Source organism: Rhinolophus sinicus, linkage group LG02, assembly GCF_036562045.2.
Source record: "Rhinolophus sinicus isolate RSC01 linkage group LG02, ASM3656204v1, whole genome shotgun sequence".
NCBI lineage: Eukaryota > Metazoa > Chordata > Mammalia > Chiroptera > Rhinolophidae > Rhinolophus > Rhinolophus sinicus.
Window position 1 is genome coordinate 162,922,920 of NC_133752.1, and position 72,089 is coordinate 162,995,008.

At 35.1% G+C, this 72,089-nt stretch overlaps 2 protein-coding genes across 8 annotated transcripts in view; one reads left to right on the plus strand and one right to left on the minus strand.

Moving 5' to 3' along the window:
* The window catches only part of FGFR1OP2 (FGFR1 oncogene partner 2), an 8,740-nt gene extending 3,149 nt beyond the window's left edge, over window positions 1-5,591 (minus strand). The window contains exons 1-4 of the mRNA XM_074325905.1: window positions 5,445-5,591; window positions 4,336-4,596; window positions 3,870-3,905; window positions 1,228-1,341 (exon numbers count right to left, since the gene is read on the minus strand). Of these exons, the coding sequence (XP_074182006.1) occupies window positions 1,228-1,341; window positions 3,870-3,905; window positions 4,336-4,596; window positions 5,445-5,579 (546 nt within the window). The 5' untranslated portion in view covers window positions 5,580-5,591. The remainder of the gene's footprint in view (window positions 1-1,227; window positions 1,342-3,869; window positions 3,906-4,335; window positions 4,597-5,444) is intronic.
* A 13,816-nt stretch (window positions 5,592-19,407) lies between these two features.
* INTS13 (integrator complex subunit 13) lies at window positions 19,408-50,392 on the plus strand. 7 transcript variants are annotated; one of them, XM_074325899.1, is made up of 18 exons: window positions 19,834-19,973; window positions 20,469-20,511; window positions 20,918-21,153; window positions 23,248-23,322; window positions 28,821-29,023; window positions 29,417-29,497; window positions 30,938-31,028; window positions 32,856-32,984; window positions 34,512-34,596; window positions 37,991-38,080; window positions 38,265-38,372; window positions 40,682-40,860; window positions 41,959-42,129; window positions 42,384-42,538; window positions 42,880-43,110; window positions 44,618-44,757; window positions 49,246-49,381; window positions 50,156-50,392. In XM_074325899.1, exons 3-18 carry the CDS (start codon window positions 20,929-20,931, stop codon window positions 50,193-50,195), a joined length of 2,139 nt encoding a protein of 712 aa, XP_074182000.1. In that variant the 5' UTR covers window positions 19,834-19,973; window positions 20,469-20,511; window positions 20,918-20,928; the 3' UTR covers window positions 50,196-50,392. The 7 variants fall into 7 exon arrangements, with proteins under 7 accessions (XP_074182002.1, XP_074182004.1, XP_074182001.1 ...); XM_074325902.1 differs by having other exon boundaries at window positions 38,283-38,372; XM_074325901.1 differs by lacking the exon at window positions 20,469-20,511 and having other exon boundaries at window positions 19,408-19,973; window positions 38,283-38,372.
* Window positions 50,393-72,089: the final 21,697 nt, after the last annotated feature.

The window sequence follows — 72,089 nt, forward strand, 5'->3', positions numbered from 1 at the left end:
CAAGTACTCAATAGCTACATGTGGCTGGTAGCTTCCATATTGAATAGCACAGATAAAAAACATTTCTATCATTTTAGAAAGTTCTATTGGATTACATTATGGTAGCAAGAGTGATATCAAGACAAACATCTGTCATATTCTGCAATAGTTAAAAAAATTATTAAAATGCCTCCTAATGTCAGGGAAGCATAATGTTTAAAAGGAAGTTAAGTACAGTTAAGTGCAACAGCAAATTGAATAAGGGTAATGAGTAAAATTTTGAATTCCAACAGTTTTCTCAGTTTATGATTTGGCATCCTATGGCACTGACCCAGGTGAAAAGACTACACAGGAAGCAAATAATTCTTTGCCTTTGAAATGGAAGAAACTAAGATACTACTAATTTTTTTTTTTTTTTTTTTAGGACAGAGTCTATTCTAATAAAATCATCATGAGAAAAAAAATTATTCAAATGTAACAGTATTTTTATAGGTCCAGTTCATGGGTGGTTCACTTTTTACAATAAAATCTTTGGGGAAGTATCAGATCTTTTACTGGGTACACTAGGCCAAGACCTGTGCTTTCAAAATGGTCTTAAAGGCAAGAAGTGTCAGCAACATAATCCTTGAACTATACTATAATAAAATGCCTTTCATTTGTAACATTTGTTTAGGTTTATTTCAACTTTGCTCAAGAAAGACCTGCCCCAAGTTTAAAAAGAAAGACATTTAAGACACAAAGTAGAGTCCTAATATACTTGATCATAACACCTGGACAAAGGCATTTTAATTTTATTATAAACTCAAACTAAAGGACTACAAACTATCAAAAATCTGAATTAAAATAGTTCTTTTAATAGTTTGATTGAACAAAACTTTTATGAAATAAGATTAAAATTATTGCCAAGAAAACATCTTTGATGTCCAGAAAGAGAGTAACTGTTTAAAGCTTACTAAAATTTTGCAGCAACAGATAATAAGAGCACCAAAATGAAAAGCTGGCCTGAACAACCTTTAAAGCCTACCACTATCCAACAGGATGTGTGTGATACAATACACAGAGAATTAATGACATTTACAGTTTCTACGCTAAATATTTTTGCATGGCTATCAAAAGCACAGCATTTCAAAAAGTAATTTCATTTATTTGCTGATTTAATCTGGCAGGAAAATTCAATGTAAAATAACTTTTTAAATGGACACCCCCTTCCACCCACACCCCAAAAGTTGACTGTTTGATTTAGTGTACATTCTGATTTGCTTCCAAGTGCCTTCTCTCCAGTCCATGTTGAGGTGCTTCAAGGATGTGTCGAGATGCATCAAGGAAGAATCCTTCGGAGTTGTTACGATGTACCATGTCAATCTGTAGTATAGAGTCATTATAATGTTAATACGGATATTATCCGTAATTTAAAAACTGAATGAGTGTTAGTTCATGCGTGTTAGCCAACTGTTTGAAATGTTTGCTTTTTTAAGATTTCCAAAAAGGCATCTGTTCAAAAATAATGTAAAACTGAGTATTTGGATGAAAATGAGTACGTCTCAAATGTTTTGATGTTTACATGTGTGCCCAAAAACTTTCAGAAAAGAGCAAAATTCTCTATTTCTGGACTCTCAAAAAGGTCTCTTACTCCAAAATGCTGTTATGTATAACTGTTACCCCTAAATGTGTTATAAAATTATTTTTGTGTTTAGGCATATCAGAGTGCTTAAACATGTTTTAGAATCCTGTATTTCTGCACTTTATCATACAAGTTTCTCTGCTCACCCACTTCTGCTTGTTGACACCACCTCCCGATAATTAATTTAAGGCTGGATTTAGATGGATTTCTTCCTTTCCTTGACATCTTCCCAGATTCTCTTTATCCTCTAATCTTACTTGCTCTAGTATTCCAGTAATAATTCATATCTCTATTTTAGGATTCATCACATCCTACCTTATATTACATAGTTATGTTTGTATCTGTTATCTCCCATTATACTGTAAACTAATGTATTCATTCATTTATCTTATTATTAATAATAACTAAATCAGTGCAAGTGTTAATAAATGTTTAATTGAGTCAAAGTCTCTCCTTTTTGGGAAAAATAAAAATCACAAACATTAATACATATTAGTTAGAATTAATAACAAATAACTGAATAGTCATTTTATGGAGGGCAAGGATCAGCACTTACGATGATGAATTCAATTTACATAATTAATAAAAATGGTTTACAGCTATCTTAAGAAATGCTTAACTTTGCTAATTAATGAAACAGCTCTGGTGAATGGTAAAATCTAATGCATTTTAGAAAACATTTGCTTCTGTCATAGCTACTACCGGATGGGACTAACAAGCTGCAGTATCTTATTTTAAGCACTTTTGTCAGAGTATTCTTCTCTTTAGATCTTAAATTTGTTTCTTAGGTTATTAAACATAAAGACTTCTGGAATTTTTCAAGATTACATTTATTTTTACCAATAATTTTAAGTCAATTCATTTTGTACCTTAAGAAAAAAGTTATACATTTAAATTTAAATGTTTTTATAATAATCTCATTTAATAATAGATACATTTTATATTAAAAAGATTGACACTTAAATAGCCAAGGTTTTCCTTTTGGTTAGGAGATGAATAGCATAATTAGTTAACATTAAACTCTTATTTATTAATTTATTATTTTACTATTTGACACAAGAGGTATCTTTTACTACCTTAACATATGAAGTTGTCACATAAAGATCGATTTATTAGGTATTTAATCTTAATAGAATTAATAATTAATTTAAAAATACCTACAAGAACCAACATGGAAGAAATATTTTAAAGAATCTAAAATGTGTTTCAATGATTGAGAAAGATGAAAATATGTCTTAAAAGCAATAAATATTTCTTAAGCAATATTAGTTATAACTAATAATAGTTAGCTCACTATTATCCAATACAGATCACTATCTAGTAATCAATACCTAGTAATCACAATCTATTTTAACATTTTTGTCTCACACCAGCAGTTAAAATTCAATTTAAAACAAAAGATGAATGGTAAAGGATTATTCTACTTGTCTTCACAGCAGTCGTTAGCAAACACTGGGACACACACAAAGGGAACAGATACAGGGATGACAACACGGAAGAGGAATAGAAGGGAAAACACTAATTTCTAAACCAGTTCAGTTCTGTCTCTAAAAATGATGCTTCTGATATGTGATTTAAGGGGAGAGGAGCCAAATTTTTAATATATTGGTTCTTCTCCCTGACCCCATGGTTCTCCCATTATAATCAGGATTATTTATAATCTGGATGAATTAGCCTCATTTTGAAAATAATTTTAAGAAACACAAATCTACCTTTAGCTGCTTTCAGATTTTTAAAAAAGTTTTCAGCATTTCAATTTTTATTTTTGCAACAAATGCCAAAACATGAATCTGTTAGAAGAAATATTTCTTAAAAATCACATAACCTTATAAAAATAACTTTGAATTGAATAGACTTACCTTAATTTCTCAAATGGAGTTTATTTTCTAACATACAGAGGGTACCAAAAAAATGTATACACGTTTTAAGAAAAGAAAAAACTGTATTAAAATTGTAATAGTCAATATATACTGATAACAAAAGATGACTACAAGTCATGTGTATACATTTTTTTGGCACCCCCAGTATATTAAAGCTGCTAGGAACAATGGGATTTAGAAGAAGAAATCAAACAAAATAAGAAATGAAAAAGATAAGGAAAAGCAGAAAATGTCAAGAAGATGAAGTATTCAGGAACTAGTTCAGGATGGTAAGAGCAGAGTTTTCATGGGAAGAGAGGTATGGGAAAAAGACGACAGAAAAGAAGGATTGGATTGACTTTAAAGGCCATTGGATAAAGACGTAAGTGTACAGTAAATCCTCACTTAACATTACTGATAGGTTCTGCAACTTTAAGCAAAATCACCTATAACGAAATCAATTTTACCATAGGCTAATTGACATAAACAAGAGTTAAGTTCCAATGGCATATCATCAACATTATAATGAAACAACATTGAAAAAAATGACGTTATTTGAGGACCTGCTGTACTATGAATGTTCTTAGGCAAAATAATATATGATCAGATATATTTTTGAAAAATCAATGTAATGCCTGTGTTAAAAGGGGAAAAGAGAATGGAATCAGGGAGACCAATTAGGACAGTTCGGGCAAGACACTATGAACACTAAGCTGGGGACTAAAGCAGTGGGATTGCAGAGAATTAAAATGAGTTATTTCATAGATAACAACAGTGGCACAAACTGGATATTTATGATGAGAATCTAAGATGATTCCAAGCAAGGTAGACATTCAAATGTAGGACAGAATACAGAGCAATAAATATGATTTAGACATATGGACTAGGAATGAAGCTCATGTCAAAAAGTAAATTTAGTTTTCTCATTTTTGAAAATATTAATTGCTCCCAAGTTGGTGGTACAATTGCAGATTCAAGTTCTCTTTTGATTTTCTCTACGTAGTAATAATATATCTTGCCTTTGTTCTCTTGTTGCAATTCTCTGATCTGTCTGTTTTCTTGCTGGATTCCCATAACTAATGTGGACCGTGGCCGATGTCTTGCAACTTCATTAAGTTCTTGAATTTCTTCCTGATACTATTGAAAATATTAAAAAAAGAACATGTGGGAAGAAAATATTTGAAAATATCTATCTGAGGCATCTATCCGATAAGGGTTTAGTGTTCAGAATATATAAAGAACTCTCACAAAATAACTCAATTAATAAGAAAAATAACCCAATTATAAAATGAGCCAATAAGATAAATAAGTTCTGGGGATCTAATGTACAGCATTGTGACTACAGTTCACAATAGTGTACTATATACTAGCAAGGTTCTAAGAGAGTAGATTTTAAATGTTCTAACCACACGAATGCAAAAGATAACTACGTGAGGTGAGGGAGGTGTTCACTAACCATACTGTGGTAATCACCTCACAATATATACACAGGGCGCCAAAAAAATGTACACACATTTTAAGAAAGGAATTGTAATACTCAATATATACCAATAACAAAATTGTAATACAATTACAAAATTGTAATACTCAATATATACCAATAACAAAAGATGAACACAAGTCACGTTTGACTTCTGCAATTACAAGAGGTGCTCAAAGTGGTTACCATCAACATCCAGACACTTCTGATTATGGTGAACTACTGCTTGAGCAACGTTGACCGAAGTGTCCACTTGTAGCCATTTTTTTGGCACTCCCAGTGTATACCTATATGTATATGTCACACACATATATATCACCTGAACATGACAAAATTCTAATCTAAAGTAAAACTGAAATACACAACTTAGGTACTTTTCAATTTTAGAGAACATTAAAATAATAACTAACTACTAATCAAGCAGAATTTTATGATTCATCAATACATACATGTCAATGACTGCTTTTAAAAAAATGGAATCAACAAGAAAGAAAAAAAATCAAACCTGCTTCATGGCTTCTACTCGCTTGTTGAGAGCTGTGGTTTGCTCAATCAGAGATTCTGCTGCATCATCATGATCTCTCAGTCTTTCAACAAGAGCTTTAGCATCAGCGAGTGCCTTCTCAATTGTGCAACTCATTTCTACAGCAAGACCTACAATTAAAATTAAAATCAAGACTCAAAACAAAGCCAGCATATCATCTTATTTTAGTTTCATGCTAACAGATATGCTTCTGAAACTACATTTGTTATAGGATTGTTCATTGGGAAGAAAAAAACACCTAAGAACACCTGTTTTGCTTCTGTGAAAATGCCACAAGCTTAAAAGTGAATTTACAGTGTTCGAAAAACTTAGAACACATATAAACAATTTGCAGACGTATTACAATGTATTTAACATACTCTGAATTTATAGTGCGAAAAAAGTACACATCAAATGAATACATTTCATATTGTATAGAAATTGTGCTAGTCATGAGGGTACTCTGTTATCTTTACATTTATTAGTCTGTATTCTATAGTCAATGATTGTCAGTCTCTGACTATAAGATCTTTAGCCTCTGCTTGGTCAGGTGACTTGAGCAAAGTTCACAAACACACACTATTGACTAGCCGAAGTGGCCTCTATGTCATGCTATGTCAAATTATCAACCCTCTTCTGGAGGAACTTCTGCTTCTTATATGAAGTTGCATTATAATTCTAACTCTTGCACTTTTCTTAGTAAATGGTTAAAGAAAAATAAAAAGTTTTGACTTTGAATGCTGGCCATTATGGAAAACCATTCTTTTTCTTTTTTAAAGATTTTATTGGGGAAGGGGAACAGGACTTTATTGGGGAACAGTGTGTACTTCCAGGCCTTTTTTCCACGTCGTTTGTTGTCCTTTCAATCTTAGTTGTGGAGGGTATTATTCAGCTTCAAGTTGTTGTCCTTTCAGTCTTAGTTGTGGAGGGAGCAGCTCAGCTCCAGGTCCAGTTGTCTTTGCTAGTTGCAGGGGGTACAGGTCACCATCCCTTGCGGGAGTCAAACCAGCAACCTTGTGGTTGAGAGCCCACTGGCCCATGTGGGAATCGAACTGGCAGACTTTGAAGTTAGGAGCATGGAGATCTAACCACCTGAGCCACCGGGCCGGCCCAGGGAAACTTTTTTTTAATATTCCCATGCCCCCTCCCCTCCCCTTTGGCAACCATCAGCTTGTTCTCTACATCTATGGGTGTTTGTTTTGTTCTTTTTTTAGATTTCATATGTAAGCAAAATCATACAGTGTTGTGTTCCCTTTTCTCGACATCCTCGCCAGCACTTATTGATTTATTGATGATAGCCATTCTGACAAGTGTGAAGTGATATCTCGTGGTTTGAATTTGCATTTCCCTGATGATTAGTGATGTTGAGCATCTTTTCACATGTCTGTTGGCCATCTGTATGTTTTCTTTGGAGAAATATCTATTCGGGTCCTCTGCCCTTTTTTTAATTGGATTGTTTGTTTTTTGGTTAAGTTGTATGAGTTCCTTATATATTTTGAATATTAACCCCTTATCAGATGTATCATTTGCGAATATCTTCTCCCATTCAACAAGTTGTCTTCTTGTTTTATTGATGGTATCCTTCACTGTGCAAATCTTTTTGGTTTGATGTAGTCCCATTTGTTTATTTTTTCTTTTGTTGCCCTTACCCAAAGAGATATATCCAAAAAGATATTGCTAAGAGCGATGTCAAAGAGTTTACCACCTATGTTTTCTTTCAGGAGTTTTATGATTTCAGATCTTACATTTAAGTCTTTCATTCACTTTCAGTTTATTTTTGTATATGGTGTAAGAAAGTGGTCCAGCTTTCCCAACACCAAAAAGACCATCATTACTCCATTATATATCCTTGCCTCCTTTGTTGTAGATTAACTAACCATATAAGTGAGGATTTATTTCTGGGCTTTCTATTTTATTCCATTGTTCTGTATACTTGCTTTTATGCTAGTACCATCCTGTTTTGATTATTGTAGCTTTGTAGTATAGTTTGATATCAAGAAGCATGATACCTTCCACTTTGTTCTTTCTCAAGATTTCTTTGCCTATTTGGGGTCGTTTGTGTTTCCACATAAATTTTAGGATTAGTTGTTCTATGAAAAACTTTTGATGTGCTAAAATCAATAAATAATGTTTAAGAAGAGCTAAAAAAATTAGGAGACAAACACAAAACAATCAAGTTAGGTTCTTCAATTGGTATGCTGAGATCGCAAACCAAAATTTTAATTTTAAAATAATGTCTCTCAAAAACGTTAACCTTCTGAAACTTACCATCCTTGAATGTTTTTCATTCTACTAAGTTTTACTTTCCCTTCTATATGAGTCATCTTTCCTTCAGAGTTCTCTCAAAAAAAAAAAATTAAAAAAAAAGCCACACTGTAGAATTACTAGGCCAGGAGCCAGGTCTATAGAAGTTAAATTAAAACTCTGGTATGGATCCAAATTAATGGCTACAATTAAGGATTTTCATCAATTTTAGAAAAACATAAATTTGCTATAGAAAACAGGACTTTGTTAGATACTACTGCACTGTACTACAGCTCTGTACCAACCAATTCAATTAATTATTAGCTTCTCAGATACAGAAAAATGCCGCAAACCAGAAAAGAGAATATTTAAATAATCCAAGTGTGTAAAGTAAAAAAAAAAAAAAAAAAGAAAATACAACATATCAGGCAGTTTCAGTAGGCTTTCATTTAAGGTTATATTTAACAAAGATTCAAAACTGTAAACTAAATATAGATGAAAAAACAGACTTCAGAAAACATTCAAACAGTATTCTTGGTTATACCCAACAGCTGAGCTTTCTTATTTATATGGATGTCACTATGTCTACAATTAATTCCACTATTAGAGAACACAAGATCTTTCAGAGCTAAATTTTAAAGTTGTCTGTAAAGAAAAAAAAAAAAAAGGCGGGGGGATGAATTGACGTGTAATAAATTAAAAAAAAAACAACTTAAAAACATAAAACATTTGTCTCAAAGTAAAAATAACAGATGGTAAAAGCAAACTAAAAAAATTGGAATTCTAGAGAAAATTGTAAAAGACTTGAGAGAGAGACAGTTTATCTTGGTTTAACAGAACAATTTAGGAACTAGGAATCTCTAATACCAGCTCTCAATCTGTAAATGATATTGGACCCATTATCAGAATACTTCTTTATGCTCTGTAACATAAATATACAAATTTAATAGGATCTGTTTCCAAATCAAATGCACTAAAGCTCCTACAGATGATCAGATGATAGGTGATCTAGCCATGAGAATACCAGTACTGTGTATTAATAAAAATTCTGTAAGTTGCCAGAAAAAGAAAAAAAGGCTACTCTCCCAGAATTCTCTGGGCAAAATAATCCACTAGCACAGATTATTAATTGGAGCAGAGTCCTGAATCTAAATGGAATCTTCCTAGATAATCATAAATCTTTCCTTTTGAAATATAAAAAGGTTATGCTGTGTTCTGGGGATATTAATTCGACAACATGGCACCAAAGACCAACTGCCTATTAAATCTCATGTCTTAATTCAGTAGCTAAGGCTTAGCCTCCTTGCCTCAGAGCAATCACAGGCCTCAATTAAAACAGTCAAAGCATCTTCAAAGCTTGTACTAGTATATTATACTATAGATACCATGTAACTATTTTAAAATACTTTATAAACAATTGGCTTTGATTAAAAGTCCTTATGCCAGGGCCTCATATAAAACAACAATAAAGTCATAACAAATCCATGGAGAAGTTCAAAGATTCCACCATCTATAGATACACAAAATCTGGCCTGACAAATTCCAAAAAGAAACACAGGATGATCAAGTTGTAAAATCCATGAGATAAGAGGTGCCACTATCAGAATGGTTACCCAATAGCACCAGGTAAAACCTCTAATTGACAGAAGAAACTCCAAGAATCATCTCATATAGTATGGAAAAAAACTGGCCACAATGTTAAACACTGATGGGAAAATTTCTTGGATAGCAAAGGATGTGTCCCAGTGCACGCCTTATTTATAAATAAATTAATCTGGAAAAATTATAAAGATGAAGCAAGGACTAAAATCATTCCTAAAAGATTTTCTGAACATCTTCCAGTGGATTTTATAGGGCTACATCTCACTATTGTTTAGGAATATGTAACATTCCTAAATATACTAGTGTATTTGTATTATGGATAGATTGAAAAAGTCCCTGGTTAAAAAGCCATAATATTCATAATGGTTAAAATACTATTATAGTTTGTGTCTCCTACCAAGGACATTCTACCTTATCAATTAAGTAATACGGAAACATACTTAACTGGAACAGTTATGAATTTAAATTATACAACACTTTGCCTCTTTCTCAGTAATCTTCCTGTTTTCATCATTCCAAGTCATCAGCAAATCCCCAAAAAGGATAAATCCAAGAAGGTCCAAGCTCAGACACATCATAATCAAATTTTTGAAAACTAAAGACAAAGAAAAAAATCTTGAAAGGAGAGTAGATAATGGAACACTTAAAGTGCTGAAAGAACAAAACTGTCAGCTAGAATTCTATATCCAGCAAAAACATCCTTCATAAATGAAGGTGACATAAGAATCATTCTCAGATGATGAAAAAAATTCATTTCTAGTAGATCTGTTCTAGAAGAAATTCTTCAGAGAAGAAGCAAAATGATATCAGAAGGAAAATTAGATGATTTGAAATAAAGAGTAACAGAAATTGTAAATAGCTATCCAAATACAATAAACTATTCTCTTTGCTTTAAAATGTCTGCTGTTTGAAAACAAGACCTGTAACTTTTGTCTCATGGAATTTTCAGTTTATGTAGATGTAATATGTAATATAAGTATAACATAAAGATGGGAGGGTAAATGGGACTATATAGTGATAGAATTTCAACATTTCATTTGAAAATGATAAAATGAAAATTCTAAGTAGACTGTAAAATAGTTATATATATATATCTATAATATATATAGTAATTACTAGAAAACACCTAAAGAAACTGTACAGAGGCAATAGTCTAAACCACACTAGATGAATTAAAATGAATTAAAAATGTTCAATATCCCAAGAAAATGCAAAAAGGGAAACAAAGGAACAAAACATTGAAGGAACAAACAGAAAACAAATGATAAGATGGTGGACCTAAATACAAACATATTAATAATCACACTAAATATAAATATTCTACACACTAATTAAAAGATAGATTACCAGGATTAATTTAAAAAACAGGATCCAACTATATGTTGTCTATACGAAACTCACTTCAAACATGATACAGGTAGGTTAAAAGCAAAAGGAGGAAAAGATATTATACACTATATAAACACCAATCAAATAAGCACAGGAAAAGATGCTCAACATGATTAGCTATCAGGGAAATGCAAATCAAAACCATGAGATACCCTACAGCTAGTAGGATGGCTATAATAAAAAAAATAATAAGTGTTGGCTAGGATACAAAGAATTTAGAACTTTCATAACCTGCTAGATGGAAAGTTTATGTGCAATCACTTTGGAAAACAGTCTGCAAGTTCCTCAATGGTTAAATATCTGATCCAGCAATTCTACTCCTAGGTATACACCAAAAACGTAAACGTGTCTGTCCATGCCAAAAACTGTACATGAATGTTCATAGCAATATTAAAAACTTCCAAAAGGTAGAACCCAAATATCTGTCAACTGATGAATAAATAAAATGTGTTATGTCCAAAAAGTAATACATATATATATATATACACATATATATGTATATATACATAAATATATATATGTTTTTTGCAAAAAAATGTTTTGCAAAAAAAAAGGGAGTAATGTACTGGTACATGCTACAACATGGAAGAAAATTGAAAAAATTATGCTAAGTGAAAGAAGCCAGTCACAAAACAACCCCACACATTTTATGATCCCACTTACATGCTGGCCAGAAGAGGCAAATCCATAGAGACAGAAAGTAGATTAGTGGTTGTCTAGCATAGGGAAAAAGGGGGATATTGGCGGGGAACAGGGGGAATAGGGATTGACACTTCATGGGCACAGGATTTCTTTCTGGAGTGATGAAAATATTCTAAAATTGATTGTGGTAATGGGTTGTATAACTCTGTGAATATGCAAAACCCATCAAACTGTAAGCTTTAAATGGGTATTTACCCATTTAAATGGTATGTGAATTACAGCTCAATAAAGGTGTATGATAAATGAATTATATCTCAATAAAGATATTATATGATTTTACCAAAAAGAGCTGGAGTGGCTATGTGAATATTTAGATGAAGTAGACTTTAAAGAAAAGAAAATCGCCAGGGACAGGCATTATATAATGATAAACAGGCCAATTCACTAAGAAGACAGTAGAATCCTAAATGTATATGTACCTAAAGAGAGAGTTTCTAAAAACATGGAACAAAAACAGAAAGAACTGAAAGGATAAACAGACATATCAACACTTACTTCTGAAAACGTCAACACTTCTTTCTCAGTAAATAATAAAACTTGTACACATAAAATCAGTAGGAATACAGAAGAAATGAATAAACACCATCAACTAAGTGGACTGAATTGATATTTATAACATGCTACAATCAATAACAGCAGAATACACATTATTTTTATGTGCATGCGGGACATTCATTAGGATAGATCATATCCTGAGTCACAAAACAAACCTTAACGAATTTAAAAGAACTGCAATCATAATGGAATTAAACTAAATGGAATTGACCATTATGGAATTAAACTAAAATAAAAAAAGAGATAGGAAAATCTCCAAACATTATTTATAAATAATCCACAAATCAAAAGAGAAGTATTTTTGAAAATTAGAGAATATTTTGATCTAAGGAAACATAAAAACACAAGATATCAAAACTTTGGCATACATGTAAAGCAGTACTTTGAGAGAAGTTTATAGCATTAACTTATTAAAAAATTAGAAAGATCTCAAATCAATTATCTAAGCCTCAACCTTAAGAAATCAGGAAAAGTAGAGCAAAATAAACAAAGTAAATAGAAAGGAGGAAATAAGAGCAGAAATCAATGAACTGAAAACAGGACAGCGACAGAGAAAAGCCAATCAAACTAAAAGCTAGTTCTTTGAAAAAGCAAATAAAGTACATAAATCTCCAGCAAACATGATCCATTAAAAAAAAAAAAAGATACAAATTACCAATATCAGGAATGAAAGAAGAGATATCTCTGCAGACTCCTAATTCATTAAAAGTGTTAAGTGAATACAATAACAAATTTCATACACCTGAATTGGGTAACTTAGATGAAATCAAACCCACAAACTACATGAAGTCACACAAGAGTAAATAGATAATGATTAATAGTCCTATAGTTATAGTTGTAACTATTAAAGTCCTATCCTATAATAGTCCTATAACTATTAAAGAAATTGAATTTGTAGTTAAAAATATGCAAAAAGTCTCAATTTGGTTTCAATGGCAACTTTTATCAAACATATAAAGAAGAAATAATAACAATGTTACACAACCTCTTTGAGAAAATAGAAAATACTTCCAAATAAAAAGATTCCAGCATTACTCTGCTACCAAAACCAGACACACTCCAAAAAGAGAAACCACAGACCAACATCCCTCATGAACATAAATGCAAAAATCCTCAAGGGAATATTAGCAACTCAAATTCAGCAACATATAAAAAGAATAATATACCATGACCAAGTAGGGTTTATCACAGAATTCAAGGGTGTTTCAATAATCAATGTAATTAACCATAAAAAAAAAACAAAAACAAAACCCATTTGATCATTACCAATTGACGCATTTGAAAAAACACAACGTCTTCTCATAACAAAAATCCTCTGCAAACTAGAAACAGAAGGGGATTTCCTCAAATTGAGAAAGGACATGTCCAAAAAATTATAGCAAACACCATAGTTAATGGTGAAAGACAAGGTTTTCTCTAAAAATCAGGAACATAAGTGGTCCCAATCACTACTCCTATTCACAGCAACGTGCTGTTTATGTAGAAAATCCCAAAAAAGAACTCCTGTGGCTAATACGTGGCTCTAGCAATATCACAGGCAGGATACAAGATCAACACACAAAAAAATCAATAGTTTTTCTACATATTAGCAATGAATTGGAAACCAAAATAAAAAAAAATGTATTGACAATAGTTCAAAAAAAATGAAAATTTGAGGCATAAATCTAATAAAACACATGCAGGGTATGTACACTGATAACTACGAAATGCTGATGAAAGAAACCAAAGAGAGCCTAAAAAATGGAGAGACATACCGTGTTCACTGATTGGAAGACTCAACATAGTAGGTATGTCAGTTTCACAACTGATCTACTTAACTTTCAGTCACAAATTTAACTTAACTTTCAGTCACAATCACATTAGGATTTTTTGTAGAAATCGACAAGCTAATTCTAAAATTTCTATGGAAATGCAAAGAAACTAGAATAGCCAAAAGAATTTTGAAGACAAAGTTGGAGTAATCACACTACCAAATTTTAAGACTTATTATAAAGTTACAGCAATCAATGGAGCACAGTCTCACCCCAATAAATTAAAAAAAAAAAAAAAAAGATAGCCCGGTATTGGCAGAGGTAGTCAGAACAAAATGGAGTTCAGAAATAAGCTCACAGAAACATGGCCAATTGATTTTTGAAAAAGGTGCAAAGGGAAGTCAAGGGAGATAGTCTCTTCAACAAATGGTGTTGGAAGACTTTACATCTATATGCCAAAATATTAACCCTGACATAATTCTTACACTTTACACAAAAATTAACTCAAAATGGATCATAGCTCTAAATGTAAAATGAAAAGCAGAAAAATCTTTGTGAACTGAGGTTAGGCAAAGAGTTTTTAGACATGATACCAAAAGCTTGACTCATAAAAGACAATTTTAATAAACCAGACTTCATCAAAATTAGAAACTTGTGCTCTGGGAAAGACACTGTGAAGACAGCCATAAAACATACAGACTGGGAGAAAGAAATTTACAAATTACATATCTGACAAAGGACTTTTTATCTAGAATACATATAAAATTCTCAGAATTAACAATAAGAAAATGATCCAATTTTTCAAACACACACAAGACTTTAACATTTGACCAAAAAGATATATGGATGGCAAATAAGCATATGAAAATATATTCACCATCATTAGCTATTAAAGAAGTGTAACCGAAATCATGATGAGATTCACTACAACCCTATTAAACTGGCTAAAATATACTGCCATGGAACAACTGGAACTCTCATACAATGCTAGTGAGAATGCAAAACGATACAGCTGTTTTAGAAAATGGTTTGGCAATTTCTCACAAAGTTCAACACAGCTACCATATAACTCAGCAAAACCACTTCTGGGTATTTACTGTAGAGAAATGAATGGATAAACAACCTGTAGTACATATAATCCATAGGATGGAATACTACTCAGCAATAATATAGAACAAAGTACTGATACAGGCAACAACTTAGATGACTCTGAACAGCATTATGCTGAGTGAAAGAAGATAGTCTCAAAGGGTTACATACTGTTTCCATTTACCTGGGCTGCCCAAAGGACGAAACTATTGTGATGGATGAGACCAGTGGCTGGAAGTGGGGGTGGGGGGGTTGGGTGGCACTACAGAATATTCTGGGATGATGGATAGTTCTGCATCCTGATCCCCTGTGGTGGTTACATAACCCTGTATATATGTTAAAATAAGTAGAACTGTGATTCAAAAAATTACTGTTTTATATGTTACTTTTAAAACTGAAAAAAAAAATCACTCCTTGTCACTCAAGGTTTGCCTTTGTCTTTAATTCACCTGGTATATATTTGCATGTATGTACAAGGAAGGCATCTACCTATATTTTATTTTTCTTATGGGGGCCCCAGTTTCATTTATTGGATAGTACATTCTTCCCCCACTGAATTTTTTTAAATTGAAATATATTTGACATATAACATTATGTAAGTTTAAGGTGTACAACATGACCTGATACATTTATATACTGTAATATTATTACCAATGTAGTGCTAATTAGTGCCTCTATCATGTCACATAATTATCGTTTCTTGTTTGTGGTTAGAACACTCCCACTAAATATTAATGCCACAGCTGTTATGTTTTCTTCAATAAATGTTACGGGTACATTTCTGAGCTCTCTATTCTATCTCTGAGTCTATTTATCTATCAATCTCTGTATCAATACCATGTTGCCTCAACTGTTACAGCTGTGAAATAAAGTCTTACTGATATGGCAAGCCATCTTTTTCTTCTTTAAAATTGCTGTATTCAATCCAAATATACCTCTAGAGCAATCTACAGTAAAATCAAACTGCTAGGTAATCATTTTAATTAATTCAAACTGTTGTTAGCTTTCTGAACCTGAGGACTATAAACTTATTTTATCTTTTGGTCAAAAGGACAAGCGTTATTCCCATTGTATCAATGAGGAAATAGAGACTCAGGGATTCCAAAAGAAAGGAGCTGAATGACAGCACCATACAGCAAGGAAAGAACCAAGCTGGTACCACGAATAGAATTTCTGATCCCCAGTCTAGTATTCTAATCAGAAGCAAAGGTGAATCCCCAGGGCCCTGTTTGCTTTTACCTATATAGGAGTAAAAAGCACCTTGGTCATCCTGGCTGGAAAAACAAAGCAAATTCCCTGACCGTACTTCACCAATGGGACTTCCAAGATATAAAAACTGCATTTCAAGCTAGCAATAGAAAATAAATGGGAGTGTAAATGAAGAAAAGATGAAAAAAATAACAAAATTTCAAATATATTTCCTTATAACTAATAAAAGTCTAGTATCCATTTTAATTAGGCATTATAATTAATTATAACACCAATGAATGTGTACTGATAGGCTTTTTGAAATTACAATTAATATCCACTTTATAAAAACATTCTCTAGATTTCATAATGAAATACTACCATCAAAATAAACTATATTTAAAATACCTATTCAGAGAAATGAATTATAAACATCAGGTAATTCAAAGTATAATTTTATTGGCACTTCAGAAAAACAATGACACAGTTTCTAAGAATCTGCATGTTCATTTCCTGTATGTGAAACCACAGAAAAGTTTACAATATTTTATATTTTACCACCTCTTTTGAAAAATATTGTGCTTTCCCCCTCTTTTCAGCCAGTAAGTGGAGTGGGAGAAAGACTGTTCTCCAAACTCTCTAGCAAGTTTTAAATTTTAAAAAATAGACTCCAGTAAAAAAAAAAGTATTCTCAATTTATTGCCTATTTTTATAGTGCTTATCTTAACTAGTCACAGTGCACTTACATTATCTTCTATAAGTAGTCCCAAATTACAGGTGAAATTTTTCTAAAGTAGGTTTTTTCCCCCTGCATTAGCTACATACTCGCCCACTTTACCACCCAAAGACATTCAGTCAGACTCCTGGCAGAGGGTTCAGAACATTACACTGCTGCTAAAAGAGAAACCACCGCCCACTCATGACTGCAACTGACAGCTGTTTAGTTTTAGATTTTGGTTAAGGAAATTTTGAAGAAATTTAAGTCACTCTTCTTTTTCTTTTATTCACCAATCCACTATCCTATAGCTTGACTTATAGAAATAGTGTGACTAATGATATACCACGTAAGTGTCTTCAAATGTTAATCTAGTTAAAATTTTTTATTGGGTTGTTCAGGTAGATATGTCTAATGTTAATTAGCAGATAACATTGTAACAGAGACATGTACAGAAACAGAAAAATAAAAAGGCATAGTATGGCTTTCTTATAAACATATAATCGAAAGAGATCAAGAAAGAATGCATGTAAATTACATATGAAATAAGCACCTTATACAGACATATCACTGTATTTGAAAGCACAGAATATTTTCAGTTCTTGAACATGATGGAATGAACACGTTTGAAGCTTCATGATTAATTTTTAAAAGTGGAAAGAACAGAATTTGAAAGTAAGGACACAGGAGAATTTTTTAAAATTACATGTTACCTTAGAATTGTAGCTAAATATAAGTAGCATAGACACATATGTTCAAACAGATATGACAATTCAAGAAAGAACTAACCTAATCTAAACCAGTTATTTCTAATCTATAGGCCAAGGAGTCATTGGAAGAGTTGCATGGATGTACATACACCAAGCACGGTCTGTAGTCTAAAATATTTCTCTCACACATACATGCCACTGGTTTTCAAATATAGACACATACTAGTATAATAAAATACAAAAATCATTTAAAAACATAGGTTTTTTTTTTGCCATCATGCATAATCTCAATAAACAAATACTGAAAGTACAATTACTTGTGTGTGAGGGGTACAGGGTTATTAGTATTTAACACAGGTCAGTGGTCATTTAGCTAATATATATGGTTCCTTCTGGCTCTAAAAATTCTATGATTTTGAGGGAACTAACGACTCCTATGGTGAATCTTTTGAACTATTATTACATTATAAATATTGACACATATGTATACGTAAATAACGCCTGCTATGTGCCTAACATTGGACTACCTTTTATTACAAGTATGAATAAGACAGACTCATGTTCAAACTGGCACAAGAGACAGATACATGAACAAATAATACAACCTAATAAATGGCCAGAACTGTTTCAAGTGCTTTGTTAGCCCAGTGATTTTTATCAATGTCATCTTGGGGGAGTCAGGGTGACAATGATCTAAGGACTGAGTTGTTATAGGTGTTAAAAAAAAGATTTAAAAAGGAGAGTAAGCATTCTAGACAGATGGTACAGCACGTGCAAGGGCACAGAGCTGTGAAAGTGCATAATATGTTTGGGGAAACAGCCTGGTCGTGTTGGTTGGACAGTAAGGTATCTGGAGAAGCAAGATGAGAATAAAAAGGTAAAATGGTCTGGGATACATAGTGAAAGGTCCTGAATGATAATGCTTAACCATTAGGAAATAATTCGGTCAGCAATACGGTTATCGAAAAAAATTAGGGAAAGACGTGATATAAACAGATTTGAATTTCAGAATAACTGTATGGGAAGGATGATGGTGGGGAAACTTAGGAGAGGGCAACTGCAGCGATTCTGGTGCAAGAAGGACCAACACAGTGCAGTGCAAGTGGAAATGCAAAAACAAGGACGAAGGTTTCTAGTTTGGACAGCAGGATGGACACTGGTCCATTATCAAAAACTGGATACAGAAGAAAGGCAGGAAGAAAACCAGGAAAAGAGGAGTATTTCTTGGAGGGCAGTTTCAACAAAAGAGGGAGTAGTTATCCATGACAGAGGCTGCAAAGAGGTAAATTGAAAACCGACGAGTCCCTCTTCCCTCCCCTCAATGGTGAGCTCCCAGGTGGGTTAGGCAAAAAAAACCAGATACGGAGGGTTTGTCCACAGGGTTAGGGCCAAGGCTTTTCAGTAAACGTTCCCCACCTCAGTTCCGGAAAGACGAGCTCAGAGCTGAGGCCGGGGAGGGGAAATATCGCTCGGATAACCGGCGCGGGGAAACGACTAGGGCCGGGCAGCAGGTACTTCAGGAGGTGCAAAGCACCAGAGTGGCCCAGGGGAAGGAAGCTTCCGGCTCCCTACGCCTTCTTCTCGTCCCTGGATTTATTCCACTTACTCTGGTCTCAATCCCTCGGCAGCCGTCAGCTGTGGCGATTAGGACTCAAAGCCTCTGCCAACGGGGACCTATGCACCCAAAGAAGAGACTCCTCTTTCCCGTTAGGTTTCTTCAGCGAACAGACGCGGAACCCACCGGAGGCAGTCGGGGGAAGGCTGGGGGATCAGGAAGGCTCAGCCCCATCACTAGCCGGGGTAAAACACCTCCGACGACTCCCTCTGACCAACGTTCCCACAGCTCAACCTCGCGAGACTTCCTTCCTGGCGTCACCATGGAGGGCAGAGCCCAGAAATTTATTTGCGGCGTCTCGCTGACTTGCGCGAGAGGTGGGGGCGGTTCCATTCCAAGTCCCTCCTCATTAATCAACTCAGGTTTTTGCTTGGCCTCTCACAAAGTCTCGCGAGTTTTGCCAGGGAAACCGGCCTGGGTGAAGAGACCGAGAAGGGGAGACCGGGTGGGAGGGCTTGACGCTTAAGGGGCCGTGGCTGGTTTAGCCGGTGCTGTGGTTGGTACTTCGCTGTTGGGGAAGCTCTCAGGTCGCCCGGAACAAAATTCCCAATGGGTGACTGGGAAAATTAGCGGGTAGAAAATCTTGAGGGTCGGAAGCATTTTTTTTCCCCCTTGGCTCCGCCCTCTTCCTGTTCAGCGACCTGGGCTGGGCGTCTGGCCCACCGAGGGGGAAGGGCAGCTTGGCGGGGCCGTCGAAGAGTGCTGTGCGCACGCGCGAGTCCCAGTGTGTGAGTGTTTGTGTTCGCGCGCACGCGCGCGCGCGCGCCTGCCTTTAGGAAGCTTGGGAAGAACCGGTGTGCTAGGAGATGAGCGGGGAAAGCATAGTCCCCTGTCTTTGGTACAAGATACTCCTGACTGTGCGCTGACCCTCCCCACCCAGCCAGCAGCCTTTGCCAGAGAGGCTGTAGTCCATAGCTTCTGTTCGTTTTCTCTGCAGGACCAGGCACGAAAGTAAGCTAACCTCAATCCTGAGGTCTTCCTTATCCACTCACCTTATACTTTCCACCCCGCACCCTTCAGCAGAGTGTGTCTAGATTTCTCAAAGAAGAGTTTTGCATGAAGGGGAAATGCATTTGAAAGCAGAAGGAAATAGCTGGATTGTATAAAAGTTCGTTTTGATGAACACCTTTTTTCCTGCTTACCATGTGCTTTTTGAATGTGGTTTGTTCAGTATAAGATTTTATTAGCGAAGCAAGGGAGTTTTTGTAAGAAAAAGTTTTAAAAGTTTCTCCTCCCCACCAATGTGATGGTAGCAACTAAGTTTCTCTTCTACGTGATAAATTACTGTGGCGTTTCGAAAGCTAAGGGGGAGATTGTGAATATGGGGCCCTTACCTTAATGCGAAGACCTGAAATGCGGTTGTGTTCAGAGATATCTATTATGTTTTGGTTTTCCCTTTTGCTGTCACTCTTCTTTCCTGTCTTTCCCACCCGCTGCTTTTTTCAGAAGCCTTGAGACTGGAGGGGGAAGCTCAAAACTCCTGACTTGGGTTAGTTTGGGGGTTTATATGTGATTGATGTCAATTAGCAAGGATCGTTAAAGTGTATTTGAAGAGTATTTGTCGTTTATTATGTAAGAAAGGGAATCAGGTACAATTTGTAAACATTTTCTTCTATTTCAAGTTCATTCAAAAAGCAAAAAAGTATGTATGGACTGTAATTTTTCCTGTGATTCATAGAGTGACAGCTTAATATGGTGTAGCTCATCCCTTGAATTGGTAGTTACTTTCTGGTTATGACCTCATTAAATCTTGCCCTTTATTGGATACATTTCTTTGGATAATGATTATTCATGTTCCCTACCAAATCTTGAAGAAAAGACATTAATTAGAGATGATTTAAGGTTATTAAGTGTTATGTATAAGACATTTGACTAATATACCTTATCCCTTACAGGTTAAAACAAAATGAAGATTTTTTCTGAATCTCATAAAACAGTATTTGTTGTGGATCACTGCCCTTACATGGCAGAATCATGCAGACAACATGTCGAGTTTGATATGCTGGTGAAGAATAGGACCCAAGGAATCATCCCTTTGGCCCCCATATCTAAATCATTGTGGACGTGCTCAGTAGAATCTTCCATGGAATATTGTAGAATAATGTATGATATATTTCCTTTCAAAAAGCTGGTGAGTGAAGTATAAGCAAAATCATGATTTTTTGGGATGTACTTAACTGCTTAGTACATTTTTTTATATATGAATTTGCTGTAGCTTTGACTTAGAACTGTTTGTTTGCTACTTGAAAAATGCGATACGTAGAACTCCCCTTTGGGATTAAATGTTATGTGTATTTAATTGTGACCAATAATAAAGCTAACAATTGTGGAGCACTTAACGTGTGCCAGGCGTATTCCAGAGTGCTTCATGTGTATAAACTCCTCCAGTTCTCACAACAATCCTATGAGGTAGTTACTATAACTACTGGGATGATATTTAAAGTGTATAATAACCAGAATGGCACAGATACTGACCATTAATATTTGCCAGCCTGAGCAGAAGGGAATGTTGGCTGTAAGCAATTTGTCAGACTGTGCTTTGACGTACCATCTGAATATCAGCCTTTTTTATTAACTGCCATGTTGGAGACGCAGAAACTGAGGTAAAGAGAAGAAACTTGAGCTAAGTTACATAGCTAGTTAGCGGCAGAACCAGAATTTGAACCTAAGCAGGCTAGCTGCTTATACATAGTTTTAGTGAATGTGTGCTAAACCGCTACAGAATTTGGCCAGGTTAGGAAGAAATGCTCTTAAGCATGCTAAGCGGAAATTGTTTTTATCAATGAGAAGTGAAATTGTATATTGATAGGAATTCTCAAGTATAAAAATTATCTTCAGGTTTCAGGATCTCAACTGTTTTATTTTGGCAAAGTCATTTGGTTAGCCATGGATGGACGATTTGCTTTCTGTCTGATTTTGGAGCAGCCTAGGCTGGGACCTAGCCAATTCTTAGACTGGCACAGGTAGGGCAATTATAGTAAGGCTGAACGTAGAGTCTAATATTATACATTCAGATATATTCCAAATTAAAGAAAAAGTTTTAGTCCCTCTGCAAATTGTGCATTATATAGGGTAAAAAAAAATACAAGAGGAAGGATAATGTCATGATTTAGGGCACAGACTTTGGCTCAAATCCTGGCATTACTAGCTACTAGCAGTGTGACCTTGATCGTATTGCTTAATCTGTCCAAGTCTCAGTTTCCTCCCTTGTAAGCGTAACACCTACTTTCTACAGTTGTAGGATTTCAATGAGATAATGTAAGTAAAGTGGCTGGTAAAATATGTCTCTGTCAGTTAAGCCTTCAGTGAGAAGGCTGCTTATCAGACTTACCGGGAAAGCAAAACTAGTATTTCATGGATATTAGGAAAAAAGATCATGGATTAGATCATGTAGGCTAATGATCCAAAAGGGAAAGAAATGATCTCACCCTTTTCCCAAAAGGGAATTGTTGATATACTTATTGATACACTGTTGATATACTTTCTAATACACGTATATCCTCATGGTCACTATCATTTTACTTGATAGTATTTTTTTTTTTTTTTTCGCATTTTACTTTAAAATATAGAAGAAAGTCCAAATCCATTATTTTAGCTTTCAGTGCTGTATGTGATTTGGGTACTGCCTACTTTTCTGAGCTTATCTCCTGCCCTTCTGCCTGCTCTGACCTTCGCCCTTTTGAGGATACCCCCTTAGAGGCCTTTGCATTAGCTGTTCGCTATATCTGAAATTCTCTACCCCCAGCTCTTTCCATGGCTGGTTTCTTTTGGTCATTTTGGATTCCCTTCAATTGCCATTTCTATAGAGAGCCCTTCTCTGTCCAACCAACCTAAACTAGCTAATCAACTTCTTTTTCTTTGCATTTATCACTCTCTGAAGTGATTTTGTTCATTTATTTGTTTGTTTGTATTCTTTCTGTACTGCTTTCTAGCTTACCAAATCCCCCAAACCCCTGGTTTTCCCCACATTGTGAGTGACAGAACTGTTTTATTCATCACTATATTCCCATATCACCAGTGCTGAGAATAGCACCTGTCATGCACTAGGCATTCCTTACCTAAAAATGAATGAATGACTCAATCAACAAATCAGAGCTAGAGACTATTATTTTATTTTGTTTTTAATTCTTTTTACTATTAACTAACAGCAAACTTTATATTTTAAATATGATGTGATCGAGTGGAATTGGACTTGAATACTAACTATTTCTTTGAAATCTATTAGGTGAATTTCATTGTGAGTGACTCTGGAGCACATGTTTTAAATTCTTGGACTCAAGAAGACCAAAATTTGCAGGAGGTATGGTTAGATTTTGAGCTGTGGCCTTTCTGAAAATTATGTGAATGCAGGAATACTTTATTTAAAAAAATGATTAAAAACTTTTTTTTATCAATATAGTATTTGCACGTAGTTTTAAAACACTAACTAATACTAAAAGGGAAACAGCTATCTATTCTAGTCTTTCCCCACTTCCTAGTAGCAAACTTTCAAGTCTAGCTCATCTAGTATTTACTTCCATATTTCTAAATAACATTTTTTGCTGCCATTTATAGAGTTATCAGTTTAAATTTTATTTATTTAATTTAATGTCATTGTCAATGAGGATTTACCTTTTATATTCCCTCTCACCCATGCTACTATGCCTGCCCCCTTCTCTTCTCTCATTTTCTCAATATTGTTATATCAGAATTTTTGGTTAATGCAAAATTCCATTTTTCCTTTATATTGTCTATATAAAGTGTTATTGACTGCTCAGGCAAGTAATATATGTGATTATTTCCTTTCCTTTTTTAAAGATTTCATTGAGATGTAGTTGGCATACAGTATATATAATGATGTATAGCACTGTATCAGTTAAGGTGTATAGCATAATGATTTTGACTTACGTATTATGTTCTTTCATATACAACTTTTTGTTTCTGGAATTTATCATTTCTTCTTAATTTGCTTAGTTTTTTGTGTATCTGTTGATGCTTTTCCTCACATCTCTACAAAACTTCTCAGTTTTTTTAATGATAAATGTATTAGAAATTTAGCAGTTTTATTCTTTATATTTTTTTTCTTTGGAAAAGTTCTTGGAGCACAGTTTTCTGCTCCACTTCGATTGGTTTCTTTCCAGGCTGGGTGCACTGCTGTCCTCCTCCTCCTCTCCCTATTTTTCAGATCCCATTTTTTTTCCCCCCTCTTTTTCTTTCTGTAATCTCTCGTTTTGGTGGAGTACAACTTCCAGAATTTCTGTAACTTACATTACACTTTGTTGATACTTGGGGTATAGAAATGTTAGGTTGGAAATGACTTTTTCCTAAAAATTCTGAGGCATTACTTCACGGTTTTATAGCTTCTAGTGTTGTTGAGAAGTCCAGTATCATTTTTCTCCATAATTTCTTTCTGAAACCTTTTAGAATCTTTTCTTTCCCCCTTACGTTCTGAAATTTCTCAGTGATGTGCTTTGGTGTTACTCTTTTGTCATTTATGTGCTAGGCTTTATATTCTTCGGGAAAATTTCCCTATCTTGTTACTTTGATAATATTCTTGTCTCTGTGTTCTGTGTTTTTCGGGAATCCCTATCAGTGGGATGTTGGACCTCCTGGATTAAATTTCTTATTTTTTTGGTCATTGGTCCTCTTATTGTTCTACTTTCTGAGCCTTTTACCTGTTTCCTTTTAACCCTTATATGGAACTTTTTACTTAATATTATTTTTAATTTCTGAGAACTTTTATTTATGCTTTAATTGTGTCCATTTTTGTCATATCTTTTCATGTTTTATGGGTATTATTTTTTTTAATCTGAAAGTATTAATAATAATGTATTTGAAGTTTTCTTTTTGATCTCTCTAGTTCTCAGAGTTCTTTTCATGTTGAGGCTTTTGTTAAATGCCTGCTGATAAGTAACTGTGCAATCTTATTTAAAGGCAAGTCACTAAACAGCAGATTAGAAGATCTGCGTGTTGTGCAGTAGGTATTACTAACCGGGCTTCACTGTGGTTTAATTGTTTTCACTGGGGGACCCTCCAAATGTCAGAATCAACAGATCATCTCTCCGGGACTGTTCAAAGTCTCCAGAGAAGATCTTCCCCTGTTTTACTTGTGTGCTATAAACTTAGTTGTCCGCCTTCTGGGAGCCAGGGAGAAGGGTGTATTCTACTGTCTAGTAGGCAGACTTTCACTCAGCCTTTCTGTTTTTGGTCTAGTACTGTGCTGTCCAACATAGGAGCTACTAGCCATATATATAGCTACTATTAGCTATTAAATAGCTACTATTTAAATTAATTAGAATTAAATACAATAAAAAATTCAATTTCTCTGTAGCATTAGCCATGTTTCAACTGGTCAATTGAGGCCACCTGTAGATGGTGACTACTGTATTGTACTTCACAGATACAGAACATTTCCATCACCACAGAAAGTTCTATTGGGCAGCACTGGTCCAGTATCTTACCTTTCTACCCTCCTGTGTCTTGTGGTATTCCTGCTTGGTACCTTTCTGGTTCAATTCTTCCAAGGAATGTGATTCTGTATCTGGGGGGATCGGGGAAAGGTAGTCACTTACATAGGTAGGCTGTGAGTAAGATCTGGGAGTCAATTTGCTGTTTATGCTGACTTTAAGCCATTCATTGTTTTAAATATCTTGCCTTACCCGTGCTTTGTGTGGTACTTGATGCCTCCAGTTCCTGAACTTCTGGAATTTGAAGGACGTATCATCTTGTCTTTTTTTTCCTCCTGTAAGCACGTAGATTTCCACTTAGTTGTATAAAGTCCATTACCATTCCTCTATCCATTCTGATATTCTTGTTGACATTTCTTGTTTGCGGTTGTCTTCTCCATTCTTTTCATCTTTGTGGGTGTATGTCTTGTTTCTTCCCTTTGGTTTATGCTTTTTAAAATTAAATTCCTTTAGTACCGTTCTAGTGCAGATTTTGGAGGGAGCAGAAATAAACCCATGCTCAATCCATCAAGTTTATGCTTTTTAAACATTATTTATCTAAGGATATTGAGTTTGTCGTAGATTATGTTCTTTGCTAGTATTTAGTTGGGTAGAAGACTTTAGTCTACTAGGTTCTTCACTGATGAATATGAACATGAGAGACATGAACATGAGAGACAGTAGTGAAATATTTGAATACATTGTTTGAATTATTTTCATATTAAAATTTTTCTATTGATGGATGCACTTCAATGGAAATAATCCCATTGAAATGTATTTTAAATGGAACACTTTCAAAGAAAATGTGTTTGTCACAGTGTTTGGTCTTAAAATGTTATGATTAGTGTTATACTATGTAAATATATCTAACCTTTCATTCTTTTGAGTTAACTCACTCAAGGAGTAGACTTTTATTGCCTTGGCTTTGCATTTATTTCACTACAGAACATTCTTTATCCTTTCATTACTTGAAAAAATAATATTAAGGATTCCATCTATTCCTGCTGTATTGTCTTTTTGAAATGGCATGTATTCTGCTTTTTTTCTTTCAAGAGCTATTGTGAAAAGCTTGAAGCCTCTCTAGTTGTGTAGAAACAAATATAAGTACAAATTTGTATAGATTTTCCTTACTTTATCTCTGTAGTGTGGTAAAAGGTATGCATTTGATACTGGTAGATACTGATGATGAGAGAATTGCTACTTCCCTCTGCTTTCTGAAGGTGAATGCACATACCACACCCATTGCTTTTAAGTTAGGGACAGAAGGGGAAACTCCAGTTGTGAAGGCAACCATATAGCAAATCGCTGGTGTTTTCAGATGCTATAAAGTAATTGACCTTAATCTTGTCTATGGTATCACATTTAATGTTTAGATTTGGTTATCTGTGTCACACTCTTACCTGGTTTTTGTGAATAATCATGAGTAACAAGTGAAGTAGATGGATTGAAGAATGTTGGGCTGGAAGGATTGTTGGTCTTTTGCTTTAGCTCTTTCACTCTGCAGGTGAAGGAACTGCGGCTGATGGGCCAGAGGTTGTTTGACTTACATAACTGGATCCATGGCTCTTTCTTTTATATCACCTTACTCTATCCTATACGTCTTAAAGTTTATTAAGAAAAAATTTGTCAGACTTCGGGAGTTTTGGTTTTGCTTTTGTTGGCTAAATTAAATAACATTTGAAAGCATCACATTATGTGGGATAAGTTTTACTACTGTTTTCACTTTCAGATTAGGAAAAGGGCTAGGAGAGATTGACCAGATTCACAAAGAATTAAGAGGCAGAGCCAGAATTTTAATTCATCTCTGACTTCAAAAGTTAATCTTTCTTTCTGCTACTTTCCCCAGAACCACAATGCCCCTTCCCTAAAAAGCTACTTTTAATTAAGCTTCTCCTATATACCAGGGGCTTTATATAGTCATTTATACACAGTATTTTCTTTCTTTCTCTTTTGATTACTTTTTATGAATAGGTAATACCTATGTCATTTTAAAATAAAATTTACATATATACATACATGTGTGCATATATATACATATACATACGTGTGTGTGTGTGTGTGTGTAAGTGTGTAAGTAAAAAGTAAACCTTGACAAGTTTTCCTTCAGTGAAGCTTGATATCGGCTACGGTGGGATATTTAACCATAGATATTGGTGAACACTACAAGTTAGGGCTTTTTTTTTTCCCTTTGGAGAGCTTGTTTACCAGTACATCACTGTTTATCCCCATCACTGTTAGTTTTTTATGGATCTTTTCAGATTATATTTATGCATATACAAAACAAAATCTTCCTACTTTATTCTTTTCCAAGATTTTTTTTTAGCTATTCTGAGTTCCTTGCAATTCCATATGAATTTTAGAATTAGCTGGTCAATTTCTACAAAGAAGTCTGCTGGGATTATGACAAGGGTTTTGTTTAATCTGTAATTTATACTGACATTTTTATGTCATACTGACATAATACTGACATTTGAACAATACTGAGTTTTCCTCTTCATGAACGTGGGATGTTTTTTATTCGTTTAGATCTTTAATTCTTTCAATAATGTTTTGTAGTTCTCCGAGTATAGGAATACATTTCTTTTGTTAAGTTTATTGCTACGTATTTTATTTTTGGTGCTATTATAAATGGAATTGTTTTCTCAATTTCATTTTTGAGTTTGTTGCAAGTATATAATAGTATAATTTGTCTTTGCATATTGATCTATCCTGCAACCTTGCTGAACTTGTTTATTATTTCTAACAGTTTTTAGTAGAGTCCTTAGCATTTTCTGCATACAAGATCATGTACCTACAACATAAGATAGTTTTACTTTTTCCTTCCCAATCTGGATTCCTTTTATTTTTCTTTCCAAATTGCTCTCTGTAGAACCTCCCACACAGTGTTGAATAGAACCCATGAGAGTGGACACCCTTCTGTTTCTGATCTTAGACGGATCACATCCAGTCTTCACCATTAAACATGATGTTATCTGTAGGTTTTTTGTAGGTGCATTTTATCTGCTTGAGGAAGTTTCCTTCTATTTCTATTTTGTTGAGTGTTTTTATCATGAAAAGGTCTTGGATTTTGTCAAATGCTTTTTCTTTTTTTTTTTTTTGCAGATGATCATGTGATTTTTAAAAATTTTTTCTAGTGATGTGATATTTATGATAATTGAATTTTACGTTAACTTTGCATTCATAGAATAAGTCCCATTTGGTCATGGTTTATAATTCTTTTTATATTTTGCTGGATTCAGTTTGCTAGTATTTTGTTGAGGATATTTGTGTCCATGTTTATAAGTTATATTGGTTTATAGTGTTCTTTTATGGTGGTGTCTGTGTCTCACTTGTACATACTCTTATCAACAGAATTGTTTTCCTTTTTACTTAGCTAATGGCAGCATTAGCTGCTGTAGGGCCTCCTAATCCCCGGGCAGATCCAGAATGCTGCAGTATTCTACATGGTCTTGTTGCAGCAGTGGAAACCCTCTGTAAAATTACAGAATACCAACATGAGGCCCGTACTCTACTAATGGAGAATGCAGAACGTGTTGGAAATAGAGGACGAATAATCTGCATTACTAATGCAAAAAGGTGAGATGTTCATCACAGTAATGCTTGCACACAGGACATTTTCATGTCCGGTTGCAGCTTTTGTTGAAAGTAGCAGGGACAGCATGTTAGCATTTATGCATGTCACGAGTGGCCTTGCTAATACTGAAGCTGTATTTATCCAACTCTAAAACAAAGACTCAGCTCAGTGAAAACTGTTTAGATTGTCATCATGTAGGTTAATTTGACTTTTTTCTCTTTAGTTTTTCAGCTGGTTGTTTGGTACTGTGAATGAGCATGTTAAAGACAATCCTTATTGAAGTAATTTTAAGTAATTTTAAGCCTAGAACAAGATAAAACACAGCTGAATAGTGTGTTTAATTTTTCTCTTACTATTATTCCTTTAAGTTTGTTGTAACTTTTTTATGCCATTAGTGATAGTCATGTGCGAATGCTTGAGGACTGTGTCCAGGAAACGATTCATGAGCATAACAAGCTTGCTGCAAATTCAGATCAGTGAGTATAATCCATAAATTAAATAAATATTCCATTTTATAGTCATATGTATTTCATTATAACTATTCCAATAATTTTAATAGTGGTTGGTAGAATTCTCTACTGGTTCTACAAGTTAGTCAACGAATGTATGCTGGAGCAGAAACTTTTTCCCATTGTCCCTTTCACTTTAAAATTTTACTTTGTTTCATAGGAAAGGTGATCAGAAGAATAACATAATATGTAAATTTCTACTGCATACTTGTCTTGATGGCTTCCTTTCATACTCTATTTCAAATTTGTAAAATGATCAAATTGTTGGTGGCATTATTCATTATGTACCAAATCAAAACATAACAACTAATTGCATTATATGCATTTTTTGAAAAGAGAAAATATTAGATGTGTTTGGGACAGTTGCAATGTGGAGTCTGAGATGGAGATATTAATTTTCTTAAGCAGACTACTGGTATTGTAAATGAGTAGGATTATTCTCACTAGGGGAAGCATGCTGAGGTATTTATGAATAAAGTATCATTTCCTCTGCAACTTACTCTCAAGTGGCTTAGTTAAAAAAGAGTATATATCTATTTAGATAAATAGAGAGAACACAAGTATAGCTAACACTTAGTGAATCTGGGTTAAGGTTACCGTGTTTCCTTGAAAATGAGACCTAGCCAGACCGTCAGCTCTAATTGCATCTTTTGGAGCAAAAATTAATATAAGACCCGGTCTTATTTTAATACAAGACCAGGTCTTATATAATATAATGTAATATAATATAATGTAACATAATATAAGACTGGGTTTTATTTTAATATAAGACTGGGTAGAAATAGAATAGAATAGAATAGAATAGAATAGAATAGAATAGAATACCTGGTCTTATATTAATTTTTGCTCCAAAAGATGCATTAAATTGATGGTCCAGCGAGGTCTTATTTTTGGGGAAACACGACACGGTATATGGACATTCATTGAATAGTATTTTTTTTTTCAACTTTTCTATAGGTTTGGCAACTTCAAAATAAAAAGTTGGGGGAAGCTTTTTAGCATTACAATTCCAGTATTCTTGGAAATAACCAATTTTTGGTAACAGTACTGTCTGATTTTGTCCTTAAAAAACATTAGTAAAAGGGAAACTAATACACAGTATATTCATTTATGCTGTGGCAGTTACTTATTATAAAAATTGTATCTGATTATAAGAATTTTCCCTTTATTTTACCCTTCAAACACACAGAAAATTATTTTTGCATGAATTTAATTAATATGTTCATTAAATGTTCATAAAAGTACAACAGTTAAACAGTTTTTCCGAAGTATTTAACTTTTGTGTTAACAATAGTATCTGAGTATAGAAATACAGTGTTTCATTTTATAAAACTTTCAATGGTTTACCTGCCTAGATTCTTTATGTAGTATGTATTCTATATTCTAAGTAAAAAGTTTTTCTTTAAGTCTCATGCAGATTCAGAAGTGTGAGCTGGTCTTGATCCATACCTACCCAGTTGGTGAAGACAGCCTTGTTTCTGATCGTCCTAAAAAAGAGGTAAGTACAGAAGTAATGAAAGAAAAGATCATTATTTTAATAATAAATGCTGGAAAGAGTTAGCATTATAATGATGATATTGCCAACATTTTCTGTCAAGGAAATATTTAGAGTTTTCAAAACAACCTGTAGAGCAAAATACTTAGGTTGGTTCTATATGTTAGAATTGTAGAATTTAAAGTGTTTTCTATTTTGCTTGCCTGTTGACATTTACTTAAATGTGCTGCAAAACCATACACAGTTTATATTTTTCCTAAAATTTCAATTACTGTAATGGATTTCAGTTGCTTTAATGACTTTTTAGTCTATAAAAATCTTTTTTTCCTCATTAGAAAAGAAATACACTCTTTAACAAAAATACACTCCAATAACTGTGAAATTAACTTCACCCATTTAGAGGGGGAAAAAACCAATTTCCAACCTTGGTTTTACTTTTTAAATAAATTTGAACAATTTTAAAGGAAAGATGACTCTGTTGGTTGTTAAAAGGATTTGCATCACATAATATTCCTTGTTAGTGTTTGGAAATACAGATATATGTATTTATGTAATTATAGTATGTTCAGGTTTTGCATTTAGCCTTATTTAATGTAAATGTGAAGTTTTACCTTAGTCTATGAATGTTTTATAGTTAAGTGGTATTTTTAGATCATTAGCTTTATTGTTGTGTTTTTAGGTGGTTTTCAGTGTAAGCCCATTTTTTATTTAACTTTGCCTCTTTTGATAATGTAGCAGTAGGTTGGTTTTGTGACAACTGAAAAATTTATTTACAATAAATATTGTTACCCTGGAATTAGTAAGATTTTTTTTTTTTCTTTTTCGGAAGGGGAACAGGACTTTATTGGGGAACAGTGTGTACTTCCAGGATTCCCCCCCCTCCCAAGTCAAGTTGTTGTCCTTTCAATCTTAGTAGTGGAAGGTGCCATTCAGCTTCAAGTTGTTGTCCTTTCAGTCTTAGTTGTGGAGGGCGCAGCTCAGCTCCAGGTCCAGTTGCCGTTGCTAGTTGCAGGGGACGCAGCCCACCATCCCTTGAGAGAGTCGAACCGGCAACCTTGTGGTTGAGAGGACGCGCTCCAACCAACTGAGCCATTCGGGAGCTCAGCGGCAGCTCAGCTCAAGGTGCCGTGTTCAATTTTAGTTGCAGGGGGCGCTGCCCACCATCCCTTGCGGGACTCGAGGACTTGAACTGGCAACCTTGTGGTTAAGAGCCCACTGGCCCATGTGGGAATCGAACCGGTAGCCTTCGGAGTTAGGAGCATGGAGCTCTAACCGCCTGAGCCACCCGGCCGGCCCTGGAATAGTAAAATTTTGTGTTTTCTTGTTATAAGTATCTTTTGGCTGCCTTATCACATTTATTGGTGATAAAATATGAGTGTTTGTGGTGATTTCCACATTTTATCTTTAGGGGTATGTCATCTCCACAAAATGAGTTATTTTTTCTACAGTTTTTCTACAGGCCACTTTAAATCCGTTTTGCACATAAATAAGTTAAAATTATAAATTAAAATGCATATTTAAAACAAAGACTTTTACTCTTTAAGTTTCAAGGGAACAGGGACTTTGCCTGTTTACTGCTGTATTCTCCAATCACTCACACAGTTTCTGGCATATAATGTAGTGAGTTCTGCTTAATGCCTATCTGTTGAATGAATGAATGTATGAACATTTATTGCTAAAATAATGATCATTGTTAATTTGTGGACCTTTTTATTTTTCCAAATTCTAGAAAGTAAAACTACTTAATTTTTATGGGTTGAAGTAAAATATTTAGCACTTGGTTATAGTGTATTAATGTTTTGTGGGGTTTTTTTTCATACTTTTTTGTAGTTGTCCCCTGTTTTAACCAGTGAAGTCCATAGTGTTCGTGCAGGACGGCATCTTGCTACCAAACTAAATATTTTAGTACAGCAACATTTTGACTTGGCTTCAACGACTATTACGAATATTCCAATGAAGGTAGGCAGTTCTTTTTCCTGCTATTTTGAAAGCTCTGTTTTGCTTTTTAGATATTTGTTTGACGTGTTATTTATTTTAATTGAACCTTAACTTTTTCTCCCCATATCATATTTTCTGTTTTGCTAGCCCACGTTCAGTGTCTTTGACCAGGTTAGTAAATACTGAAAAGCAACAAGAAAGGATCACAGAACAAAATGCTGTATTTTTCTTTCTAATAACACTCTATATTGTTTTTTTTTAATTTTAATTATGTTCTCGTTATTTTCATCAAAATAGAATCTCTATCTTAAATGATTACTTTTTCTGTGATTCTTTTTCTGACACCTGTGTTACTAGATTTTACTTACATTGTGTATTCTGGTGGATCTTTTGTTTTCTGTATTTTTGTTTTTGCCTACCCAGTATAAAGGTGTTTGAAACTAAATGTCCGACTAGGGGTAAATAACTCATAGTTTTAAAAAAGTTTATTACCCTAACTGAAAAACCAAGGATGTGAGTCTTAGGATTTTACTAATGGGTTTTCTTAGGAATCTATTGCCACCTGTTCCATTTCATCACATTATCATTAAGTCTAGGACTAAAACAATGCCTGGCCCATAGTAAGCTTTAAATGAATTTTTACCAAGTGGAGTTGATTTTAATTTTATTGATTACGTTTACAAATAAAGTAACCACTATATTTAAACGCAAATAGACTTTCTTATAAATCCCAGTTTCGTTGTTTTGCCACCATATGAAGAACAGTAAATTACATGAGAAGTACCTTTTCATTATTAATTTCCTCCTCATATGATTGGCTGGCTCCTTAACAGAGATTGTAGCTTCTCCCAATAGAATGGTTTGGATACATAAGCAATTAACAAGTAAAGTAATATATATAATTTCATGAGTTATAAGAAAAGTACTCTGAGGGTGACAGATACCTTGCTCTTAGAATTTGATTGTATTTGTGTGCTCCTGGTGGGACTCTTTCTTTAATCTCTTTTTCTTGTTAGTAGATAATATTGAAGTTCCTATTTACTATTTAGTGAAAACAAGTTACTAAACTTGTTCATTAGTCTGTATTTGCTGTTTTATATAATTGGTGTTTGCTAATTTATTGTAGGTATTTAAAGATGCTATTTCCTCCTTTAAACAACTTTTTCACTTTCAATTTATATAAACTATTTCAATTACATTATATTTATATACAGATATTTGTGTATATTAGTGCAAGACAATGCATTCAGAGTAAAAAAATTTTTTAAATTTCTGGATTAATCATCTATGTTAATTCTGACATAATGTAAGAAAAATCATTAAGTACTGTATTATATATACCCAGTAGTTTTTTAATAGAGTTCATATTGCAGTGGAAAACTATTGCATCTTTAAATAGATGAATTATTGAGCAAACTATACCATTATTATAGCTAATTTTTATTGGGTGTATTTGATCTCATTTTAAGCAAAAAGCAAAATTACTAGTTAATAAATAACTTCATTATTTTGAAAACAAAACCAAGTTATTTTAAATTTTGCTTTAAGGAAGAGCAACATGCTAACACATCTGCCAATTATGATGTGGAGCTACTTCATCACAAAGACGCACATGTAGATTTCCTGAAAAGTGGTAAGTAAGAGACATTGGAAAGTCTTAATTTGTAAGATCTAACATGAAAGAATACTAACAGCTTTGAGAAGTTCTTCAGTAAACAAACCTGATTGACTTTAGTTCATTCCTTTCCAAACTTATCCGACAGTGTCACCTATTAATGGCCGTGGAACTAGTGTTCTTTTTGTAGAATTTACTTTGGGAAAGACTAAGCTAATGGAACAATATTGAGAAAGAGAGCCATTAGAGGTATATCATAGTTTCTATCTTGTAGGCAGACCAGCTTGAGAAGGAAAAAGAACAGGAGCTGACCTGAAGAGTAATAACCTTACAGCTTGGTTGGATAAAAACCAGTTGTTTTGAAATTCAGTGTTATTACAGTCTCAGAGACAGAGGAAAAACTGAGGGTTGCTAGATGGGTGGTGGGGAGGTGGAGATAGGGGGGAGGTGAGGGGATTAGAAAGCACAATCGGTAACCACAAGATTGCCCTGGGGATATGAAAGTCAACTTGGGGAACGTAATCATTAATGTGGTAAAGATTTTGTAGGGTATCTGATGGACATTTGTCTCATTAGGGAGACCACCTCAGGGATGATGTAGATGCCTGATCACTGAACTGTACACCTGAAGCTGAAGCTGAACAATAATGAATGTCAACTATAATTTTATATATATATATTTATAAGAAGTGGAGTACAGCATTAGGAATAGAGACAGTGGAAATGTAATGGCTGTATGCGATGTCAGAGGGGTAGTAGATGGGGGGGGTTATCACTGTTTGAGGGACATAAATGGTAAATGTCTAACTATTGTTTTGTACACCTGAAACTAATAAAAAAAATCAATCATGTTTCTATACAGTAATAATGAGCACACCAAAAATTTAATTAGGGAAACAATTCAATCTAGAATAGCATTAAAAATATTTAGGAAAAAAAATTAACAAAAGGAGTATAAAACTCAGTACTCTGAAAACTACAGTGCAGTGCTGAAATTAAGGAAGACGTAAATAAATGGGAAGACATCCCATGTTCATGGATCAGAAAACTTAACATTCAGCCATAATTAATTCTTTAAAAGTTCTCTGTTGTACTTGGTCTCTGGTTAAAAATTCAGTAATTCAAGATTTATAGAAACTATAGCCAGATCAAATGTGGCTAAATTATTTCAAAATACTTCTAACCACATGCTTTCTACAACAGATTCAAATCTATCATATACTTTTGCATTCTCTTGAATTCCTTGTTTTTGCTTCATACTGGGATTCATTATACCCCTGGTGAAGCATAAAAGAGTAGTAATTCAAAAACAGGAAAAAAAAAGAAGTTTAGTATTATTTTTTCCTCTAGAAAGTATTTCAATTAGTAGGTCTCTTGTCTAAGCTGTGATTTCTGTAACTGTATCATCATGATATAGGGGAGAAGACTGGAGTTAAGAAGTAAGTTTTAGCTAAAGTCCCACGTGTTTCTAGAAGTCAGTTTATATACTTGCAAATTAAAGATGCTGGATTAGATGAACTGTAATATTTCATCCATTCCTAAAATTCAGTGAAATTACCTTTAAGATTTGACATTTTGTTACATTTTTTAGCATGTTTTCTATGTAAATTGATGCCATCAGAGAATTAAATGTTGTCTTTGATTATGTTATATACATCTTTTGAGTTAATACCATGAACCAGTCAACATTTGTTACATGTATAAGCAATGTGGCAGTGAACATAACCTGAATTTCTAACAGGAGAAAAGCTATTAAGGTAAATGGTTATAGTAATGTTTAACGAAGGAATGTAAAGAGCTTGTTTTTCAAAATACAGTATGTGGAAATTTCAAAGAACCTGTGAGGTAATACCAATTTCTATTTTTAAAACTTAGAAAAATGGTAAAAATATTCTTTGCAACACAACATATTTTTCTAAAATAGTTATTGATTGACTTACAGTTCTTTGTATTATGCATAGACACCGTGTGCAAAATGTTATGGTAGCAGTAGGAACAGAGTGCTGTAGGAAGACACGGGATTGCATGTGATTATGCCTCTCTGAGTTAGGCAGGCTTTACAGAGTAGGTGACATTAGAGCTGGGTTTTGATGAGTAGGCTTATACTTTAGCCCAGATATCCTCTCTAAGCTCCAGATTTCTACAGAGAATCCCCAACTGACAGTGGTTTGAGGTAACGATTTTTCAACTTTATGATGGGGTGAAAGTGATATGCATTCAGTAGAAACCGTACTTTGAATTTTGAATTTTGATTTTTTTCCCGGGGTGGAAATGCAGTATGATAGTCTCTTATGATGTTGGGCAGTGGCAGCAAGTTGCTGTTCCCAGTCAGGTACACGATTACAAGGATAAACAACCAATTCTCTACAGTGTACTGTGTTGCCAGTGTTTTTTGGATATTATCTTCTTTGCATGTTTAAGGTCTGCTAGCCTAAGCTATGATATTAGGTGTATTAAATGCATTTTCGACTTAACAAACTTTAGAATTCAAACTAGTTTTCACTTCTCAAAGATGCCTTGTCCGATGTCTCAGCATAGGTAAAATCTCTTTGTATAGATGCTCATAGCACTATATACGTCTCCTTCAAAGCTTTGTCAACTTGATAGTTTTTTATTTATTCATTATTATTTTATTAACGTCTGCTTACTCTAGACTGCATTAAGGCAAAAAATGCTCACTGTTATAGCTTATATATTTACTTTCTATTAGGTTGGTGCAAAAGTAATTGCGGTTTAAAAGGTTAAAAATAATTTCAAAAACCACAATTACTTTTGCACCAACCTAATCACTTATTTGTTGTTTCTTCTTATAAATTCATTAGGATTCAGTATAATTAGTTGTGCATTTTAGAAATCTGTAATTTTTTAAAATTACTTAACCATGTTATTTTATTTTTTAGTGGTGTCAGAGGGGAGCAGTTGTAGATTATTGAAATTTAAAACAAATTTTGCTATTGACTTTTTTTTCTTTAATTTATTTTTTTAATTTATTGGGGTGACAATTGTTAGTAAAATTACATAGATTTCAGGTGTACAATTCTGTATTATATCATCTATAAATCCCATTGTGTGTTCACCAACCAGAGTCAGTTCTCCTTCCATCACCATATATTTGATCCCCCTTACCCTCTTCTCCCACCCCCCACCCCCTTACCCTCTGGTGCTGTTGACTTTTAATGTAGTGACTGAGGTGATTAAATTAATTGATGAGAAATTTGGAGGAAACTTAAATATTTATTTTAATCAAAGCTAATATCCAGACTCTACTTGGTGTTTTTCTAGTTCATAAAAAAGATATTCTCTCAGCGGTATTTTCTTTTATAAAATTTGAACTCCTTCACGTCTTGGGTAAACAGTTTGAAGTTTATAGTCTATTTAGTAATGTTGCTGTTTCTCTGACTTATTTTTCAAGGTGATACCCACTTAGGTGGCAGCAGTAGAGAAGGCTCATTTAAAGAAACAATAACATTAAAGTGGTGCACACCAAGGACGAATAACATTGGTAGGTATTTAAAAATAATTGAAAAAGAAAATAATTAAATTAAAGGTACTTAAAGTATTGTATGTTATATAGGGTTCATTAATATGCTGCTTTTTCACTTTTTGTTTTTGTTTTAGGGGCTCAAAAAATGTTTTTAATTTCTCTTTTAATTGTGGAAATATTCCTTTATATTCTTTCAAATCAGTGTTTTCTTCTATTTCAGAATTACACTATTGCACTGGCGCTTACCGAATTTCACCCGTAGATGTAAATAGTAGACCTTCTTCCTGCCTAACTAATTTTCTTCTAAATGGTAACTTACATGATTTAATTGTTTTGACTGAGATTATTACAAGTGAAATCATTAGTGAAAATGAAAATGTGAATTCTGGAAAGCCATTTTCTTCAATACAGTTTAACCGTTTTATTTCCCAGAACTGTTTTAAAGTCATATAATCGTAAATACCCTTTAATAGTTTTACTAATGTTTAAAAATAAGAGGACTTTATGTCTTTCAGACTTATCTAAGTTTTATTTAATGTATTTTTTAGTGTTTTTAATTTAAAAATTTGACCATTAGAGTCTACATTGATTTTTTTTTTCTTTTTAGGTTTTTAAAATAACATTTATTTTTTAAAAGGTAACATGTACATATACTAGGAAACTGAAAAACAAGACGCAAAGAACAACATCATAAGCAGTTTATAATTTGATGTGTCCTTCTTGGTCCCCTGTGTGTATCTACACAATTAAATTTCCATTTTTATATAATTAAGATTGTACAGTTATGTATCAAGCTTTTTCACACATCATGTTTACCATTTCAGAGTCCCAAAGCTATATGAGTATTTTGATAATCAAAAATACACTACATTAACTCAATTTGAAAGGAAAAAATAATGTAATCCTGCCTTTATTGGTGAAGGAAATTTCATAAAGTACAAAAATGGCAACAGGCCTCTAGATAAAGATATTGGCAGATTTACAATTAAAATACTACATTCCCTTAATGTTCAATTAAAAATGAGCCCTAAAGCAACAGAGTACACAAAGCATAATGCTTCAGGAGAATTCATTATGATCTATACTTCTAAAATAGTAGCAAGGAGGCAAGTTTCCACTGAAATACTCAGTAGTATATTCCTATAGTACAGCTGGAAGAGATTCATACACATCAGAGGTTATCGTCACAATGTACATACAAACACATCCACACACTTCCTTCCCTCTATCCTTCCTTCTGCCCCTCTGCCGCCAACCTAAAGAACAAGTCCTGACGTCCATTTCTCAGAGATGGTTTAATAATTGCATGTCTAAGATGCCTGTTTTCTATCAATTGTAACAGAAAGATACTTACAAATTGGTTAATTCAGTAGCTCTCCTTTTTATCATAGCCAACTCAGAACATCTAAAAAGCTCAGATGTTGCAAAATAATGAACCTTATCCACAATAAACACAGGTACTTTACAAAAATGCACATAATAGGCCTATGGTTATAATCTAAAACTGTCTTCTAGATGTGGAGATACTAGCCAAGAACCCTGCCTTCACCCTTCCTCTTCTCCCACTTCCACCATTTCAGTGACTAAGTACTGGACTACATCTAGCTCCAAGAGACAGATTAACAAAAACACTCCCAGAAGACAGGCCTTCCTGAAAACTAACAAGGGCATTTATAAAGGGATTATTTTACTACCTCTAATTTTGATATACTTCAGGCGTTAGTACGTTTTTTATCCTTGAATACATAGCAATATTGACTAAAATACACACATATATAACTGGTTAGACAATCTGAACTACATTGATTTTTTTGAAAGATAGTGTAATACAGGCCATTTATCTTGGCCTATTGAATTTTAAATTACAAAGTATATATGGACTTACATCTTCTTAAACACTATACCTTTATCATAAATAAACATATTTTCAGTGTTATTTTGTATGATTCTTATACATATGGCCTTAAATCTGTGGTTTCCTTCTGTGAGAAAAAATTTTTTAAAAGCCAAATTATTGTATTTCATTTACTAAGTCTAAATTCTAATAGCTTCTTTGGTGATTCTTATAACTAGGTTTTTGAACCACTGATGCGATGAGTTAGTTGTCCCCTTTATTATAAGGTTAATTTCATTGTTATGTTAAGCTCAATTTGATTATCAGATTATGTATAGTCCAGGTTAAATAACATTCGATCATGTGAAATAGAAAGTAGTTTTGGTAACAGTGCTGATAATGAAGTATGGAAATGAATTGAGACTGCTTTCTCCCCCAAATGTTGTATAGCTTTAATAACTTGAGGTTTATCCAACAGTTGTCTCACTTTTCTTCTTGATATCCAGGAGAAAAATTTCATGTGAAATTGTAATTGAATGAAGAATATAACCAAACATTATACTAGAGATCACTATATTTATTTTGGAAAACCATCTCTATAACTGTAAGCTTGAGTCACCAAGAGAAAGCTAAAGCTAGGGTTCAGACTTTTTGGACCTGAAATGTAGATGTACTCAGTTAACAATGTTGGCTAAAATATGAGGATTAATAAATAAAAGGAAAACTGTGGACATAAATCTTAGGGGAAAAAAATAAGAGCTCATTTGTTTCATTACTTTCGGCAGGTCGTTCTGTTTTATTGGAACAACCACGAAAGTCAGGTTCCAAAGTCATCAGTCACATGCTTAGTAGCCATGGAGGAGAGATTTTTTTACATGTCCTTAGCAGTTCTCGATCCATCCTGGAAGATCCACCTTCAATTAGTGAAGGATGTGGAGGAAGAGTTACAGACTACCGGATCACAGTAAGACTCTAATATCTATAAATTTTATGTTTTGAGAATGTCATCATTCAGCACGTAGCTATTATTGAGTGCCTATTATGCTAAGAACTGTGACAAAAAGGGGTTTGGAGCAGTTGATTATTGTTATTTTAATTAGATGAGTTTCCTTCGATACTTGCTCAAAAGAACTATTTATCAGTACATAGTCATCTTTATATATTCATTGTATGCTTAGAAGTCTCTGAATATTATTGACATACTGGAATTTTAGGAAAGAGTGAAAATTGATTTGAACTAATATTTTAGGTGGAACTTTATTTTTAGTAATTTAAATGGCAAACAAAAACATTTCAATATTTGGATTGCTGCTATTTTGAAATAACACTAAATTTTTGTGTTATTTAAAGGTGCATACAAGGAAATTGTGTCTATTTTCATAGTAATTCTATTTTTCTGATTTTAATTTTTCACTCCCCCTCTCATTTATATTCGGTATTTCATGGTGTCTACTTTTTGAGGTGGTTGTGAAAATTAAATGTGATTGATATATAGGAGTGTACTTTGTAAACCAAGGTGTTATATATTGTAAATAATTGTTTTTGATGAGGCTTTTCTTTATTATTTTTACATCTTTTTTAATAAAGAGAAAACTAACAAGTGTTCATTGTGGAAAATTTAGAGTATGGATATCTTAAAAAACAGACTATATAAATTACGTATAATTCCATCATTCAAAGATAACCACTATTAAAATTTTGATGTTATCAAGGTAGTTTTTTAGTAAGCAGATTGGTATTCTAATGTGATTAACTAATTTTTCTATCTGTGTATGATATAAAAGACTTAAGTTATAGAAGAGAAGGAAAAATAAGGGTTCCTTGGCTTTTAAAAAGTGGAAAATATTTATGTTTGAGGCTTTTTTCATCTCCATTGTAATAAAGGCTGATAGGTTTCGTGTTCAAAAAGAAGGAAAAAAATTAGTGGGGGAGATGGGCTGTGAGAGAAATGCTTTGTTGCATATCACAGGACAGAAGACATCAGGGAAACAGACTGTTACATGTAATCCATAATGACACATTAGAAATAGTTTCTAATTTTATCTTATTTGGTTATCATTAGGATTTTGGTGAATTTATGAGGGAAAACAGATTAACTCCTTTTCTAGACCCCAGATATAAAATCGATGGAAGTCTTGAGATCCCTTTGGAACGAGCAAAAGATCAGTTAGAAAAACACACCCGATACTGGCCTATGATTATTTCACAAACCACTATTTTTAACATGCAAGCGGTAAGTGTTAAATAGTTTCAACTTTTCTTCTAGATTAGTTATATATTCTTTACAGATACCATTTCTCAAGCAAAGAATGAAATATGCTAGTTTGCTACAGTTAAAGAATTAGTAATAGAAAATTGAAGTGAAGGTTATATTAATAGATTGTCTCACCATGGTAATGTTTAAAATCAATTGAAGTTCTGCCTAGTTGCTTTGATATTTGTTTTTCAAGACAGATATTTTTTTTCTTTTTTTAAAAAATCTAACAGGTAGTTCCATTAGCCAGTGTTATTGTGAAAGAATCTTTGACAGAGGAAGATGTGTTAAACTGTCAAAAAACAATATACAACTTAGTTGATATGGAGAGAAAAAATGATCCTCTACCTATTTCCACAGTTGGTACAAGAGGAAAAGGCCCTAAAAGGTAGTTTTTTTCTTACTTTGTCTATCACATTTACGTGACACATACTGTTTTTTAAGTTAACTTATTCATGATATAATTTATATGTGTGTGTGTGTGTGTGTGTGTGTGTGTGTGTGTGTGTGTACGTATGTATGTATATATATGATTGAGATGAAATGATACAGATTATAGAATAGCAGAATTGGATACATTAGAGCTTAGAATTGCAGCATTGACTATCTAGGAAAAGAAGAGAAGTCCATTGTTAATTATTTTCTTTTACTTTACCAGTAGCAGCAAGTGATACTTTAATATTATTTAAAGGATGTTTCTAAGATTGTTATTTTAAATCTTTACTTCAGAGATGAACAATACCGTATCATGTGGAATGAATTAGAAACCCTTGTCAGAGCCCATATCAATAACTCGGAGAAGCATCAAAGAGTCTTGGAATGTCTGATGGCCTGTAGGAGCAAACCCCCGGAAGAAGAAGAACGAAAGAAACGAGGAAGAAAGAGGGAGGACAAAGAGGACAAGTCAGAGAAAGCAGTGAAAGATTATGAACAGGAGAAGTCTTGGCAAGATTCAGAGAGGTGGCTTGTTGATATTAATACAGCACCGTGGTACCTTTTGGCATACCATATTCTACATATAGAACAGTCAAACCTTATTTAATAGAAGTTCATTTAATGTTTGTTTATTTCATTTATAACTGAGATTTTATCATTCTTAAAATCTAAAACATCTTAAAGAGGTATGATTTCTTTACAATTAGAGGGCACAGGTAGTGTTTAATTATTTTTCCTAATTACCTTCTGAAAATTATAATTTGTGATGTTTGGTATCACTAGCTCCTTATCTGTTATGAACATCAAAGTCATAGTTTTCTTTTTTTGTTCTGTAAATATCATTATACTGGCATTTGGCATAAGATTTCTGCCCTGGAAGAACAGTGTTCTGGTAGAGATAGACAAGTAAGTCAGTGATTATAGCAAAGTGTGGAAGATGTTATAGAAATAGGCACAGATAAGATCATAGTCCTAATTCTGAAAACCTTCCTCAACAGTACATCTTTTTCCTTAGTTTGTGATTTACATAATGAGACCAAGGTTAAATTTTAAAAAACAAGAAAGTAATAAAGGCCTATAAATAAAAATATCATAACACATTAGCTGGCTTTGTCGTCTACGTCCTTGTTAGAAATAAGGCAAAGAACCAAGTAAATATTATAATGGCAATGTAGTAAGTCTTTTAAAAACAAATCAGAACTTATTAAGGAAAATTTCAAACATACAACAGTAGAATAAGTTACCCATTATCTACTTTCAACAATTATCAATTCGTGGCAGATCTCACTTCATATATATGTCCACATCCACTCCCCTCATCACCACCACCATCCACCTCCCCCATAGGAATATTTTGAAGCTAATTCTAGAAATCATTTCATGTAAAAATTAGAATGTAGAACCTTTTTTATTTTCTTTGACCTTAGAAGTTCACTTTTCCTTAGGGCCACTTAGCTTCTGAAACAGAATTGGCTCAAAGAAGAGGAAGAAAAAAGCATTCTCATTTAATCCACTGATATTCAAGTATATTTCTGTATATTTTGAAAGGTTTTCTAGTCTCTGATGAAACTCAAAATTAACTTGGCGCTATTTTGTGGAATGTAAATACAGTTCCACAGTACATAAACCAGGGACCAAATGATAGATTTCTTAATCTTTTCTGTAATTTGAAATAGAATTTGGTCATATCTTTAAAAATTAAAATTGTGAAGTTTCTTCCAAAGATCACATTTCTGACCCTTCTAATTCTAGCTTCTTAAATTTTCCTCCATTTTTTTTTCATATTTTACAGCTAACTACATTACTGAATTATTACATTATTATGATGAAGGAAAAGGGGAAACTTGTGTTTAATTCATTAAGTTCTCTTACCTGATTTTAGATTGAGATTTAGCTTCTGATTATTTTCTAGGTTTACTTTGTGAGAGCAGCTATCTTACTAAGGCTCTCATGTAATATCTTGGTTAATTATTGGACTATTTAGATTTCTAAAAATTTGAACTTTCAATTTTATTATTTGTCCCTCTAAAAGATTAAAAGGAATCTTAGAGCGTGGAAAAGAAGAGTTGGCTGAAGCTGAGATTATAAAAGATTCGCCTGATTCCCCAGAACCCCCAAACAAAAAGCCCCTTGTTGAGATGGATGAAACTCCTCCAGTAGAAAAATCAAAAGGTAAAGCAGAACTGTGGTAACTATGCTTGTAAAAAATTTTTCAGTTGAGTTCTGTGTTGTGCAGTGTCATTTAATATTGTTGTGTATATCAGGAAGAACTGCTACTGTGTTTCCCCGAAAATAAGACCTAGCAGGACCATCAGCTCTAATGCGTCTTTTGGAGCAAAAATTTTAATTATTAATATTAAAATTTTAATTTTAATATTAAAATAAGACCTGGTCTTATATAATACGATATAATATAATATAATACCAGGTCTTATTTAATTTTTGCTCCAAAATACGCATTAGAGCTGATGGTCCAGCATGATCTTATTTTCGGGGAAACACGGTAACTGTTCCTGTTGATGTTTAGGAGATTCTTTGTTTACAGCCTTGGGAAATACAGGCAGTAAATATATTTGTCAGCATTAAATAAAAAGTAGTGTCATACCTTCACTAATGAAGCCTTTGGAAAATAAGCACTTGTACTATAAAGCCTGTGTTTTAAGCAAGTTTCATTATGTAAACTTGAATCTGTGTACGTTTCTGACATTATACTAAGTGCTAGGTTATTGAAGACGCTTTTTCCCTAACCTCTTATTGAAATTACAGAAAGATGTAGTATCACCCATTTATTGATAAATTAAAACCTCAGGGCTGGCCGGATTGTGATTATTGGCAGCTCATCGTAGGTAGAAGGTAGGCTTGTTTGGTTTTTACGCACTTCTGCTATAGTATACTCGTATATATTTTGATACATGTTAATATTCTCCTGTTCACTGATTTCTTTGAAATCAGAGATAAGGGTGATCTTGTCCTATTTGCCTCTCAGACATTTGCCAGGGTGCCTGAAAAATGAATATGTATGTGTTGATGAATTATTCTACTTCTCACATGCTTTCTACTTCTCATATGCCACTGATTAGGATGAGAAATTTAGGTTTAATCTAAACAGTGCTTCAACTTTGCTTGGAAGATAGAACTCTAAAAATTACTTATAGTGGCAAAAAGTTGCAAGTAACCAAAACACATATTAGTAAAAAATGACTAAATGATGGTGAGTCCATAGGGTGGAGTTTATATAGCCCAGGAATAATTATTGCCACAAATGCCTAGTCTTCCCTCTTGCTAATGTATATCATTCTAACTTCAGCTTAAGCAAGTCCTTTTCAGGAAGGGCTTATCTGATCTCCTTTCACAGTTAAGTCAGGTGTTTCTTTGTGCTTCCCTTGCATCCCAGGATTACTGCTGTGAGGGCACTTAGAGGACTGCATTGACCTTGCTTATTGATAATTCTCGACTCCTAGTTTGAAACATTTAAAGGCAGGGGCTTTTAAAAATGTATTGCTATATCACTACCACCCAATCCAGTCCCTGGCCCATAACAGAAGTTCAGTTATTATTTGTTGAATGAAAGAATGAGTAAGTGAATGCATGTGAAGTTTCTTTTTTTTAAGATTTTTTTTATTGGGGGAGGGGAACAGGACTTTATTGGGGAACAGTGTGTACTTCCAGGACTTTTTTTTTTTTTCCCAAGTCAAGTTGTTGTCCTTTCTATCTTAGCTGTGGAGGGCACAGCTCAGCTCCAGGTCCAGTTGCCGTTGCTAGTTGTGGGGGGCGCAGCCCACCATCTCTTGCGGGAGTCGAACCGGCTACCTTGTGGTTGAGAGGATGCGTTCCAACCAACTGAGCCATCTGGGAGCTCAGCGGTAGCTCAGCTCAAGGTGCTGTGTTCAATCTTAGTTGCAGGGGGCGCTGCCCACCATCCCTTGCGGGACTCGAGGGATCCAACTGGCAACCGTGTGGTTGAGAGCCCACTGGCGCATGTGGGAATCTAACCGGCAGCTTTCGTAGTTAGAGGCATAGAGCTCTAACCACCTGAGCCACTGGGCCGGCCCTGAAGTTTCTTTTTTTTAAATCAGGAAGTAAAACCGTATATACCGTGATCTCCATTCTGTATGTTTTTTTTTTTTTTTTTTTTTTTTTAAGTTTTTATACTTTAGTTTATCACTTAAATAGAGTTCTGATGGCTTTCACCCTGGAAACACTATATGAAGTGGCCCATATGAGCAGCAACTTGAGTGCAAATCACTATCTGTCCTGTAATTTTCTATTCAAGGCTGGTACTTGAAACTTGTGTTTTCTTGTATTCTATTTTATAACCTAAGTCATATGTCTCTTCTGATCAGCAATATACGTGGGCCTTTTATCACACCTCAATTTCATCTGCTTTGGAAAATGACCTCCTAGGATTCTCCAAAGTGAATATTGTGCCTGCCATATACTCTGTATGTAAGGTTGGGTTATTCCAAACTTAAAGTCTAGATTTGGAAAAAATGTATGTAACTCTTAGTATGATGCAATAACGAAAAAACCAAAATGTAATTTTATTGATATAGCTTGGCATTGGCAGTTATTTGTACTTGTTAGAGCAGTGGTATTATGGATGATTTTATTTTCTCCTTTATGTTTTGTTGTTTTCTAAATGTTATGTAGTAAGTATATATTAGTTTTAGAGTATGAAAAAGAAGACATTTATTTTTAAATTTATTTTTGAAAAAATTTATGTGCGGTAATATGAACTCTTTTTGGTATACAGTCCTATGGGTTTAAACAGTGCATACAGTTGTGTAACAACCACCAACACAACCAAGGTATAGAACTGTTCCATCACCCCAAAAGTTCTCTTGTATACCCCTTTGTAATCATCTGACACTTCCCCTAAGAACCATTCACGTGTTGTCTCCTATAATTGTGCTTTTTTCAGAATGTCATATAAATGAAATCATAAAGTATACTACCTTTGAGGTTGGCTTATTTCACAAAGCATAATGCATTTGAGATTCATCTGTTTTGTATGTTTATCAGTTGCACATGACTAATTTTATTAGAAATTGCCAATTTATTTTTCCAAAATGGCTGTACCATTGTGCATTTCCACCAGCAATTAATGCGAGTTCTGGTTGTTTTGCATCCTCAACAGCACTTGCTATTGTCAGGAATTTTTTTTTCCCCTCTTCTACTAGTATGTAGTAGTATTTCATTGTGTTCATTGTGGTTTTAGTTTATATTTTTTTCATGAATAATGATGAGAGCCTCTTTTCATTTGCTTCTTTACCATCTGTATATCTTCTTTGATGAAGGGTTCACTCAAATATTTTGATCATTTTTAAATTGGGCTGTTTGGTTTTTAATTGTTGAGTTTTGAGAATTTTTAATTTATTCTAGATATGAATCCTTTGTTGGATATATGATTTGCAAATATTTTCTCCCAGTCTGTGGCTTGTCTTCCTCCTACTAGTGACTTTGGCAGGCACAAGTTTGTAATTTTGACGAAGTCCCATGTATCCTTTTTTTCTTTATGATTATGCTTTTGGTGTTATATGTAAGAAATCCTTTCATTACCCGAAGTCACAAATACTTGTTTTTATGTATTCTTTTAGTTCTTTAATTTTAGATTTTACATTTAGGCCATGGTCAATTATGAGTTTGTTTGTTTTTTAATAACTTTCAAGGTATGGATCAGTGTTCATATTTTTGCACAAATATCCTAATTGTTCCAGTAGTATTTGTTGAAAAGACTGTCCTCTCTTCATTGAATTACCCTTGTACCTTTATCAGAAATGAATTGATTTTATATGTGGGAACCTATTTCTGAGTTTTCTTTTATGTTCCGTTAGTCTGTGTGTCTATCCTTTTGCCTGTACAGTATTATCATGATCGTCACAAGTAGAGTCTTAAAATCAGGTAGTGAGTCTTCTTTTTTCTACTTTTCAAACTTGTTTTGACTACTCTAGTCCTTTTTACTTTTCATACGAAGCCTTTGATTTAACATACCAAGCCCGAGTCTATTAAACATACTAAGCCCGAGTCTATTAACATGAGAAGCGCCTACTTGCACGTTTGGCACTTGGCTGCCATCTGGGAACTTTTATTGACTTTTAAAACGTTCCCTAAATAATGAAGTTATTTTGCTTTAGGTCTGAACTGAATCACGTGCTTTCTTTTTGGGAATCTGGAATTTTGGTAGTTGTAGTTTGGCAAAAAATGCCTATGTGACCAGCTGACAATAGAAACCCTGGACTTTGAGTCTCAACTGGGCTTTCAGGGCAGAAATGTTGTACACACATGGCTTCAGTTTTGCTGCTGGAGGGAGCAGGCACTCTTTGTGAACCCTCACTGGAGGGAGAGAGCATGGAAAGCCTGAAAATAGATTATTCTAGTCTTTGCTTTAACTGATCTGGCTATGTATCCTTACTCTGTTGTTATAATGATTCTTAGCTGTGACAGTAACTTTGTGTTTAGTTATTTGTGTCCTTCCAGCAAATCACTGAACTAATAGGTGGTCTTGGGGAATCCCTAAACACATACAGTTTTGAATAAGGGAAAGATGATACTGCTTTAATTGTATAAAACTATAGAATTAAAAGTATATTTTTTAAAATTTGTGAATTTTGAAGTAATGAATTATTCTGTCTTTTTCTCTTCTTTCAAATATGACACCAGGGCCAGTGTCCTTATTATCCTTATGGAGTAATAGACTCAATACTGCCAATTCCAGAAAACATCAGGAGTTTGCTGGACGTTTGAACTCTGTTAATAACAGAGCTGAGTTATATCAACATCTTAAAGAGGAAAATGGGTTTGTATTATTTATTGTAAAAGTTAGTTTCGTTAATTGCCTTATTATAATAAGTTAAAAAATAATCAGCACTGCTTGTTTGTTGCGTTCAGCTTTTATTACTAATGTGATGAATTGATACAAGTTACCTCTAGAAAGAAAAAAATTACCTTCGATTCTTTGTACTTGTAAAAGACATGATTATATTGATTGTAATCCTGAAAGTTTGTACTCCTTAGAGCATTTTTTTCATTGCTCAGTAAACATCATAGAGGGAAAAATCATAGAGAAAACTTAGTATACGACACTGAATCTGCATAAAGTATTGGGGGGAAAATATTTACTATTAAGTAATACAGTGTTAGGAATATTGATTTTCATTGAATAAATCTTGGGTCTCATTATTTTGAACTCTTTTTTTAGAAGACCTCTTGAAAATGCATTGCTAAAGAAATATCTTTAGTGGAAAAAGGAAGTAACTCCTTCATTAAATGGCAGAAGTTTTTTCCCTTAGTTTTGCTTGGACTGGTATTATGAGAAAAGTGGTCTTTGAAAGGAAACCTTGGGAAAGTCGCTTGATCTCTCTGGGCCTCAGTTTTCACTCATCTGCAAAATGAGGAAGTTAGACTGTTTCCCAGAGAAACTCGAACCTTAGCTCTTTTCTAAAGTGCTGACTTTTCTTTTGCTCTATGAATATGTTATAATTTAATTTCATGTGAAAGGTAAGGAGAAAGATATGGATAGTTAATGCATATTTTATTTCTCCAGCTCATTTTTTTTCCTCCTATTTTTCAGAATGGAGACAACAGAAAATGGAAAAGCTAGCCGGCAATGAATGGTGACTTGAGGAACTTAATTTACTATATTGTATAAATATTTTGGGCGGAATTTGATATAAGAACTTTTACAGCAAGATTGTATAGTTATGTTGCCTGGACTGGTTTTTACATTTTTAAAATATTTCAACTAACTGTATCTTTTTTGTATTAATTGTAAAATTGGCACATATGTCAAAAAAAAAAAAAAAGAAAATTGAGATTTGTTCTCCCAACTCACACAAATTTATTTTATGGTAAAGGGTTTTCCCTCTGGAAATGTATTTTAAAAAATTCTTAGGCTTCTCTTTGCTAAATAAAACTCTTAAAATATCTGAAATGCAAAATATTGGAGTATTCCTTTAGGAAAATATATTCATTTAATGTATATTCATTTAATGACTGACAACTTTTAGAAATTAAACAAAATGTATCAGAATTTAGGTGAGATTTGCAATATTTAATTTCAAGTCTTGCCCGTTAATCTGCAGCATATACACTACTTTTTAAAAAATTATGTTTTTGTTTATTTTGTGTTTTATTTTAAGTATTTTTGTTTATTTGTTGCCAATTTTAAAGCAGAGTTTTCAGATAGTTGGTGTAAATTTATATTAACCCGTATTGGATAATGTTAAATTTTGTTTTCTGCTAAAAATTTAGCATCCATTGACTTTTCATATTGAAAGAGAAGCATAAAGGAGATTATGTAAAGAATTACAAGAAAGGAAAACACTAGGTTATTTCTATCCTTGAATAGAATCTTGGTCTCCTCATCTCTCAGAAATGTCATGGTTGTATGGTACATGTTTGGTGAGTCTTCTTGTGCTTCTTCATCTGGAAGCTTGTAACATGTTGCAAGAAACATGTTATTTAAATGTTGAACGCTATTCTAGGCTTGTCATTTTTCCTTGAGTGTTTAGTAGAGGAAGGAAAAACCTCTTTGTTTAAATATAAAGATTCATTATTTTCTCTTAAAAAAACACACAAAAAACAACTGATGTTTAAATGGGTTCAGCAGGTTCCCTTGTCAATCCAGGGAAATCTACATTGCTCTCTTTTATAAATTCCTGTCTCATTCTCAGCCCTCGCATTTGTCCCCTCCCCTCAGCTAGAATCATTTGTATTCCATACCACTGTGGAGGTGTACACCCACACGAAGCATATGTCAGCATGACTAGTCCTAGTTAGCATCTTAGACTTGCAACATTTAATGAGTTGTAACCCAGTACTGGAATATTGCATCGTATTTGCTTCTGTTCTGGTTCTGATCTTTTGTGTCCTATTCTTTTTTTCCTTATTTTTCAGTTATACTTGACATACAATATTATATTAGTTTCAGGTACATAATATAGTGATTAGACATTTATAGAACTTACAAAGTGATCACCCCGCTAAGTCTAGTACCACCATCTATAGTTATTACAGTATTACTGACTATATTCCCTATGCTGTATTTTATATCCCAGTGACTGTTTTTATAACTGGCAATTTGTACTTCTTAATCCCTTCACCTTTTTTGTGTCTTATTCTTGATTCTTATTTTTCAACTTGTGTCCTGTTGGAGTCTCTTGTTTATATTTATGTATGTATGTATATATGTATGTATGTATTTATTTATTTGAGATCCAATTTGCCTTATTAGACGGTTCATGAATTGGACTGTATCCATCTAGCAAGTAGAAGGGCACACCCGTTGTTTTTTTCTGTATCCAAAAATCTTTCTTTCACAACCCATCTTCAAACACGGGGATCATTTTTTACTTTCAATTTATGTTTCTCCCTTTCCCCAATGTGCTAAGGCCATACTGCTTGTTGACACAGTCTTATCTATATTTCAGTCTCCATTTTAGGTACTACTTATGAACTGTGTTACTATGCTCTACCTCCTGGGAGAATATTTCTATGGCTGCATTTTTAATTACTGTGCCACTAGCTTCCTATATTATTTCATGTTGTTTGTTGTCAAGATTATCCTGCTGACTCATTGTAGCGGTTTAACTAGATGTCTTTTAAGCCTTCTTTCACTGCTCTAACCCAGTCCCCAGCACTCCCGCAGAGGGGCAGGCAATGCTTGGTCTTATCTTGAAATATATATTCCAGCCTTTTGGTGGAAGTGACCATTTTAGGACAGAAATAGAGAAATGACTTGTAGTTGTTGGTTCTTTTAAAACATCCATATTGAGGATTTACTAGTCAAGAGAAGTAGACAAAAATAAAAAAAACTCTTATCACCCATCCAATACTGGAGTCTAAGCTTAAGTCTAGACTTAATGATTGTGGGAATCAAAGTTACCCTAGAGAGAAGACTTTCATACACTTTCAATATATTAAAAGCTTCTGACATCAGTATCACTGTAGCAAAAGACATCCCTTGTTTTGGTCCCCTACCCGAAAAACCGCCACAAAAATTTGGCATCCATCCACAGATAAAAGTGCCTTTGAGGGAGCTGTGAGATCCAACATCATATGCCAAGGGACCTGGGAGGAGTCTTGCTCATCTTTGTGTCCGGTAATAGGTGGACAGATCTACCTGTGGATCCTGCGGTAACTTGTGAATTGGATCCAGCTCATCAGCCATGGTCCAGGAGCCTCTGGAAAACACTATCTTAGACTATCACTATGGACACGAGAGCCTTTGTGCAAGGAAGTCCAGGTTGCTAGAGGAGAAGTTTTAGCACACTGTTGGAGCAAATAATTTAAGTCTGGACTCATTGAAGTGGGTAAGAGAAACAGCTTGATCTTACCTGCATTACCCCTACTATAAGGCAGCATAGCTCAGGGCTAAGAGAGCTCTCAGCCCGTGATTTCTCCCACAGGAGAAAGAGCAAGTGCGTGAGTGAGCACCTGGCTTTCCCAGTTGTGCAGGACGCTCCCAAGGAGTCTCATTTCTTTCACGTCCCACCTAGAGTACTGAATCGTAAGCTACATCATGGGATGGGGCGGGGCAGAGGCTGGGCGAGCCTCTCGAAGGGCATTAAAGGGACATGGGTCCTACTCACTGCATTGTGAAGTCTATCAAGAAGCCCATCCATAAGCCCTAGGAACGCCTTACCCATCGATTTCCCCAGTGGCCCATGGGCAACCCCCAGCTCTCTGGGTGCCTCACACACCTCTACCTGTGGCCAGTTTGTTGCGCACACTCCTGATGGCAGCGATGAAAGTGAGCTTTGACAAATAGTGACTGCAGGCAGAAAGCTGGCTCAAATCTGTAGGCCCAGGAAAGGCTACAAACTTCCTTTAATATGACCTTTGGGGAAAAAAAGAGAGGCTTTTCGTCACTTGGCCTGGTACACTGCAGGACCAGAGAAGGCATACAACCTTAAAAATTGTGCTACAAAAGGTAGCAAAAAGTGTGGAGTAGGTGTATCCATGGAAGATCTGAGATAACCTCAGAACTTCTAGCAGGACTGATGGAAGGGCATCCTCCCTCCCCCCAAGACAGTAAAGGCTGGAGGATGTGACGGCTACTTCAAATGCAAAGAGCAACACGGAACTTCCAGGAACATGAAAAATCAAGGTGACATGACGCTACCAAAGGATCACAATAATCTTTCGGTAACTGAACCCAAAGACATGGAGGTCAACGATTTACCCAATGAAGAATTCAAAATAGCTATTTTAAGGAAACTCTATGAGCTAGAAAACACAATTCAACAAGATCAGGAAAACAACACATGAACAAAATGGGAAGTTTAACGAAGAGATAGAAATTTTTTAAAAAAATGGAAATGCCGGAGATGAAGAGTAGAATGAATGACATGAAATGGAAAATGCAAGAGAGAGCATCAACAAAATCAGTCAGAAGAAAAGATCTTATATAGAAGACAGGGACTTTGAAATTATTCAGTCAGAGGAGAACAAAGGAGAAAGAATGTAAAGGAAAGAAGGAAACCTATGTGTTCTATGGGTTACCATCAAAAGAACCAATTTGCAAGTTATTAGAATTCGAGAAGACAGGGAGAAGAGGGGGTGGAGCCAGAAAGCTTATTTAAAGAAATGGCTGAGAACTTCCCATATCTTGGGAGAGTTTTGGATATCCAAGTTCATGAAATTTGCAGATCAACAAACAAAAGTTAAAGAGGTCCTCTTCAAGACACATTATAATAAAACTCACAAAAATTGAAGACAAACAGAATCTTAAAATCAGCAAGAGAAAAAAAGCTTGTAACTTACAAGCTAACCCCCATCAAACAATTAGTGGATTTTTCAGCAGAAACTTTACAGACCAGGAGAGAGTGGGCTATATTAAAAGGGCTGAAAGAATAAAACTGCCAAATAAGAATGCATGGCAAAGCTGCCCTTTAGAAATGAGAGATGACTTTCCCAGACAAAAGCCGAGGGACTACATCACCACTAGCATACAAGAAATACTGAAAGGAATTCAAGTTGAAATGAAAGGATGATAATTAGTAACATGAAAACATGGCAATCTACAACCCATGGTTAAGGTAAGTATGTAGTCAAATTCAGCATACCCTTAATACTATAACATGGTGCAGTTAACCACTTTAGTATGAAGGTTAAAGAACAAGAGTATTGAAAAGAACTATAGCTATAATAATTTGTCAATGAATACATAATATAACAAGGTAATTTGTGATATCAAAAACATAAAAAGAAGTAAAAGCATAGAGTTTTTGTATGTGATTGAAGTTAAGTTCTTAGCATAAAATAGACTGATATATCTATAAGATGTTTTATGTAAGCCTCATGGTAACATAAGAGTGAAACTCAGAAAGTGGATCAGTGCTTACAGGAGGTGGGAGGGGGGTGGGAAATGGGGAGATGTTGGTCAAAGGATACAAATTTCCAGTTGTAAGATGAATAAATTCTGGGAACCTAATGCACAGCATTGTGATTATAGTTAATACTGCGTTATAGATTTGAAAATTGCTAAGAGAGTAGATCGTAAATGTTCTCCCCACAAAAAGAAATGGTAATTATATGACATGATGGAGGTGACAGCTAATGCTATGGTGGTAATTTGCACTATATAAGTGCATCAAGTGTACATCTTAAACTTACACAATGTTATATGTCAATTATAACTCAATGACGATGGGGGAAAAGATTCTACTGACTAAAACCTTTATTTTCATAATCATAGGATAAGATACAATTTTCACAGTTCTCTCTTCATCACAAAATATGTTTGACAAACAACTACATTCATAAGTACTAAGAGATTTTAATCCAAAAAGTTTCAGTTCGAATATTGTTCACAATCATTGTGCGGGCATGTGCAAACATCGTTACAACTTATGACTAGACTTATTAATGTGTGGATTGATTGACATTGGTGATCCATGTAAGTATTAAGAATCAGCCTGAACAATACCCAGCTTACTTTTGGAGGAAGGTCATCAAGTCTTTGAATTATTGAATACTACACTTGTATTTCTGACTTTACAGTACACTTAGGGGCCATTAGTCGAGGGCAAAACAGCCTACCATATTTTATTCAAGATTGTTTTATGAAGCATTGAGTTGTTTGATTTATTTCTGGCACATTTCAATTAAAATCACCAGTATAATTACACGCATGTAGAGAACAAAAGTGTCCAGATGCTGATTTTGTTATGGAGGTGCTGCTAATATGAGCAAATCTAGATATTTCCATATTGTTCTAAAGATTTGAAGCATTAGACTTAATTTAGGAAACTCCAGGATCTGAATTTAAACTTAATTAAGTTTGATTTCATTGAGCTCTCTAGTTCTGTGATAAAAATGAACATATTTGTTTGAACCATATGAAATTTTCAATTTTATATGCAAAACACAGTTGGATAGTGGCAATTTCATATGGTTTAATCTGTATATAGTCTTTATATCCTGTCTGAATATTCAGTAGAACTGTAAATTTGGCAGGTTGTGTATACTGAAACAAGTTCCTCCTAGTGAAAGCTACAAATTTAATTTAGTGCCTGATTAGAAGTGTTCCTATTTCTAACATTTTAACTTAATTCCATGGCTGTTCTCAATGAATTAAAAATGAAAAGCTCCAAAGGAGAAAGCGTGATATTGAAATAAAATGCCCCTATAATTTCTTTCTTAGTAAGGAATGGGATAATAATAAACTATTTAGATTAGAATATTAAAAGGAGGAATAAAATATTGGCCTATATAAAAATAGACACTACATTATATTTTATATACTTACCAGGTTGAAGGACAGTCATGGGAATCGTGTAAAAGGGTAGAAGAGAAGGAAAATTAAACGAGAGACGTAGGAATAATGACGTGTCACAGGACCTGCAGAGGTATTCCCCTCACAAGACTGAAGACTAAGAAGGCCAACCAAAGATATGCCAACTGAGATGCTGGTAATTACTTCCAAAAACCCATGTCTATGAAATGGTGGCAGGGAAAACTAAATTGCAGCGATTAAAATGTTATTTGAATGAAATTAGAAGTAGGAGATGTAAGTGTGGTCAGCTGTTTGAGAAGTATGGAAACAGAAGAGTCCTTGCTGGTTATGGTAACTTGATAAGAGAATAGAATTGAAGGAAGATTTGTTATTTTTTGCTAGTCTTAAAATTAGTATGATGGGCTTATTTCTTAAACTTTTATTTAAGTGTGTTTCTCCAGAACTCATAAGCTCCAAGTCAAGTAGTTGTTTCAATCTAGTTGTGGACGGTGCAGCTCACAGTGGCTCATGTGGGGATCGAACTGGTGACCTTGGTGTTAAGATCACTGCGCTCTAACCATCTGAGCTAACCGGCTGCCCCCTGGTGGGTTTATTTATAATCTAAAGATAAAATACAATGGAGAGATAAAGATTCAGTAAGTCTTTGCTCATACATAGTAGAACTTTAACCTATTGCAGAATTTATTACTTATTAAATTATTTGTGTCTTTATGCTGAAGGTTGTAATGAGTAACGTGGATTGGCAGTTTACAGCATTTTTCACATTTGGGGATGCTATCACCAGTGGTGCAATTACTTTCCATAATGGATGAGCTATTACATGAATTGTTTATGGTAGTAGTGGCCCAGGTGACATAAATTTATAATTGACCATCTGAACTTCCAAGGGGAAATAAGTGGTTAGAATTAATTGGTAGTGTGTTAATACAAATAACACAGAGGATGAATTATTTATTGCTTATCTTTTGCCAGTTTGATTCAGCAATTTTTATTTCACCTGATTTCTGTATCAATTAGCCCTATGTCTCATGCAGTTATTGTGCACTTGGATTTCTGATAGCATTACTTACTTTTCCTCTGGCTAAGGAAAATTAATGGCTAATAAAATCCTCTGGCTAATGAGATCCATTTCATAATGGAATGGGAGTTGATATTTTGGAGGTTGGGAGAATGTGAGCTGTTGTTTCTGTGGCAGGGATCATATTTTCTCTATAAGGTTGATGGTGAAAAGATAATGGTACCCCTCTCCATAACTGAGATGAAGGTGGAACTTTACATTCCAGGACAGGTGGCTTTCGGGTTCTTAGCACATACATTCTTGGTTCGTATTATTTATTGAAGTTCTGCTGTGAAACACCAGGGACTGAGGAATAGGAAAAGTCTTAACAGTTCTTACAGGAGTGATAAGCTACACTTGCTGCTGCTGCCACAATCAGTATACACATACTTACCAACAAAGCCAAAAGAATGTTTCTAATCCAAGGACTATTTTCTATGCTGCATGAGGCAAGAATGCTATTCTCTCTCTCTCTCTCTCTCTCTCTCTCTCGTTAGTTTCATGTGTACAAAACAATGCAATAGTTAGACATTTCACCCCTCACAAAGTAGTAACCCTCCCCCAATATATTGCCCCTCTGACATCGTATATATCTACTACAATTCCATTGACTCTTTTCCCTATGCTGTACTCCATATCCCGTGACTATATATATATATATATATATATTGTATGTCAACTATAAGAATGCTATTTTCGATTAAAAGCCCATTGTCTGGCTCCAGAATAAGGCCGATCCCACTATATGTGATGTTCTCAATAGTACCAAGTTTGTATTCTGGAAACAGCATATGCAGAGTTTGGATGGACGTTTCCATCAGGTCTCCTTAGGTTAAACATCACTTCCTGAATTTTTCTGTTAGGATACCATTTTGGAGAACTGCTGTTGACAAAACATAAAGCTTTGTTATACCAGGATACAATAGTAAACCCTGGTCTCAGGGTAGTTAATACAATTTGTTCACGGCGGGTGGTGTTTAGACAGTCAGAGTTTAGCAAAAAAACAACCAATCCTCTCTTCTTTATAAATGAGTAGAAATTATTTTTTGTTCGCAGAGTGTCAGGGAGTACTTCTGGGCAACTTTAGTTCAGTGGTCAAACGCATCTGATTCTGGGGAGTAGCTAGGCCCCCAGAATCAGTGGCACAGACTAAATTCCTGAGGGGAATATTGAAAATCCAGCTCTTGGGGATATCCACAAAGAAGTTGATGAGTCAAATTAAATTGCAGCCAGCTTTCTAGGCCTGAAGGGTATTTACTGATTTTATGTCAAGCATCAAGTGAGTTCAATTTCCGTTTTTCTGATCATAAAATGTGTCAGGAGGGATTTGGAAATGAAGTCTGTGCCCAGTAGCTGCTGTTGTAAATTGCATTGGATTAACAACTGTTGGAAATGTATTGAATTGACATAGAAGGAACAAACAAGAAACAAGTTTCAGCAAATATCACTCTATTTAAATGTTTAAGGTTGTCTTGATGGTTGACTTATTTCCCCCACATTAACTTTTTGAATAGGAAAGTGGGAAAGCATCTATTGGTACTCAAAAGATATATGTAGTAAACCATCCTTTATTTGGTTACCACATAAGTAGCTATACAAAGGAATGAAAGGGACTGACGTCTTTCATCTCTGTTTTTAGCCTTTGATTTGGGGACACTTCCTTCATCTACTCAAGGGTCAGGTTCCATCAGTCTTAAGCCCTGTCTGCTCTTCCGCTTCCGTTTTCTTTCTCCCACTTCCCTTTCTCTCACCTCCTCCCTTCTTCATCTTCCCTCTTAGCATTAACTGGTAGATTTTGCATTATATTCTTGATGCTGCTTCTACATATTCATGGAGTTTGTTAGTTTCTAAATTTCCTAATGCTTTCAGCCTTAAATTATAGTATGGAAGAAGATCCTGAAATTAGCTCATTAAGTAGTATCAAGTAACCAAGTCTGGGTTAGGGAGCTTTAGGGAAACAATATTTTGGTAGTGGGCCCAAATTCCTGAATTGATTGATTGTGTGTGTGTGTGTGTGTGTGTGTGTGTTTGTGTTTAAAAGATCAACAGAGAAATTTTTGAAAGTTCAGGACATTAAAGTTCTATAATTGAATAGAGACATAGTAATGAACTAGTGCTTAGATTTCAGTTAATACATTTAAATCTCAAAAAACCTAGAAAACAATTCAAGCTCTGCATAGATATGGTTTGGTGTTGTCTGAGAAGGAAGATGAGGTGACTATCACAAAAATGGGAATATGCTGCAGTACATATAATAAATATGTATAACAAAAGCATGTGGCTTTAGATATTGTGGGTGGCACTAAGTTGGAAAGGAACAATTTCCTGCTACTGGAAAAAACACCAAGGAATCTAGAAGATAGAATGAGGCAATCACTTGATAACCAGAAAGAGTATTTTAAAGTGAGATCTGAGCCCTCTTACATATTTCATGGGATTGATTAACAGTATTATGTTCTAACTACTAGGGAGGTAAGTTTCAAACAGGCTCAAGTTTCATCAGCTTTGCCATTCCTTGGTCATAGAATTGCTTACCTGGATGTGACATGTCCTCAGGTTTCTGAGATTCAGAATGAAGATCACATGTGGTCAGAACCTTTGTTGCTTGAAGCAGTTCATACTTAGTGAAAGACAAATTGGTTGTACTTTGTCTAAATAATGTTTTTTGGAAACTGTTAATCCAGACAAAATAGCATCTACTTAATTTAGCTGTTTAATTCAAACATAGGAAATCCCCCCAAATTAAAACTCATTTATGAAATTAGGAAGTTACCATACAAGTATGCTTCAATATGAAACAAGTTCTAAGAGGATCACTGATACAGGTAATCTAGTTCAGAGAAGATGAGCTGCAATGATAACAGCTTGCATTTAATGAATATTCTCCATACGCCAGGCACTGTGCTAAGTGCATATTTCATTTTATCTTCACAGCAAATACATTGGGATAATTATTATCCTCAATTTATAAATGATTTATTATTTATAAATGAAATATGAAATAATAAAAATGAAATAATAAAATTAAGTAGCTACCCGAGGTCACAGAGTAGTATATTATAGAGCTAGATTTTGAACCCCTGTCTGACTGTTGGTACTGAGTTCTTTTTTAAAAATAATTATTTTTGTTTTTCAACTACAGTTGACATACAATATTGTATTAGTTTTAGGTGTACAACATAGTGATTAGACATTTACATGACTTACGAAGTGACCACCCCAATAAGTCTAGTACCCATCTGACACTATACATAGTTATTACAATATTATTTACTATATTCCTTATGCTGTGCTTTACATTTCCACGACTATTTTGTAACTATCAATTTGTACTTCTTAATCCCTTCCCCTTTTTTACCCATCCTCCAACTCCACTCCCATCTGGCAACCATCACAATGTTCTCTGTGTGGATACTGAGATCTTAATTACAGTATTGCCTGTTTGCAGTATATCATGAGAGAGAAGCCAAATAAAAGAAGATGGTCTTAACTTTACCACTAGAGATTGAGTTTGTTAGCAAGCATTTTTCTAACTATGTGGACCATAATGCTTCAGCAGATGATTGGTGTCTTTTTGAGATAATTTAGGCATAATACTAACTAGACAGAGCATGGTCTAAGTTATGGCTTGTCAATAGTTGATAAATTTGAATATTGTACTTAATGTGTATAGGGCATGAGATGGGTACTGTATTTTGTTGTTGACTTTTCTTACATAATATATTTTTAACATTTTTTCCTCCTGAAAATCACGATTGTCCTTGTAGAATTATTGGAAAATCCAGAAAATGTATAGAAAAGAAAATCAAGTATTCATAATTTTACCACAGTTAACATTAGGCACTCTATTTAAATCTTAACATTTTAATCTTAACACTCTATTTTAATCTTAATATTTTAAGCAACAATAGTTGGTTACTGCTTGTTAGTATAAAGATTCATTGAATAGAAAACTAAACAACTACATATCACAATCTTATCTTGTGTATTGTTAATGTCAGAGGTAGTCCCACATCTTGTTGTCAATATTTTTTGGAGGTATGTAGGTGACTTACCACCGTTTCAATAGAATCCAGGTTAAACATTGTGTTGCCTGGCAAAGTTTGGCTAGTTCTTGAGAATTTGCTGAAAGCCAAATGTTCTATGCCTGAGTAAAAGTCCCTAAAAAAATGCTTTATCGTCTTTGAGCCCATATTTTCAGGTAACCCAAATGCATTTGCAAATTCGGGCAGATCAGAAAGGGACAAATCAGATAAATCACGTGACCGAGTAAATGCTGGTCTCTTTAGAATAAGATTGAGTTTCATAATCATATTCCAGGAAGAGCCTTCCTCTAAGAAATTGTTGGTAAAACAAGCAGTTTCCCAGGGCAAAAGAGTTGAGTCGGATGTACTAGCCCATACAAAATTTGTACTTATGCTCATGCCAAGAGGTGAAATTGTTTCTGTAGGAATGGGGAATAAATCTATGGAGAAACTTTAAGAGTCTCATATAATATGATTATGCTCGTGATGCTGCTTTTGCTTTAGCTCGCTTGACGGGGCAATTGGCTAAACTCAAGGGGGAGAAGGGAGGCTGCCAGCATCTCTCTTGCTGATGCTGAAGGTGTCAGGAGACTGTTAGATGACTGTACAAATCTTTCCAGGTAGACTGGAAGAGAGCCATTCTATTTGCTGAGAAATGTTGTCATTGAGGTGGAGCTATATCATATATGACTTCCTCAAGAGACTGAGGACCCAAGAAAATGAGGGTGCTTGGATAAGACAAGGGGGGTTTTGTGAATACCAAGCTTGACTGACTGATTCTGAGACAAGGTCAGGTAAAACAAGATGCTTTTGTATTTTTCTGTGGATTAGGATGTGCCTCTTTAGTTCCCACTCTGCAGAGTCTAGTTTTTATAGGAATATTGATACTGTAGAAGTTCTATTCTGGAGAAAGTCAAATCTGTGAATGAAGTAGCTGTTACTACTGTGTTTCCCCGAAAATACTGGACCATCAACTTTAATGTGTCTTTTGGAGCAAAAATTAATATAAGACCCGGTATTGTATTGTATTGTATTATATTATATTATATTATATTATTATATAAGACCCGGTCTTATAATATATTAAAATAAGACCGGGTCTTATATTAATTTTTGCTCCAAAAGACGCATTAGAACTGATGGTCCCACTAGGTCTTATTTTCGGGGAAAATGAATATTCAAGGTTTGTTTTCAAGGACATTCCCTTTAATGAGTTCTTCGATGCTGCTATGTGCAGTGGCTTTGTAATCTTCGTGTACTTTAGTATATTTGGAATAAAGTCAGGATCAGGAATAGGAGTGATCTGTCTTAAGGAAGCAAATAAGCTGGGAGTTGACAGCGCCTCCTCATTAGGGATCCAGTGAGTCACTAAAGTGGGTAACGAAACAGAGGAAGGCTTTCTTAGTTTTGTTGTCATCTCAGTTGACTCCATTGCTATGAATGGGATAAGTGTCTGGGTCTTCTTCATTGAGATTTTTGAAGTAATCTCCAACCTTCAATCTTATAACCTAAAATTTGGGCAAGACAATTAAGACAAAGCATGCTGCTGAAAAATGTGCATCACCTTGGGTAGTAATGTAGAAACATACTCCAAAGGCCAGTGGAATTGTACAGAGTGACCATCTCACATCTTTTGCATGCTAAAGGAATAACATGCCTAGGATCTTCAGCCAACACTGGAAGATTCTACGGGTGCTTGTTTATTTTGATTCTGAATGGGCTCAAAAATCACTAAAGGATCCAAGTGGAGCTAGTCTGCCAGTGTGTATACCGAAAAGAGATGCTCTCAAATACCAAGAGCTTCAGCAACTGCATTAAGAGTAGTTTCAGCTATAATGGTGGAAAACTCCTCTGAGCCTTCTTGGGCCCTAACACTGAGGATTTAAAAGAATAACACAGCATGGGTTATTGTTTTATTAGCAATCCCTTATTTTTATGTCGTCCTTCAGTATTCTCACACACATCCTCTCATTGCTACCTCCAGTAACTAGGAGAAAAGGGAGGACAACTACTCTAATCCCTAGTCTGTAGTTGCTGAAACAGATCCAAAGTGGCTAAAATGCCCAAAGGCGCAGAGTCAAGTGCCTGACCCAAATCCAGGTGTTCTGACTTCAAATCAGAAGGTGGAGTATTTCAGTGGAAAAGTTGTGAGTTTTGGAGTTAGAAAGTTTAAATTTAGGTTGTCATTTAGACTACTTACATGGTTTTACGATACGAGGTGTGATCAAAAAATACGGTGAATGTTTAAATAAAAAATTTATTACAGTAAAAGACACATTGCCATGAATCCTCCTCAAAATACTTCCCCTTGCTTTAAACACACTTATCCCATCATTCTTGCCACGTTCTGAAACAGTTCTGGAAGTCCTCTTTCGTGAGTGTCTTTACTTCATCCTCCATCAGGACAACGCTCTGTGTCACACATCGCTTCTGGTATGGCAATTTCTTCAAATGAAAACATGACGGTGTGTCCTCATCCACCTTATTCACTGGATCTGGCACCGTGTGACTTCTGGCTCTTCCCCAAAGCCTAAATGACCATGAATGATAAACGTTTTGAATCAATTCAGGATATCGAGGCAGCTCCAACAGCGCAACTCAAGACACAAAAGAGGACTTCCAGAACTGCTTCAGAAAGTGGCAAGAATGGTGGGATAAGTGTGTTCAAAGCGAGGGGTAGTATTTTGAGGGGGATTAATGGCAATGTGTCTTTTACTGTAATAATTTTGTTTTAATTTAAACATTCACTGTATTGTTTGATCACACCTCATATTTAACTAACCTGAGCCTCAGTTTCTTAAGGTAGAAAGCAGGACTAACATTTACCTTGCAGAGATATTTTGAATAATAATTGATATAAGGCAGTTTGTGAGTTACCTGGCACACAGATAAATTTTTCACTCTACTGCACCTTTCCTGTTCCTTTCTCTTTCCTTCCCTATGATCTTTCTTACCCTTCCCTTTCCTAATTTCTTCCTTGTGTCCTTCTCTTCATTCCACCTTGTGTCTTTTCTTCCCTTGCATCCTTTCTTTCCTTTCATCCTTCTGTATCCTTTTCTTTCATCCTTCCCTTTGCTCTGCTTTGTTACACTTCATCTCACATCTTTTGCATCTAGACCAACAGTAGATTTCCTCTTAGATAGAAGTGCTGGTGAATGGTCCCTGCAGTTACTATTATAAATATACTCTTTTAAGGAACAGCTCCTGGTGGGGCTTTAGTTGAGAGTTGGAGTCATATGCCAAGTGTCTAGAAGAGTGTAGCTTTGCTGAATGGAAACTCAAGTAGTAACTCCCACAGATCCAGAAAGACTCTGAGGGTAGGCTAGCCCTAGGTTACCACTGAAGTGAGCAGACATGCTAAACCAAACAAATTAAGTATAAAAGAGTATAAAAAAATTCTAGGTCTCTCAAGAAAAAGAAAGTAGGATTTATTTTTAGGGTAAAATAGCTTCTGTTTTTAACGAATTCTTAAGGCTTCCATTTCTTCCCTTCATCTCTGAGACTTTCAAATATAATAACTGCCATGGAGTCCACAAGGCTTTTCAAGACCTAGGCTTGGCTAACCTCGCCAACCTCATTTCCTGCTGTTCCCCGACTTGCACTGTGTTCATTTCAGCAATACTAAACTTCATGTGACTTCCCAAACACACTTTGCTGTTTAAGTTTTTGTTAACAGTTAAGTGGTTAAACAGTTAAATGGTTAAACAGTTAAATGGTTCTTCCTTTGAGTCTTTCCTCCTCTTCTGGCTGGCTAACTTCTTCAACTTTAAAAATCCATCATGGACTTGACCTCATCCAAAAAGTTTTTGCCAACGTTCTCCCCCAAATTGAGTTACACTACTAATTTAGCCTCTCTGTCTTATGTATAGTTCTGTTATTGCATTCAATACACTATGTGATATATATATATTTTTTGCATTTGTGCATAGCCTACTGGACTATTAGACTGAGTTCCTTGGCAGCAGTTTATTCGTATTATCTTTTACTTCTAGCTCAGGGATCTGGCAAACTGTAGGCATTTACTAAAGTCTTACTGAATGAATGAGTGAATAAGTGAATGAAAGAATGAAAAAAGATGCAATGATATATGTGAAAACACTTTATAAATTGTGAATTGCCACGTAGGATTAGTTATTATTGGCATGAAGTATAATTTGTAGTAAATTTTTTTTAGAAGTTAAAAGCAACTTTTAGAGAAAAATCTTCTAAATTTTACATTAAGTAAACAACATGGTTATTTCCATATTTGGAAAATGATTTGAGGAAAATAAAAAATAGTCAAACTGAATTGTTAAATTTTGTAGAACTGCCTTTTAATTAGTTTTTAAATATATAATATGAATACAATTAATACAACATAAAATCCACAAGGTACCTTTTTCACCTCCTCACCCAGTCTCTAAATTTCTCTCCCTTTTTGTTACCATAATATTCAGATGTCTTATATACTTATGAGGCATACATGTATACGGATGCTGCCTTTTGAAAGAGAAAAAGAGAAAGGACTGTTTTCAATTAGTGCGTGATAGAATAAAATGGTATGAGAAACAAAAACTTAGTTCTCAAGATTTCATTTATTTTGGGAGGTTGTTTTCCCATTCGAGGAAATTTCCATAATAAGCTTTGTTTTAGGTCCTGTTGTTTAGCACTATTGTGAAATGTCTTGATATCTTCCCTTTTTGATGGTCTCCTGTTCCTCACTCTTTCTGTAATACAGGATTTTACTGCTTCACATTCTGCCCTTGCTCCACACACAGAGCTGCCCTTGTACTTTTTAGTGAGGACACTTTCGCCCTGGGAGAAGGAATCAAGCTTGCTCCCCTCACATTCCTAGCCAACACATGCAAGATAACAATGATGGGCTGGGCTGTTTGTGTTCTCTGCAAACAGAAATCCCCAGATAGGAGCACCAAGATTTGGTAATCTCTTCCCTCAGCTTCTGAGGGCAGTCATTGCGTGGTCCTGACAGGAGAATTAGATTCCAGACATCTTGGCAGTTTGATGTTATGAACCAGTGTAACCTGTTCAGTCGCACGTGAAATAAAGTCTGAACTTGCCTTGAGGAAGAGATTCTGAATTCATTTACTCTGTCCCTGTGGCAGAGCACTGATACCAAGAGTTAAAGATCTCTGTTGAGGTATAAATGTTAAGTTTAATCATAAACCAGTTTTTTTTTTAAAAACCAATCATCAGACATGCTTTCATCTCAGGATTATAAACTCCTTATGGAAAACACAAACTGAGTAGAAACCACAAAGTAATGATTGAACTCATTAAAACACTTGGGCTAAGTATTTCTCTAAAAAAACACACCACCACCAAAACCCCCCTCAAGTTTACTAAAACCTAGCATCTGCTTAATGTGATTGACAATCTAAGCTATTGTTAATTAAAATCAAATACTGAAATATATTCCTTCTCAGACTGCGTTCCTCATGGGAGATTGTTATTTATGAGCCTTTAAACATATTTTTATTTTCTTGGTTAGTGCTCAAACTCAGAAAACTTGAGCCCTATTTGTTTTTAACATCTATAAGAACACAATGCTGAACAGAGATCAGAGATACTTAGATGCTTACCTGAAATTGACCTGTTTTCCTTGGAAGGCATATGGTGAAATTGGATAATAGAATAATTTTCCAGTAACAGCAACTGGGTCTGGCATGCCATGAAGAACTTGGATCTCTTCACATGAGTAGTGAGTAGTCACAGCCAGCATATTCCTGGAGGCACATGTCAGTACCAGCAGAAGATTTGGTGTTGCTGAAACTCTTTTGATCCAATTCAGGCACAAACGGGTGCTGGCAATGTCTGCTCCAGTGCATTTCTCACTGGTATCCGTTGCCTCAACATAGTCAGCTCCACTCAGGTAACTGGATATCACATTCCTGAACCTCAAACTGCTTAAAAACAAAAGCAACAACATTTGAGCCCAACCAATTAGTACTTCTTGGGAAGGGGGAAATCGATCTTATCTCTCTGCAGAGCAATCTGTCAGGTTTAGAATCCTTTTGTTTTCATATATTATTCACATCAACTAATGGAAAATTAAAAACTCCTGTTATCTCAAAACATCACTCCTCCGTAGTGACAATACATTGAGTAAGGGAGGGAAACCATTGTGCATTTTGACGTAGTGTCTGCCCTGCATGGCTTCCTTTTAGAGATCTCCCTCTAGCTCAACCTAGAGATTAAAATGGGAGCCTTAAAAGGATGAATTAATATAATACTACAGTAAAACAAAAACAAAACAACAACAGAGTCTTATACCGATTTTCATTTATGACCCCGTAACAGACATCAGAAGTTTCTACCTTCTCGACATCACTGCTGCTCTTGGTTGTAACAACCTCCCTTTGGGAAGATTTCCCTCTCTTACCTCATGAAGATCTGCTGTAGCTGCCAATCACAGTCACAAATTGCTCAGGTGTGGTCATTCATAATACTCGTTACCTCTTGTTACAGGGAAAGACCAGGTTTGGGTAGGAGACACAGGCTTGGCTTACCAGAGTTTTTTTGTTTTCTGGGATTTTGATACGGAAATGCTGCGACATGAAATCTCTCACTTTCCTCTAGGCTTGCTCTGTTAACCTGCAGCTACCTATCACTATTCCTTCCCCTCCCCACTCCACCTCAGTCCTCTCCCAGCACTGCCATCCATCTTCATCTAGTTTCTGTGACTTGTTATGCAGAAGCCCCGTCATATACAGGCAGTCTTGAAAATGTCAACTGACCAACCTGTTGTGTTAGTTATCAGTTTATTCCTGTTCAGCTCCTGCATCTATTCTGTGATAATGGAATGGCCTTTATAGCATTTCTTTCTTATAGTGAGCACAATGCCAGGAGAAGGCCCAGGAGAGGCAGTGCAGGAAGCAGACTTCTGGTTTCATTGCGCCATGCTTTGCTTTGGCCAGCTCCTGCTGTAAGGCTCCTCAATGTTGCATGTGGAGAGGGACATCCAGTGGCATTTTGCACCAGCCACACACTGTTCCTCATAGCCCAGCCCATGCCCACTTTACTACTTCACCATGACCCTCTTGACAGATGCTGACATGTGTCAGACCTCATGTCAGCAGTGGCACCCAGACTCTCTGTGCACCCGCCCACTAGCCTTGGCTCATCTGTGCCTTGGAGAGTTGTTTCCTGCTGCCTGGTGACTGTGGACCAGCTTTGGCTCAGACCACCTAGCAAGCTTCCCTGCCATCCTGTGGGTGACAACCACGCTTTTCTCTAATGAGGTCTAAACATCTCCAAGTTTTCCCTTCCTTGGGTACTCCAACAGCCCTAGTTACCCTTTAGAGTTCTCTTTACATTTCTTAGGTTAGTTTCTTTCTAGTTCAGTAGTTCTTTATAGAAAACCTCCCTTGTTCAAATTACTGTGTGTGTTCTGTTTCCTGTTTGGACCCAGACTGATTCACCATTTATTTATTTATTTTAATTTTATTCCCCAGACACTATCGGGGGGAAAAATGCAAAAGAGTTCAAAGTACTGATGAGACCATTTATATACCTAATAAGTGAAGTTTGTACAGCACCACAAAAACCTTTTAATTCTTTTCTCACAAGTGCCCCTGCATACCTTGCCTATGGGGCTTGTTCTGCTCTAGCCCCTTGAATATAATTCAAGGCCAGTGCCTTGACTTTCAGATTGTTCCCAGATAAAAATGCCTTAATTCACTTTAGTACAAAAAACAAAACAAAACAAAATGAACAAAAGCTAGACTCAGGTAGAATTAGGCTCAATGCAGAGTAATAATCAACATTCCAATGTCCTATGTGAGCTAAAGCTTCGTCTCTGTCTTCCCTCAACCTGAGAAAACAGCAGGGGAGAGGCCTGCAGGGCCCTGGCAGTCTCTTCTCTTTGCTCAGTCAGCTCCTCACCCTCATTCTCCCTCCATCTTAATCAGTAATGGAGCTTTTTAAAAAATTATTATTATTAGTTTCAGGTATACAAAACAACATAATGATTAGATATTTACACACCTCCCAGAGTGATAACCCTAACAAGTCGGTAACCCATCTGACACCGTACATAGCTGTTCCAATACCATTGACTCTATTCTCTATGCTGTACTTCACATCCCATGTCTATATATTTTTGTAATTATGTTGACATTTAGTACATTAGTTTCAGATGTACAGCACAGTGGTTAGGTATTTATATAATTTATGAAGTGATCCCCCCGATAAGTCTAGTACCCATTTGACACTATACATACATAGTTTTTACACCATTATTGACTATATTCCCCATACTGTATTTCACATCCCCCACCATTTACTTACTTATTTGTTTCTTTGTTTATATATATTTTTTAACATACAACTAAGGACATAGAGAAGAACTCCACCCTTTATTTTTAACATTACTTTCAGTTTCTGGGATTGGCTTTGGCTCTTTTCTTGCTGCTATGTTGTTATTGTTTTTAATGTTATTCCACCTCTGAAGTCTGTAGAATGGGAGAGGTTCCTTACCTTACCTTTCATCATGCATAAGAAAGAGTTTGTAAATTGTGAAGTGTACGTTTGTTGTATTTATTACTTAACATTGCTTCTTTATATCCTGCTTGGTTTTCTTTAGCCTCACCCTCTGAACATTTGCAGAAGGTGGGTTCTTGACTTCTGCCTTCTCTCTGTACCCTCGCTTCCCACATCTTCTGCTTCATCCTGATCTCTTGCTAGAACTCTGGCCTCATGTCTCCTTTGCTATGTTCAGTTATTCTCCACTGTTTAGATGATGGAAGCTAATGTCCTCGGTTTTTGATTTGACCATCCAGCCTTCATCAATTCAACTTGCATGAGGGCCTGTAATGTGCAAAGCACTGTTCCAGGTGCTGGGCATACAGAAGTGGACAAGATAGGCAAAACCTTTGCTTTTGTGGAGTTTATATTCCACAATTTAACCCTAATCTATCCTTCCAGATGTATCTCCCTGCATTAACTTGTGCTCCACTGGAAAGAGAACATCTCATTGTTATTTTCCTGCCTCTCTACCAATTATCATACCCAAAATGAGGGGATCTACTGCATGCCAAGTTGAGCCGCAGCCTATGCCCTGCCCAGGACCACCTGGCATGAGCCACAACCCATCTAGAGATGGCCACCTTCAATGCTATGCTTGGAGCTGCCTTGAGACGCCATGCCGCCAACCAAGGCTGGCTGTTGCTGGTGCCTGGTTTAGTACCTCTGTTCATCCAGAAGTACTGGACACGCTAAAGCCAGATGTTGCTTGTTTGGATTTTGTGAGCCTTTGAGAGATTTTAGGAATGTCCGAAGCATGAACCATTTATACAGAAAAGCCGCTGGAGGCAGCTTGGTTGTGCCAGAAAGTTGGGTGGGGCATGGTCTCAGGGAATCACTAGGGCAGGGCAGACGAAAGGTGAGAGCCAGTTTGATGGAGACTCAGATATGGCATCTACCTGCATCTGCGCACAGGGAAGGGGAGGGCTCAAGAAAGAAACAATGGCTTCCACCAGCTCCTTTGTCCAGGAGAGAGCTGCCCCGTGAGCCCTCAACCTGAGCTAACAATGCAATCCTTGGCACCTTTTGAGCTGCTGCACCAGTGTTGGAGCTCAGATCAAGTGAGTCCATCAGCTAGAAAGTTACCTCTTGTTACAGGGAAAGACCAGGTTTGGGTAGGAGACACAGGCTTGGCTTACCAGAGTTTTTTTGTTTTCTGGGATTTTGTGCACAGTCTCTTTAAGGGGAGCGCCTGGGAGTGCAGAGTTTTTTTGTTTTCTGGGATTTTGTGCACAGTCTCTTTAAGGGGAGCGCCTGGGAGTGCAGCTGGCCTCCATCTCACTCAGCCACAATCGCTGCTGGTTTTCACAGCCAGAAGTTATGGGGACTTCTCTCACCAGCACTGAAATTCTGGGCTAAGGAGAGGCTGGGACCCCCTCACTCCGCAAGGTGGGACCTCTGCAGCTGAGATAACCCTCCCAATTTTTAATGGTCACATGCAGGTGTGGGACTAGCCTGTTCCACATTTCTGCCCCTGTTACCAGTGGATTTAAGAAGTGGCTTCTTCTGTATGTCTGTACTTGTAGCGCTTTGGATCAGCTGGACTTCAGGTGATTCTCAATATGGTTGTTTTGTGGTTTAGTTGTAATTGATGTGGTCCTGAGAGGAGGTGAGCACAGCATTTACCTACTCTGCCACCATCTTGACCGGAAATCAGCATTTTGCTTTTCTATGAGTCAATTCCTCCTTATAGTATCTCTTAATATATTTTTTTCTGCCTTAAATCACCACTTAGCTGTCTCTTCTTTAGGTTAACATCCCCATCTCATTAGACTCCTACAGAAAAACCACTTCCCATCCTTTAGGCTTCTTAGTTGCTTATCTTTAATTTCTCCAACATTGTTTCACATGAGGAGAGTACAAGTAGATAAAAGGTTTCATCTTGTGAATGTATGAAAAAGACCATCTCACTAAAATGATTACTGAGGATTAGTAGTGCAACAAAACACTAGCAACAGGTTTGAAGCTGCCTTTGGGAAATGAGTATTTTGTATCAGAATGACTGCCACTCCTGCAGGTTTCCTACATCTGGGACGGTTTGGTCTTTGAACTCCCTTTGAATAGAATGATGGTGCCCTGAGGGAATGCATGCTTGTCACTGAAAGGGAATGTGGATCTGGACAAACTGCCATTTGTTTCACTGTAGCATCTTGGAGTTAATGAC

Coding starts and splice junctions, on each gene's coding strand:
- INTS13 (XM_074325900.1), top strand. CDS start 20,929: ATGAAGATTTTTTCTGAATCTCATAAAACAGTATTTGTTGTGGATCAC. Junction 42,539..42,879: donor AGAGGAAAAGGCCCTAAAAG/GTAGTTTTTTTC, acceptor TCTTTACTTCAG/AGATGAACAATACCGTATCA. Junction 49,382..50,155: donor CATCTTAAAGAGGAAAATGG/GTTTGTATTATT, acceptor CCTATTTTTCAG/AATGGAGACAACAGAAAATG.